The sequence below is a fragment of the Lactuca saligna genome, chromosome 9, assembly GCF_052625555.1.
Source record: "Lactuca saligna cultivar CGN05327 chromosome 9, ASM5262555v1, whole genome shotgun sequence".
In the NCBI taxonomy this organism is placed as follows: domain Eukaryota; kingdom Viridiplantae; phylum Streptophyta; class Magnoliopsida; order Asterales; family Asteraceae; genus Lactuca; species Lactuca saligna.
This window is the reverse complement of record NC_136425.1, coordinates 118,853,594-118,925,682: the sequence shown is the minus strand read 5'-3', so window position 1 is coordinate 118,925,682 and position 72,089 is coordinate 118,853,594. Positions and strand designations below refer to the sequence as shown.

General features: G+C 39.5%; 1 protein-coding gene and 1 pseudogene across 1 annotated transcript; both read right to left on the bottom strand.

Moving 5' to 3' along the window:
- Positions 1–26,150: 26,150 nt before the first annotated feature.
- LOC145016664 (NADH-ubiquinone oxidoreductase chain 6 pseudogene) lies at positions 26,151–27,104 on the bottom strand (annotated as a pseudogene).
- A 635-nt stretch (positions 27,105–27,739) lies between these two features.
- LOC145017668 (Cytochrome C oxidase subunit II-like, transmembrane domain-containing protein) lies at positions 27,740–60,984 on the bottom strand. The gene is given in 6 exon segments (XM_078975661.1): positions 27,740–27,822; positions 29,518–29,835; positions 56,525–56,530; positions 60,632–60,730; positions 60,733–60,900; positions 60,903–60,984. Coding segments are annotated over 6 exon segments (756 nt in total).
- Between the last annotated feature and the right edge of the window lie 11,105 nt (positions 60,985–72,089).

Genomic DNA, 72,089 nt, shown 5'->3' with positions numbered 1-72,089 from the left:
TGGATCTTAATTCTAGCTTGAGGAGAGAGGTTGTAAGAGTTTAGTGATAGATTGGCCAAAGGCTTCAAATGAAGTCTTAAACATGTTTATATAGTGTTTAAGTTTTGGACACGGTGGAATTCTACCCGATACCGGTGTTAGACGAGGCTTTTGGTCGTACCCGATTGAGTTACTGTAACCCGATACGGTAATTTCTAGAAATATTCCGATCACTAAAGTTGGGTGCTAAAATGATTTCTAAATGTATTAAGACACCCATTAAGTCATTTTAAATGTGTACTAAATAATGACTTAATTAAACGGAAGATCGGAAATCAAAATGCAAACGACGATTGGTTGCACGAATTGCACTATGAAAAAGTTACGGTAAAATGATACGGAAATTTCGGGTTGTTACAAGTGTTGGTGCCTTGCTAGTTGGTTGGTTGCCTCTTGGTTCACATAGCTCTGTTTCATGACGAAAAACGACTTCGTTAGTGGAAATGATTATCTTAAGTGCATCCTTACAATTTTTTTCGCATATAATTTTTTTGCACATTACTGTACTATTCCTAGTGTTTTCGCTAACGCTCCTGAGATGGAGTTATGGCAGTAGGTAGGAGTAGTTTTCATATGGGCGTTAAGCTCTACTCGTCTTAGAATCATGTTTGTTCGAACACACTTGGCTGAGGAATTTTGATGGGACCCGGTGTATTAGTGCCTGAACGTTCGCACTCCATAGGTTTACGAAGGAAGCACCTCTCAACCAAGGTGTTTAAAGGTGAGAAGGAATTGAGTTTTTAGAATGGCTATACGTCGCGAGTTTTCTAACTAAGTTTATCTCATATCGATTTGTAACGTAATTCGGTTGTTGAGGGTGTTCTGAAAACAATTTATAACGGGGTTCTTTATATGGTAAACTCATGTATTTTAGTAGTTATGTATCCAAGTGAAACCTTATACTTGACCCAAGCTAGGTCCTTATCATGACCTATTGATGTATGCTTAGTTATATAATTAAGGCTAGATAGACCTACGGGTCCGTTAGGTACATCCTAAGCCCATCTAGTTAATATGATTCTAGTCATCATGGTTTCAATGAAAATTTTGACCTCGATGCAGGTCTACCTCACATTTGTGCATGGACGGGTTTTGATAGTAACTAGATCTCTTGATTAGTATGACCACTTAATTTGTAGTGTCGTGCTTTTACCTATAATAGGGTAGTACCAACGCATACTCATGAACCTAATTTACCAGGTCTGGTGAGCAGTATGAACTCTACTTACGATGATCCATCCCTTGTGATGCCTGAGGCAAGGTCGATGCAATCTTGTAGCTTTGCCGATCAACCGCTTGGCTACAATCATCTTTTCTTTGAATGTTGTTTGTCTACCCTGTTACTCTCTTTCCTCTTCACGAGTGGCGATAAAGTCCTAAAAATAGAGTTGGTCTCGGGAATAGTAGTCTAATTCTGAGTCACGGGTACATGAGATGGTAGGGTCTGTAGTAGCGCGAAGTTTTCTGAACTCGGATTGTAGTCTTCCTGTTTTAATCCCCTATATTCGCGATCCGTCGGGTCTTCGCCGGGAGGGCTATGTCCTCCGGTCCCCCGTGGTTGAGGTCATAGCACCCTCATTGGTCTCCACATGGTGGTTGTTGTCATTGTTGTCGACATTCAACCCTCGATCACGATTGCCCAACGGGGCACAGGTTCAATATAGTCGAAATGGTTCACGGAACCCTTGCTATGCGTGGAGGATCGATTACCTCCGATTCCGCTTCGGATTCTTCTCATAACCATTGACCATTCCTCGAGTTCGGATTAGGAAAGTAAGGGTCGTCCGGTAAGTAGGATCTTGCTATGCTGTACTTGCGAGAATAGGAGTGGAAGAGATAATTACTAGGCGTCTAACTCTATAATCAATTACTTATCGGGGGGTGATCCTTATTAGTTACTTCTATAATGACATAGTGCATACTAATTACATATAACAAGATACGATAAACCATCGAATAAGTGATCCCACCCTAGGTCCACATCCAAACAAGGAAAAGGAAGTAAGGTAATGACCACAAATTCTAAGTCTATGATTTCTAAGTTATATATAACCTTAAAGTATACACTTAGGGACTATAGACCTATTATTAAGGATCTATTTAGTTTTCATATAAGTTATGATATTACAAAATACTCCTATAGTATTTTAAACTCATGTTTTGTTCTAATGTTCTCATTGTGGTAGTGTTGGTAAGTTTTTTTTAGACTTGTTGCCATATCACAACTATTCTTGGGCATGTGCTAATCACTCCTCGGACCAGCATAGTTGATCAGACTATGCCACTCCCAAGACTGACCATACATCCCCGAGTTTACCTGTGATATCCAACAATCATTACTTTTGTTTTGTTCTAGAATGATGCTGACCTTAGTATGTATGTATGCATGTATACTTTTAATAAGAAACTATTTATTTCTAAAAGTATAGTTGTTTTGAAAACTTTAAATCAGAGAACTTAGTCCCAATGCATTTATAGTTTTTATATCTTATGTGGTTCGATATACTGAGTTCACTATAAACTATGCTCTGATACCAATCTGTCACACCCCCAAACCTGGCGGAAACGTCCGGGGGTGGAGGACTTCATGTAGAGTATCACAACAACGAGTATAATAGTGCTCAAAGTAAATACACCCATCACTAATATAATTGAAAAAGTTACACCAAAGTATATATTTACATGATTCAAATCAATTGCATTATGATTCAAAATGAACTGTTTGACGAATTATCGTCCCATCCTCAAAATGTTGTTGATTTCCTGTTTCACTGAATTCCTGAGAATACAAGTAGTTTTGAAAAAGTGTCAACACAAAGGTTGGTGAGTTCATAAGCTTTTGACAGTAAGATTTTGAAAATAGATCTTTGTAGAGAGATGTATGTTACCAAGAAAAATCCAATATTTTCCTTATAAAAGTTATATGGTCCTAAATACCAGGACCGAAAATGAACAAGTATTTGTCAGACTTAAAGAGTTAAAGATATAAGAGTGGTTTCAAATGATGTGTAGTCATAAATACCTAAACCGAGAGTGTACAGTAATATCTGTATTTATTGATATAAAAGTGATTTTAAATCGACATAAAACCCCTTTTCTTTTATAAAACTCCCGTAAACTTTATGTATTGTTAGCTCCCTATGTGAGTCACTATAACCATACTATGACTAGAGGTAACGTGCACAACATCTTTTAGACGCCCTGATCCTATGACTCTTATCACCCGCAGACCTGCTGGTCCGGCTGTAGCTAGCAGCGAGGTGTGGGATGTCAACCCCAATATAGATCTATACACAATTATCACGCTCTCCCTACAAGAGATTTTGGTTATAACTTACATGAATTGGGATCCCGTACTCGGACGTACGGGGAGAGATAGTCTTACATTCTGAGTTAACGAGTTTACGTGTAGTGTGCGTGAGTGTAGAACCTTTTTGTATGAATGTACCCTTTCTGTACGAGTGTGTTATGTGATGAATCATAAACTATACCTATTATAGTTTATCCAAAATGTTTGTAGTGTATAAGAACTCTTTTATGAAACTGTAATAGTTTTATGAATCCATAAACTATGCTTATTATAGCTTAATATACGTGTTCTAAATGAATGAATAATCTTATAATGATTGACTAAGTTTCATTTTATGATGATAAACTAACAAGGAAACACATTCAATATTTAGAACTTATTGTTATACACTTTGCTCAACATAATACAAAGTGTTATGAAATTTATATGCTGTTAACTAACTTTAACCCTTCTGTGCTGTTTTAGAAAAGTCATAGAAAAATCATACGAAGTCAAAAACTAGATCCGTAAATTCAGAGAGTTCCCAAAATGTGTCTAGTTTACTCATAATTTTTATCATAATTTTTAATGACATCAAACTTGGGTGAAAAAGTCCATAATCACAGGCTGGTCCGGATTGGTTTTTGAAATGATAGGTAGTTTTGTAAAAATCACCATAAATTGTAGAAAAATCGTATGGAGATGTGCAAGTAGTCATTTTAAAGATAAGAACTTGAACTACTTGCACCTTGTACAATTTTTAAAACAAAAATGTTTATGTTTCCCAAAACAGTCCATGAATGGAGTTGAACTTTTCTAATGAAGGCTGTTAGAAAAGTTTAGTTATGTTCTTGGTGTTTTAAACTGTATTCCCACCCTAAAAACTTGAGAAAACATGAAAATGTAGGGGTATGAACTCACCTTGAGTGATTTCAGTAGATAAGTGTTGAAGAGGAGAAGTGTTCAACTCAAGAACACTTGAAGATTCAAAGATCTAACAAGAATGTGATGATGATTGTGTAAGCAATCTATGATTTTAAGTAGGAGGATGTGTAATAATCATAAGAAAGATGGTGATAATTACTAAATGAAGGAGAAAAGTCTTGGAGTATGCCTTGAATCTCAAAATTTTAGAGAGAGGAAGTGAGAGAGAAGATATGTTTGATCTTTGGAAAAAAAAAAGGGGGAAATGAGAGAAGTGTGAGGAGAGAGGAGAATTTTCTAGCCTTTGACTAATTGTGAGGTTAAAAAAGGTGGGAAAAGTACAATAAAGTGACTAGGTAAGGGCTGATGGTGAATAGTAACATGGAGTGGGTATGGGAGTGGTTGCTTGTGTCATAAGGTAAAGCAAAGTCAACACTCCACCTTAATTATTCATCACTAGATTTTATTATTTAAATAAGAATTTCCATGAAAATATGTTTAAATTATGAATATTTAGGGTTTATTATGTTAAAATACGAGTTTGAGTGAAAATCCCGCGTTAATATATCGAAAAACGAGCTCAAAATGTGAAAAATATTGAAAATGGGCCAAAAATGTCAAAATCCCGAAGTCTAGCCGGAGGTTCGGTCCTCTTATGCAAAGAACCGAGAGGGGAGAAAGAAGGACCGAGAGAGGGCAAGGAACCGAGAGGAGAAGAGAGATGAACGAGAGGTGAATGGATCCGAGAGAGGAGACAGAAGACCGAAAGGAGAAAAGAACCGAGAGTAGAGAAGGAAGGACCGAGAGGAGGGGAAAGGACCGAAAGGGCCAGAAGAAGGAACCGAGAGTCTCACCTTTTCCAGTTTCGGCCCGAGAGGCTGCCGGTCTCGCTTTCGGCTGTCAGCTGGGGTCTCAGCTGCCTAGGGTTTCAGTTGCTTAGGGCTTCGGCTCCTTAGGGTTTCGGTTCCTTGAGAGGGGTTTCGGCTCCTCAAGTCCGTTTTTCTCGTTTTTACCCCGTTTTAAGCTGTTTTTGACCCGATTAAGGGTCGGGATGGCCCGAAAGACTATAAAAAGTGTAAGGAACTTTTGAGAGAGATTTGGGAGAGATTTCGCATTCTTGGAGAGATTTCTCATACAAAGAGAGATTTAGGAAAGATTTCACATACTTAGAGAGATTTGGGAGAGATTTCACACTCTTGGAGAGATTTCTCATACAAAGAGAGATTTGGGAGAGATTTCACATTCTTGGAGAGATTTCTCATACAAAGAGATATTTGGGAGAGATTTCACATTCTTGGAGAGATTTCTCATACAAAGAGAGATTTGGGAGAGATTTCACATACTTAGAGAGATTTCACATACTTAGAGAGATTTCTCATACAAAGAGAGATTTGGGAGAGATTTCACATACTTAGAGAGATTTGGGAGAGATTTCACATACTTAGAGAGATTTCTCATACAAAGAGACATTTGAGAGAGATTTCACATACTTAGAGAGATTTGGGAGAGATTTCACATACTTAGAGAGATTTGGGAGAGATTTCACATTCTTGGAGAGATTTCTCATACAAAGAGAGTTTTGGGAGAGATTTCACATACTTAGAGAGATTTGGGAGGGATTCTAAATAGAGAGAGATAGAGTGAAAATGATTGAGAGAGGTTTCGTGTGTGGCATTTGTGATTGTCCGGCTTCGCAATGCAAGGTCTGTAACCCTGTTAAGCCTTGTTTAAGGATCTTACACACTCCCGATGAGTATGCAACATTGTTTTATCGGTTTGGCTCGCCACACACCACAGTTTTAGGTTAAGGAGATCTAGATGTTCGCACTTTTTGATTTATGATCTCTCATTAGAATAGCGAGTTATTTAGTATTAACTAACCTAAACTCTAGTACCTACGTGCAAAATGAGTCGAACGGTTGACTTGTTGACTTCGGTTGACTTTGACTTGAGAAGAAAGATGGATCCTTTTGGATGTGTATCGATTACCGTGAACTGAACAAGTTGACCGTTAAGAACCGATACCCTCTTCCACGAATAGACGACCACTTCGATCAACTCCAGGGAGCCAGCTACTTTTCAAAGCTAGACCTACGGTCAGGGTACCATCAGCTACGAATCCAGGAGAATGATGTTTCCAAAACAACTTTTAGGACTCGGTATGGACACTTCGAGTTCGTAGTGATGCCCTTCGGTCTAACCAATGCATCGGTTGTGTTCATGGACCTGATGAACCGGGTGTGCCGTCCCTTCTTAGACAAGTTCATCATCGTGTTCATTGACGACATCCTCGTCTACTCCCGAAGCGAAGAAGACCACAAGCAACACTTGAGGTTAGTGTTAGAGACCCTTAGATCCGAAAAGCTATACGCGAAATTTTCCAAGTGTGAATTCTGGATACGGAAGGTAACTTTCCTCGGTCACGTGGTAAGCGAGGAGGGTATTCACGTAGATCCTTCCAAGATTAAAGCCATAGAGAATTGGTCGGCACCGAAGACACCCAAATAAATTTGTCAATTCTTGGGTCTCGCCGGCTACTATCGACGATTCATTCAGAACTTTTCCAAAATCGCCAAACCTTTAACCACTCTAACACAGAAAGGTGTACCCTTTTTTTGGAGTGATAAACAAGAAACTGGATTCCAAACATTGAAGAGAGCCTTATGCAGCGCGCCTGTTCTGTCCTTGCCCAAAGGGACAGAGGACTTCGTTGTCTGCTGCGATGCGTCTAATCAAGGTTTAGGTTGTGTGCTTATGCAAAGAGGAAAGGTGATTGCCTACGCCTCAAGACAGCTGAAAGCACACGAGGTCAACTATACCACACATGACTTGGAACTAGGAGCCGTAGTCTTTGCATTGAAGATTTGGAGACATTATCTCTACGGAACCAAGTGCACGATCTTCACTGATCACAAGAGCCTGCAACACATCTTTGATCGGAAAGACTTAAACATGAGGCAACGACGATGGGTAGAATTACTCAGTGATTATAAGTGTGAAATCCATTACCACCCCGACAAGGCTAATGTGGTAGCAGATGCCCTTAGTCGAAAGGATAGTGCAGGCCACAAAGTGAAGAACCAGACAATGACCATCCATTCCAACCTACCCATGCAAATCCGAGAAGCCCAGTTAGAAGCCCTCAAACCCGAGAACATGTCAAATGAAGCCTCGAGAGGAATGGAAAAGAAACTTGAGATCAGAGGTGACGGAGTTCACTGTTTCATGGATCGAATCTGGATTCCCAAGTTCGGAGGATTCAGGGAAATAGTCATGGAGGAAGCGCACAGAACCAAATACTCTGTTCACCCAGGTTCTGACAAGATGTACCTAGATCTCAAGAAGCAATACTGGTGGCCAAACATGAAACCTGAGATAGCTACATTCGTGGGCAAGTGTCTGACTTGCGCCAAAGTCAAAGTTGAACACCAGAAACCCTCAGGTGTGCTCCAACAGCCCGAGATCCCCGAATGGAAATGGGAGATGATTACCATGGACTTCATCACCAAATTGCCCAAGTGTTCTAGTGGGTACGATGTCATTTGGGTAATTGTCGATCGTTTGACAAAATCCGCTCACTTCATTCCGATCAAAGAATCGTACAAGATGGAAAGACTCGCGCGAATCTACATCGAGGAGGTAGTACGTCTACACAGTGTACCTGTATCTATTATCTCTGATCGAGATAGCAGGTTTACCTCCAGATTCTGGCAGTCCCTTCAGAAAGCCCTCGGAACCAAACTAGATATGAGCACAGCGTATCATCCTCAGATCGATGGACAGAGTGCATCCAAACCCTGGAGGACATGCTTAGGGCATGTGTCATTGACTTTGGAAAGTCGTGGGACACACATCTATCCTTGATCGAATTCTCATACAACAACAGTTACCACACCAGCATTAGGGCTGCTCCGTTTGAAGCCCTATACGGTCGTAAGTGCAGATCCCCTCTGTGCTGGGCCGAGGTTGGGGATACACAGTTAGCCAGGAGTCGAGTCCCCGACAGTGCTCTTACTGGTCCTGAAATCATCCGCGAAACCACCGAAAAGATCATTCAAATCCGTAACCAATTGAAAGCTTCACGTGATCGCCAAAAGAGTTACTCTGATAATCGTCGAAAACCACTAGAATTCCAGGTTGGAGACTGTGTACTGTTGAAGGTCTCGCCCTGAAAAGGCATTGTACGCTTTGGTAAGCCTGGGAAACTTAATCCAAGGTACATTGGACCCTTCGAGATCCTCTCCAGGATCAGTCCACTTGCCTATAAACTTTGTTTACCTCAAGAACTCAGTAACATTCATCCTGTCTTCCATGTTTCAAATCTCAAAAAGTGCCTATCCGATGAAACCCTAACGATTCCCATAGACGAGATCGAGATCAATGAAAACCTCAACTTTGTGGAGGAACCGATCGAAATCATGGATCGAGAAGTCAAACGTACAAAGCAAAGTCGCATCCCGTTAGTGAAGGTTCGCTGGAATGCCAAGCGGGGACCGGAATTCACTTGGGAACGGGAATATTCAATGAAACAGAAGTATCCACAACTCTTTCCAGATCCATGATTTGTATCTTGTCTTGTGATTTAAACTTTGAATTTCGGGACGAAATTCCCTTTAACGGGGGGATAATGTAACAACCTGAAATTTCCGTATCATCTCTTGTAACTCTTTCGTAGTACAATTCACGCAACTAATCGTCGTTTCCAAATTCGATTTCCGATCTTCCATTTAATTAAGTCATTAACTGGTACGTATTTAAAATGACTTAGTGGGTGTCTTAATACATTTAGAAATCATTTTAACACCCAACTTTAGTGATCGGAATATTTCTAGAAATTACCGTATCGGGTTACGGCAACTCAATCGGGTATGACTAAAAGCCTCGTCTAACACCGGTATCGGGTAGAATTCCACCGTGTCCAAAACTTAGACACGATATAAAGTGTTTTAAGACTCCATTTGAAGCCTTTGGCCATTTTCTCATAAAACTCTTCCAACCTCTCTCCTCATCCATAATCAAAGGTCCAAAACAAAGATTTAAGGCTTCCAATCAAAGAAGTAACATCCCTAACTTGTTATCTAACCTCTTTAGCCTTCAAATTGATGTTTAAACTTTGTTTTGGGACCAAGAACATGAGTTTACGGCCAAGGATCAAGCTTGGGTCGTAAACTCCTCAAAATGGGGTTTTTAAGCCAAAATTACCCTTCCAAATCATAGTTAGGACTTAGATATGACCTTAAGGCTTGCTAATCGGGACTTGAAACATCTAAAACATGAATTATATGGGACAAAAGAGAGTTTACGGCCAAGGCTCCTTCTTGGGCCGTAAACTCCTCTAAAAGGGGGATTAAGTGCCTTTAAACATGTCCAAATGCCTTGAAACTCAACCAATGGCCTTGTGGTAAATCCTAGATCCTTCTAAAAATAGTTTGGGGGTTTGTAACACTTCAAAAGTACCACATATAGGAGTTTACAGCCTAGGAACATACCCTTGGCCGTAAACTCATAAAACCTTGTTAAATGTTGCCTTAAACCACCCCAAAGGCTTGGATAAATTCCTAGAATCACATGTGATTGTTCTTAGCATCAAAAACTAATCTTTTCTTAACCAAATTAGAGTTTACGGCCAGAGAGTATGTATTTGGGCCGTAAACTCATACAAAGGTGTTAATTGAAGCCACAAGTTGATACTAAGCCTTAGAAAATTAGCTAGAATCACATGTGATTGTCCTTTGTAGCTTAAAACAATTTTTCTTGGCCATGGGTGAGTTTACGGCCGTAAACTCCAAGGTTGTGGCCGTAAACTCCCTTCTAAGCGGTATAATTACATTTAATTCAAACCAAGGCATTCTAGAAGTCCATTCCAACAATCCCCATGTCCATTTAAGCCATTAAACACTCAAAATCACACCAACATGAGTTTACGGCCGTAAACTCATGTGTGGGTGTGTTATTTGGCTGTAAACTCCTTAAAATGTTTACTCTTGGGGAGTAAAATCAAGTCCCAAGTCCCTAGTGCCATTACATGTCCGAAGATGTCACCCGGGTCACTCCAAACGCTCGTTTTGAGGTATTTAACCTCGTTGGAGTGTAATGTTCCATATGATTAGTGAATGTATCCCTAATTAAATATATATGGACATTATTTCATTTTACATAGGGACATCGCGAGTAATCAAACCCCGAACCAACGTCTAGTATCCAAAACCGACGCATTTCCGAGTCCGGTGAGTTCATACCCCTACCATCTTTCACTGTTTTCACTGTTTTTAGGGGGGGAACACAAGCAAAGTACAAGGGAATTCTTGTACTCAAAACATGTTTTAAAATGTGTATTTCATATTCCATATGCTTTTAATAATGATTACTACAACTGATAACCATTTGAACATGCAGATCACGTAACATATATTTGTGAAATGGGTCTTTAAACTGTTATGTTTTACATATATTTCACAAATGGCTTTCCACATTTTATCAGTTAAAAGCATGACATTAGACATTTGAATATAATACCTGTACACTTTTTTGTCCTCGGTAACACTCCACATATATACGCGAGTGGAGGACTATCATATTATTACTAGTAAATTTGTTAATCCTGTATGATTGGAGACACGTCCTCGGCGAACACTCCACAGAGATACGCGAGTGGAGGACTATACCCGTAACCAGAATCTCTGGTATTTAGAGAGCGTGACTTGAGTGTATAGATCTATACGGGGCTGACTACCCTACACCTGGCTGCTAGCTACAGCCGAACCGAATTGGTTCGAGGGTGATGAAAGTCATAAGTATGTGGACTACTTATTGCCACATGTGGACTACTTATTGCCACAGGTTTTAGTCTATCGTATGGTTATGGAACTCGCAATTAGGATAACAGAGATTTACTTATAGTAATAATGAACCACTTTATATATCTTTTACATCTTTCACGTACGGTAACCAACATTCAGGAAAGTATGGGACTTTCCTGGGGAAAACATGGAACCTAACCACGTTTACATCTTTTACATCTTTTACATCGTTCACATTGGAAACCAACATGCAGGAAAGCATGGGGCTTTCCTGGGTAACACTTACATAACTAGAAAGGGGAACAAACCGGGTAACATTACATCTTTTACATTTGGTAATATACAATAAGGAAAGTATGGGACTTTCCTGGGAATACATGTTAAGTAAACAGAACAGTTTAACAAGCCGAATCACCAAACTATACATTTTCACATGAGAAGACGTGTTTTCAGTGTACAAACTTACTATATTTTACATTTGTGAAACAATAACCAACTCTTAAGAAAATATGGGATTTTCTTGGTGTGCGTAACATTTCAGAAAACAGAAAGGAAACTTGAACATTTTCACAAACAAAAACCGCTTATGAACTCACCAGCTTTATGCTGATTTTTAAACCGCTTGTGTTCTCAGGTCAGCGTTAGAACAGGTACCCGAAGATCCCTTTTTGGTCAGAAGACGGAGTACATGAAGACCCGTTTCATTTTGTTCATATATATGCTATGTATCACAACTGTACAAACTTTACTTTTTGAAACAACTGTAAAACTTTTCTTATGTAATGTAATGGTTGTTTTACTTTACTTACTATGTGCATTGGATTTGATACTCAACGTGGAGTCAACCCCGGAAATGTTTCCGCCTTCGGTTTTCGGGGTGTGACATTATAATCTATGTCTCAGTCCATATGATATCTAGAATGGAGGAATATATGATCCCTTATCTAATGGACAAGTTCGTTGACAAGATCAGAGTTCGACAACAGCTTTAAGAGCTACGATTGCCAGTTAGGTTTGAAGTCATACACAATAATAGTTTTAGACTTATCCAAGTGGGAGACTGTTGGATTAATGTCTAAGTCCATAACTATATTTGGTATGTACTTGACCCGACCCGATATGGTCCATTTGGGTTGCACTTCACCGACACAATTTATATGGATAATCTTTTGAGAATAGTATGCTTATGATTAATATTAATATATTATAAGTTCTAATATATTAATATGGAATCATATTATTTAATTAGTATTGATCAACAATTAATTTAGAATTAATTAAGTGATCAAAATGAACTAATTAAATATGGACTCTTATATATATGGAATGGGCCAAGTTCATTTAGGTTGGGCTAAGCTTTCATGGATAAGTCCATGGAGTGTTTAACCCATGGATCCTAGGAAATGAAAGGTCATGGGTATTAGGGTTTAACCCTAATCCTCCACACTATATAAAGATGTCCTTGGTTGGTGAAATTGGCACTAGTGTGGTACACTAAGAAGGGCTAGCCAATTTCACTAGAGAGAACCAAGTATCCATATTCTCTAAAGTCTTCCAAGGTGTTTTGGTGATTTGTGATTCCACTTGAGGCTTCCACACTATTGGGGCTAAGCTCTTAAAGCTTGAAAACATCAAGCTACATCAAAAGGTATGTCATCTAACTAGTACTTTGTAGTATAAGTGCTTCATAATATGCTAGTTAGGATTAAAGCCTTGGAAAGTTCTTATTTGCATGTATTATAGAGAAAACATAGATCCAAGGTTTATAGGGTTGCATGTACACCATAGGAGTGTTAGAATGCTCAAAACCCAACACTTTCAATCATGGTATTTAACTATTTCCTTGCTAAGATACACACAGAAAAACCCTAGTAGCATTCTAACTTGACCGTCAGAGCATTCTTCCGGGAGCACCCTCCTGGGAATGGCTGGCGGCTTTCTTCTCTTGATATTTTGCAGAGGCGACGAGGAATCTGATTCTACGGCCTTGGATAGGTCAAGTTCGCCATACGCATCATTTGGCGCCATCCGTTTGTGAGACGAAAAACACAAACCAAAAGCAACTCTGAAGAATCAATGGCATCCGATGGTGGCGAGGGATATATTAGACGTCAGACTAGCCCCATACGTTCCTTGCCAACGTTGGATGAAACACTGCCGTCTCCGACAACCAACATAGCAACCTCAGGTGAGGGAAGCTCCACAATAACCACCAATGTCGTCCCGTAACCCAGAACCCACCGGCCGACAGCAACCCAGGCTGGGCCATTCTTGACCACTTCTCTTCAATTGCCGCCATTCTTTGTACCACCAACAACCGCCATCGGTTCATTCAACGCCGCTACAATCATGCTAGGTCCTTAGTATCCAACCACCGTTCCCAATGTCACCGTTGCGACAAATGTCCGGCGAACCGGGTCCAATGTTTTCGCTACCACCACTGGCACAAACCATGGTGGCCAATACACCGCCCATATATTCCATGGTGGGCACATGGACATGGGGAAATAGCTTAAATGGACATGGACTCATGATTGGGTGGTTTGTATGGACATATACACCATTTATGATTGGTGTATATGTGATCATACACAGGGTCTATATCGACACATGGAGCTCGGCAGACAAAATTTACGAGTATTGTTTCTAACTCCTCCTGGATTGCTGGAAAGACAGTTTAAGACCTATGACGGGGAGGTTGGTCGGATTCACTGGTCGTTAGGAACAATTCATCTCCTCCTGATGATAACTAGACATGACAAGCTACGAAAGAAAATGATTATGATCGACTTCGTTGTCATCCGACACTATCACACCCCGAAAACCGAAGGCGGAAACATTTCCGGGGAGGACTCCACGGTGAGTATCAAATCCAATGCACATAGTAAGTAAAGTAAAACAACCATTACATTACATATATAAAAGTATTACAATTGTTTCAAAAGTAAAGTTGTACAGTTGTGATACATAGTATATATATGAAAAAAATGAAACGGGTCTTCTGAGTACTCCGTCTTCGAACAAAAAGGATCTTCGAGTACCTGTTCTAATGCTGACCTGAAAAGACAAGCGGTTTGAAAATCAGCATAATGTTGGTTAGTTCATAAGCGGTTTTTGTTTTGTGAAATGTTCAAGTTTTCTTTCTGATCCTGAAATGTTACACACACTAAGAAAATCCCATATTTTCTTAAAAAGGTTGTTTTTTGTTTCTCAACATGTAAATTAAAGTTGTACACTGAAAACACGTTTACTCTTGTGAAAATGTACAGTTAGGTTATCTGGTTTGTTATACTGTTCTGGTTATGTACCAATGTATTCCCAGAAAAGTCCCATACTTTCCTGATTGTGTGTTTACCAATTGTGAAAGATGTAAAGTTATCCGATTTATTACACTTTTCTAGTTATGTAAACGTTCCCCAAGAAAGTCCCATACTTTCCTGAATGTTGGTTATCAATGTAAAAGATGTATTCTGTAAAACGTGGTTATGTTCAATGTTTCCCCAGGAAAGTCCCATACTTTCCTGAATGTTGGTTATCAATGTAAAAGATGTATTCTGAAGCCTGGTTATCTTGTGAAATGCATTATGTTAGTCATTATTACTATTAAGTAAATCTCTGTTATCCTAATTACGAGTTCCATAACCATACGATAGACTAGATATGGCAATAAGTAGTCCACATCATCTTATGACTTTTGTCACCCTTGAACCATTTCGGTTCGGCTGTAGCTAGCAGGCAGGTGTGGGGTAGTCAGCCCCGTATAGATCTATACACTCAATTCAACCTCCCTATCCTAGAGATTCTGGTTACAGGTACAGTCCTCCACTCGCGTATCTCTGTGGAGTGTTCGTCGAGGACGTGTCTCCAATCATACAGGACTAACAAATTTACTAGTAATAATATGATAATCCTCCACTCGCGTATCTATGTGGAGTGTTACTGAGGACAATACAGTGTACAAGTTGTATGTTCAAAGGTTCTAATGTTATGCTTTTAACTGATAAAATGTTGAAAACCATTTGTGAAATATATAAAACATAACAATTTAAATTCCATTTCACAAATATATGTTTACGTGATCTGCATGTTCAAACGGTTATCAGTTGTCACAATCAGTGTTAAAAGCATATAAAATGTGAAACACACACATGAAAACAAGTTTTGAGTACAAGTAATCCCTTGTACTTTGCTTGTGTTCCCCCCTGAAAACAGATAAAAACAGTGAAAAAGGGTAGGGGTATGAACTCACCAAACGAGGAAATGTGACGATTTTGGATGCAAAACGTTGGTTCGGGGCTTGATTACTCTCGATGTTCCTATGTATAATAGAATAATGTCCAAATATATCTAATTAGATTTACAAATGCCGTGAACTCATGATTGGGTGGTTTTGAGTGCTAAATGGCTTAAATGGACATGGGGAATGCTAGTATGGATTTTTCAAATGCCTTGGAATGAATTGTATGGACATATACACCATTTATGGGACTTCACGGCTGTAAACATGGAGTTTACGGCTGTAAACTCCCCCAAGCTCAAATCAAATTTAATTTGTGATGCTTAGGACAATCACATGTGATTTTAACTAATTTTCCAAGCCTTGGTGTGAATTTAGGGCACCATGCTATGGCCGTAAACTCTCATATGTAAGGTTTCGTTATGTTTAAGGTCCCCAAACTATTTTTAGATGGTTCTTGGATTTATTTCAAGGATTTTTGTGAAGTTACAAGGCATTCTAACATGTCTAAGTGAGTTAACTCCCCATGTTTGAGGGGTTTACGGCCCTAGCATATTCCTTGGCCATAAACTCATGTTAATCCCTCAAAATCCAAGTTTAAGGTGTTCCAAGTCCGGGTTTGTAAGCCTCAAGGTCGAATCTAAGTCCCAATGATGATTTGGAAGGGTTAAAGTGCTCATAAACCCCAATATTATGTGTTTACGGCCCAAGCATGCTCCTTGGCCGTAAACACATGTTCCAGGTCCAAAATGATAATTTAAACATGAATTTGAAGGCCTAAGAGGTTGAACAACAAGATAGGGGTGTTACCTCAAAGATTTGGAGCCTTAATTCAATGTTTTGGACCTTGATTCATAGATGAGGAGAGAGGTTAGAGAGAGAGTAGTGAGATGATGCCAAAAGCTTCAAATGAAGGCTTAGAACACTTTAAATAGTGTTTGGGAATTGGACACGATGGAATTCTACCCGATACCAGCGTTAGACGGGACTTTTGGTCGCACCCGATTAAGTTACCGTAACCCGATATGGTTAATTCTAGAAATATTTCGATCACTAGAATGGCGTGTTAGAATGATTTCTAAATGCATTAAGACACCCATTAAGTCATCTTGGATACGTACAAATTAATGACTTAATTAAATAACGAAATCGGAATCGGATTTGAAAACGACGATCGGTTGATCAAATTGGATTACGAAAAGAGTTACAAGTAATGATACGAAATTTTGGGTTATTACATTATCCCCCCGTTAGAGGGAATTTCGTCCCGAAATTCAAAATTAAGATACAAGACAAGACACAAATCATGGATCTGGAAAGAGTTGTAGATACTTCTGTTTCATTGAGTCTTCCCGCTCCCAAGTGAACTCCGGTTCACGCTTGGCATTCCAGCGAACCTTCACTAACGGGATGCGACTTTGCTTCGTACGTTTAACTTCTCGATCCATGATTTCGATCGGTTCCTCCACAAAATTGAGGTTTTCATTTATCTCGATCTCGTCTAAAGGAATCACTAGGGTTTTATCGGATAAGCACTTCTTGAGATTAGAAACATGGAAGACAGGATGGATGTTACTGACTTCGTGAGGTAAATAAAGTTTATAGGTTACCAAACCGATCCTGGCGAGGATCTCGAAGGGTCCAATGTACCTAGGGTTAAGTTTCCCACGTTTACCAAAACATACAATGCCTTTCCAGGGCAAGACTTTCAACAGGACACAGTCTCCAACCTAGAATTCTAGAGGTTTCTGACGGTTATCAGCGTAACTCTTTTGGCGATCTCGTGAAGCTTTCAATCGGTCTCGGATTTGGATGATCTTCTCGGTGGTTTCGCGGATAATTTCAGGACCAGTGAGAGCACTATTGGGGACTTGACTCCTGGCTAACTGGGTATCCCCCACCTTGGCCCAGCACATAGGGGATCTGCACTTACGATCGTATAGGACTTCAAACGGGGCAGCCCTGATGCTGGTGTGGTAACTGTTGTTGTATGAAAACTCGATCAAAGGTAAGTGTGTGTCCTAAAACTTTCCAAAGTCAATGACACACGTCCTAAGCATGTCCTCCAGGGTTTGGGTTGTTCTCTCACTTTGTCCATCGGTCTGAGGATGATACGCTGTGCTTATATCTAGTTTGGTTCCAAGGGCTTTCTGGAGGGACTGACAGAATCTGGAGGTAAACCTGATGTCTCGATCAGAGATAATGGATGCAGGTACACCGTGCAGTCGGACTACCTCTTGGAATATAGATTCGCGCGAGTCTTTCCATCTTGTATGATTCTTTGATCAGAATGAAGTGGGCGGATTTTGTCAAACGATCAATAATTACCCAAATGGTGTCATATCCACTTGGACACTTAGGTAGTTTAGTGATGAAATCCATGGTAATCATCTCCTATTTCCATTCGGGTATCTCAGGCTGCTGGAGCAGACCCTAGGGTTTCTGGTGGTCAACTTTGACCTTGGCGCAAGTCAGACACTTGCCCACGAACGTAGCTATCTCAGCTTTCATGTTTGGCCACCAGTATTGTTTCTTGAGATCTAGGTACATCTTGCCCGAGCCTGGGTGAACAGAGTATCTGGTCTTGTGTGCTTCCTCCATGACAATCTCCCTGAATCATCCGGACTTTGGAATCCATATCCGATCCATGAAACAGTAGACTCCATCACCTCTGATCTCAAGTTTCTTTTCCATTCCTCTCAAGGCTTCGATCGATACGTTCTCGGGTTTGTGGGCTTCTAACTGGGCTTCTCGAATTTGCATAGATAAGATGGCCGGAGCTCCCCAGGGTGAGGAACTTGGTCTAATGAATCCTTTACTGAGCAACTCATTGAGTTGACTGGATAACTCCTACATTTCTGTTGGAGCTAAGGGATACGGAGACTTCGCTACGAGAGTAGCTCCAGGAATTAGGTCAATACGGAACTCGACCTGACGCTCGGGAGGGATTCCTGGAAGCTCTTCGGGAAACACATCAGGAAAGTTACAGACTTTGGGGATGCTCGAGAGGTCTTTAACTTCCTATTTCTCGTTGATTACATGGGCTAAGAATGCAATGCACTCCTTTCGTAGGAGTTTTTGAGCTTTGATGCAGGAAATGATACGAAGATTGGAACTGAGTTTATCGCCATAGATTACGAGAGTTTGATCCGAAGGAAGGTTGAGGCGGATGGCTTTTTCATAACAAAGGATATCAGCATGATCGGGACTCAACCAATCCATGCCAATGATAACATCAAAGCTCTTAATGGAAACTGGCATAAGATCGATGGGAAATGAATGATCGTTCAGTGTAAGGGTACAACCTATAAATACATCGCTAGTGCTTTCTTTTCTCATCGTTAGCCATCTCAACGGTAAACGTTTCGGTTAGTGGTTGGGGATTATGTTTTAGATTATGTTTGAACGAATGAATAACAAAACTCCTTTCAGCACCCGAATCGAAAAGAATACTAGCATAATAGTTGTCGAGAAGGAACGTACCCGAAACAATAGTGGGATCGGCGACTGCTTCTTCCCGTCCCATGGTTAGAACCATTCCGGTGTTATCAGCTGTTGACTTCTTAGGGCAGTTCCTTTTAAAATGCCCAACCTCTCCACAGTTGTAGCAGGCTTGACCAATGCCTGCTCCGGATGATTGATTGGCCGATTGGGCAGGAGCTTTGCAGAATCAAACTGTGTGCCCCTTCTTACACAATTGGTGCATGATAGTTCTCAACAGGGGTCGGGGTTATGATGGTATTTGCACTTGTCACACAAAGGGAGATTTCCAGCATATCTGCTGGTAGGAGTTGGAGCTGTGGATCCCACAACAGAAGCAGCAGCAACAACGGTAGTAGCAGCATGGACTGCTACAGTTTGTTGTCTCTTCGAGGATCCCTGAGAAGCTTGACCCTTCTTCTTCTTCCAGAACTTTCTTTTCTCACCACTCCTCTTGGTCGGCTCAGGAGTGGTAGTGTTTTCCTCGACATCATCACTATGATCAATTAGGGTTTGGGCTAAAGTCTTGCCACTATCATAGGTATCCGGACGAGCAACCAAGACATGACCCCCAAATGAACCGTTTGATATTTTTACTTTCAGGAGTGACTAATCCCGGGCAGAGAAATGCGAGATCATCGAATCGGGAAGTGTATGCAGCAATGTTGGAACCTTTCATTTTTAGGTTCCAAAGCTCGTGCTCTAGTTTCTGCATTTCACCACGGGGACAGTACTCAGCAATGAGGAGTTCTTTCATGGCTTCCCAGCCCATGGCGTTGGCTACGGGTAGGGTCAGAGATTTGACTCGGCCATTCCACCAAGTCAAGGCTTTATCAATGAAGGTACAGGCTGCGAACTTGACCTTATCAGATTCCGCACAGGCACAGATTTCGAAGATGGATTCGATTTTCTCGAACCATCGGGATAAGGAAATGACACCTCCAGTACCATTGAAGGATGTTGGTTTCGCATTCATGAAATCCTTATAGGAACCCTCCTTTCGGTGTCCCTGATTATTTTCTTCGTTTTGGGGCTGGGGACCACCTCCTGAGCTACCACGGTTCATTTGTGACATAGCTGCTACCATTGCGGCAGTCAGAACTGTCTGAAGCGATGCAAGATCAAATTAAGGAGGAGGTGGTGGCGGAGGAGGATTGTTGTTCTTTGAGCTGGGTCTCTTTCTGGGAGGCATCTTGATCTAATAAGATCAAGAAAGAGAGAGGATGGTAAGTCCTCCAAATTGATACGATAGATATGACAGTTAAATATCCCGAATAAGCGATAAAGCAGGAAAGAGTTATCAAAACAGATAATTTATCGCTAAGAAATGATTAGGGATCATTGCTTGAATAAGGATTTCTATAAAGGATTGGCTCAAGAAATACTCCCATAGTATTTCATGGTTTGCTACGACAATGGTTCGATGTTTGTGGTATTAGGGTAAGTTTTAGGCATGCCGCACACCACAGTCACTCCCAAGCACATGTTGGCCATGTCTCGAATGAATACAGTTGGCCAGGCTATATTGATCCTAGACACGACTACATAACTGCCCAAGTTTAACCACATCATACAACACCCATTTACTTATGTTTTTTTCTACTTGTAGTTACGGATCTCGACGGTTCGGTATATTTGTATACTTTTGAAAATACTTATAGTTTGAAGATACTTTTAATTCATAGCACTTAGGCCCTTTAGTGTTTATAGTTTTATACCATGTAAGGTTTAGTATACTTTATTCATTATAAACAAGGGCTCTAATACCAATTTGTCACACCCCAAAAACCGAAGGCGGAAACATTTCTGGGGACGACTCCACGTTGAGTATCAAATCCAATGCACATAGTAAGTAAAGTAAAACAACCATTACATTACATATATAAAAGTTTTACAATTGTTTCAAAAGTAAAGTTGTACAGTTGTGATACATAGTATATATGAACAAAATGAAACGGGTCTTCTGAGTACTCCGTCTTTGAACAAAAAGGATCTTCGGGTACCTGTTCTAACGTTGACCTGAGAACACAAGCGGTTTGAAAATCAGCATAACGCTGGTGAGTTCATAAGCGGTTTTTGTTTTGTGAAATGTTCAAGTTTTCTTTCTATTTCTAAAGTATTACACACACTAAGAAAATCCCATATTTTCTTAAAAAGATTGTTTATTGTTTCTCAACATGTAAAGTAAAGTTGTACACTGAAAACACGTTTACTCTTGTGAAAATGTACAGTTAGGTTATCTGGTTTGTCATACTATTCTGGTTATGTACCAATGTATTCCCAGAAAAGTCGCATACTTTCCTGATTGTGTGTTACCAATTGTGAAACATGTAAAGTTATCCGGTTTATTACACTTTTTTAGTTATGTAAACGTTCCCCAGGAAAGTCCCATACTTTCCTGAATGTTGGTTATCAATGTAAAAGATGTATTCTGTAAAACGTGGTTATGTTCAATGTTTCCCCAGGAAAGTCTCATACTTTCCTGAATGTTGGTTATCAATGTAAAAGATGTATTCTGAAGCCTGGTTATCTTGTGAAATGCATTATGTTAGTCATTATTACTATTAAGCAAATCTTTGTTATCCTAATTGCGAGTTCCATAACCATACGATAGACTAGATATGGCAATAAGTAGTCCACATCACCTTATGACTTTTGTCACCCTTGAACCATTTAGGTTCGGCTGTAGCTAGCAGCCAGGTGTGGGGTAGTCAGCCCCGTATAGATCTATACACTCAAGTCACGCTCGCTATCCTAGAGATTCTGGTTACAGGTACAGTCCTCCACTCGCGTATCTCTGTGGAGTGTTCGCCGAGGACGTGTCTCCAATCATACAAGACTAACGAATTTACTAGTAATAATATGATAATCCTCCACTAGTGTATCTATGTGGAGTGTTACCGAGGACAATACAGTGTACAAGTTTTATGTTCAAAGGTTCTAATGTTATGCTTTTAACTGATAAAGTGTGGAAAACCATTTGTGAAATATATAAAACATAACAATTTAAATTCCATTTCGCAAATATATGTTTACGTGATCTGCTTGTTCAAACGGTTATCAGTTGTAACAATCAGTGTTAAAAGCATATAAAATGTGAAACACACACATGAAAACAAGTTTTGAGTACAAGTAATCCCTTGTACTTTGCTTGTGTTCCTATGTATAATGGAATAATGTCCAAATATATCTAATTATATTTACAATTTCTAATTAGATGGAGCATTACACTCCATTGAACTAAAACGCCTCAAAATGAGTGTTTGGAGTGACCCGGGTGACATCTTCGGACGTGTAATGATGCGAGGGACTTGGGAAATGAGTTTACTCCTAACCAGTAAACTTCCTAATGAGTTTTCGGCCATATATCCCTTACGTACATGAGTTCACGGCCGTGAACTCATCATTGGGTGGTTTTGAGTGCTAAATGGCTTAAATGGACATGGGGAATGCTAGTATGGATTTTTCAAATGCCTTGGAATGAATTGTATGGACATATACACCATAATGGCACTTCACGGCTGTAAACATGGAGTTTATGGCCATAAACTCCCCCAAGCTCAAACCAAAATTAATTTGTGATGCTTAGGACAATCACATGTGATTTTAACTAATTTTCCAAGCCTTGGTGTGAATTTAGGGCACCATTTAACACATAATTAGGAGTGACTAATCCCGGGCACCATGCTATGGCCGTAAACTCTCATATGTAAGGTTTTGTTATGTTTAAGGTCCCCAAACTATTTTTAGATGCTTCTACGATTTATTCCAAGGCTTTTGGTGAAGTTACAAGGCATTCTAACATGTCTAAGTGAGGTTACTCCCCATGTTTGAGGGGTTAACAGCTCTAACATATGCCTTGGCCGTAAACTCATGTTAATCCCTCAAAATTAAGGTGTTCCAAGTCCGGGTTTGTAAGCCTCAAGGTCGAATCTAAGTCCCAATGATGATTTGGAAGGGTTAAAGTGCTCATAAACCCCAATATTATGTGTTTACGGACCAAGCATGCTCCTTGGCCGTAAACACATGTTCCAGGTCCAAAATGATAATTTAAACATGAATTTGAAGGCCTAAGACGTTAAACAACAAATAGGGGTGTTACCTCAATGATTTAGAGCCTTAATTCAATGTTTGTGACCTTGATTCATAGATGAGGAGAGAGGTTAAAGAGAGAGTAGTGAGATGATGCCAAAAGCTTCAAATGAAGGCTTAGAACACTTTAAATAGTGTTTGGGAATTGGACATGGTGGAATTCTACCCGATACCGGCGTTAGACGGGGCTTTTGGTCGCACCCGATTAAGTTACCGTAACCCGATATGTTTGATTCTAGAAATGTTCCGATCACTAGAATGGGGTGTTAGAATGATTTCTAAATGCATTAAAACACCCATTAAGTCATATTAGATACGTACAAATTAATGACTTAATTAAATGATGAAATCGAAATCGGATTTGAAAAGGACGATCGGTTGATCAAATTGGATTACGAAAAGAGTTACAAGTAATGATACAAAATTTCGGGTTGTTACAGACACCCTGCGGAGCACAACATCATCTTGGGAAGAACAACCCTCCTAAAGCAAGGAGCGGTCCTGTCGACCATACATGGAATCATGAAGTTTGACACCTCGGTTGGTCCGGGTACAATACTTCCCACCCCACCCAAAGAATTGCAATGCCTTACAGTCACGAAACCAACAGAGATAACCAAGGAGACAAAGAAGTTGCGACATGATCATGCAAAAGTAAAAGAAGTAATTAACAAAAGATATCTCGATCAGCTAGTCAGTATCAACCATAATCTCCCAGGCCACATCACAGAAGCAATGGTTAACCTCCTCAAGTGATACAAACATGTGTTTGCATGGACCCCTATGGACATGGTGGGGGTAGATAGGAAGGTCATCGAGCATAAACTCATTATCAAACTAAGGGTAAAAGAAGTCAAACAGAAAAAGAGGGTCCATAGAGGGGACCGTAACATGGCGATTAATGCAGAGGTAGCTAAATTGACGAAGGCTGGAATAGTAAGGGAAGCAATTTTCCCAACCTGGATTGCTAACCCAGTTATGGTATGCAAGCAAGATGGGTCTTGGCATATGTGTATTCACTTTTCCGGCCTGAACAAAGCATGCCCTAAGGATTGCTATCCTCTCCCGGAGATCGATCAGAAAGTGGAGTCGCTGCAAGGGTTCAAGCTAAAGTGTTTCTTGGACTCATATAGGGGGTATCATCCGATTTTGATGAGTAAGGAAGACGAAGAGAAGAGGACTTTCTATACAGATCATGGCACCTTTTGTTACACCAAGATGCCTTTTGGTTTAAAAAATGCGGGAGCCACGTACCAGCGTTTGGTCGACTCAGTTTTCGCCAAGCAAATCGGGAGGAATATTGAAGTGTATGTTGATGATATGGTAATCAAGAGCCCACATGAAGACAGAATGTTGCAAGACATCGAGGAAACTTTTCGCACGCTAGAAAAGACCAGAATGAAATTGAACCCGGCCAAGTGCACATTTGGGGTAGAGGAAGGACATTTTTTTGGGTACTACGTCACAAAGCAGGTAATTCAACCTAGTCCAGTTAAAGTAGATGAGCTTATGGAGACACCACCCCTAGGCACTTTGAGAGACACATAGGGCTTGAACGAGAAGCTCACAGCCCTGAGTAGGTTCATCTAGAGATCCGCTGACAAGGCTATGCCATTATTCCTTACTCTAAAAGGTTGTGTTGAAATGAACAATTTTCAATGGACGGCTGCGGCGGAGGAGGCGCTTCAGAAAATCAAGGAAGTGCTACACAAGCTACCTACGCTAGCCAATCCTATTCAAGGGGAAACACTGCAAATGTACCTTTCGACATTGAATGAAGCTGTATCCTTGGTGTTGACCGTGGAAAGAAAAGGAGAGTAGAAGCCAATATACTTTGTGAGCAGGGCGTTGCAGGGCCCCGAACTCAATTATCCCACCCTAGAGAAATTAGTCCTGACCCTCATTTACACGGCACGGAGTTTGAGACGCTACTTCCAAGCACAGCAAGTTGAAGTACTAATGAATTACCCCATCAAACAAATACTGCTCAAGCCGGAAATGTCGGGCCGACTAGCAAAGCGGGCGATCGAGTTGGGGGAACATGTCATAAGTTATCGACCAAGGACAAGCATTAAAGGGCAAGCACTGGCCGATTTCTTGCTCGAGATCCCGGATGAAGGTGGCCCGGCTAAGGAAAGAATCTGGGTAGTGGAGGAAGTCCTGGCTAGCAACTGCTCATGGACGCTATATACTGACGAGGCGTCCAGTAAAGAATGCTCAGAGGTGGGTCTAATCCTGACCAGCCCAGAGGCGGAAGAAGTGACTTATGGCCTTCGTTTCGACTTCTATACTTCAAATAACGAGGCCGAGTATGAGGCCTTGCTGGCAAGACTGCGCTTAGCGAAACAGATAGGTGTGTAGATTGTAACGGCCTTAACAGATTCAAGACTAGCTGCGAACCAAATCAATGGAAGTTTTGAGATAAGAGATCAAAGAATGGAGATGTATGTAAAAATAGTGAGATGATTAATCCAATCTTTCAGACAGTTAACGATCAAGCAACTACCCTGAAGCGAGAACAGAAGGGTAGCCGCCCTATGTAAGCTAGCATCTACATGTTTTCTATTGGATTAGTGTCTAAGCCTGTAACCATATTTGGTAAGTACTTGACCCGGTTGAGCATGGTCATTTTGGGTTGCCTTCGCCAAAGCAACTTGACTGGAGAAATAATAGAGAAAGAGGTTATCATGATTTATTAATATATTATAAGAATAATATATTAAAAGAGAAATTATATTTGTTTAATTAATATTGGTCAATAATTAATTAAGGATTAATTATGTGATCAAAAGTAATTAATTAAACTAGAGGGGCTGAATTGTAATTATGTGATAGTTGCAAATTAGGGCAATGGATGCCCTATGGATGAGGATGGACGAATTCAAGGTGATAAGGCCTTAGAATTCGTCCAAGATAAGAATTCTAGGCTTATCTTATGGGCTTCTTGGTGAGCAAGTAACCAGATAAGGAGTGAAACCCTATATAAAGACCCCTTAGACCTAGGAAAATCAGCCACTTAATCCCTAGAAGACCTAGAGCCGATTTTTTCCTCCTCTCTCTCTCTCTCTCTCTCTCTTTCTCTCTCTCTCTCTCTCTCTCTCTCTCTCTCTCTCTCTTGCTTCTCCATTTGCTTTTGGTGTTTGTGAGCCTTAGACCCTGCCCTTGTTCCTAAGCCTGTTTACGCTGGAGAAGCCCTTACTTCTTCAGCTTGAAAGACATCTCAGGAAAGAGCTACTTCAACTGAAGAAATTTATTTAGTAGCGAGAACACTTCCTACTCGAGAATAATGTCAGGAAGTGAAGCGTTTTTTCAGTTTTTCTTGAAAAATATAGTAAGTGTTATGCAGGGGTGGGGATTCAGACCGATGAGGGGCGTAGGAATTGCCCTTAACTGTCTGGAAGGTTGAAATAGCTTTCTCGGGAGCCCCGGGGAGGTCGGGGTATTCAATCCCAGGATAGTCAAGGAGCAAGGCGACGTATCGCAGGGGTTCTACTAATACATCATATAGTGGGTCCAGGCTTGAAGTTCTACCAAAAATGGAATAGGACAGTTATTCGAAAATGAGAAAAGAAAATCAGGGTAACAAAGATGACCATCTAACGAATTGGATTCGAATCAATATCAAGCTACTTTCCTTTAGTAGATCTATCATCCCCTTCATTATAGTCCTCCTAGAATTAATAGCATTTTGTCGGAATACATCCTGTCTTTTCACCTTAGTAGTCCTATGCATAGTCAGTACTATGGACCCAATCATGGCTACCAATAAAATAAGACTAGGAACCAAAAACCAGATGGAATAGTAGGTATAAAGTAATTTGCCCAATGTTTCCAAATTAGTCCAACTTTGTACCTTTCCGGCATAAACGATATATCTTAGAGAGGTTGTATTTCTCTGGGTTGGTAGTAATGGAATGTTTTGATTATCTAAAATAAAGAACATTTCCAACCAAAAGATCAGTCCAATAATACCACTCACTGGTAAATAGTGCAATACTTCTTCCTGAATCTCTGCTATTTGAATATGGAACATCATAACAACGAATAGGAATGAAACAACTATAGCTCCTATATGAACTACTGGGAAGATCATAGCGAAAAAGTTGAGACCTAACAAAAGAAGTAAACCTGAAGTGTTGCGAAAGACTGGGATGGGAAACAAAACGAAATGTACCGGACTTTTAGCACGTACAACCATCAAACCAGAGACCAAGGCAAGGCTCGACAAAACAAAAAGTATCATAATACGTCGTCCTTCCCTGAAATGGAACTTTCATGCTGGAGCAAGAACTAGCATGAAATTCGATCTATTACAACCAGTGCGGTTGTTCGTATTTCATTTTCTAATCCCTTCTTTCTTAGCACTTAGTTACTAACGAAATCTAAAATCTCTCTCGCTTCTTCAACTTGTTCCTGTTCGTCTATTTGGGATGGGACAGGCAGCCTACATACATGAAGAGAAGAATAGAGAGGGGTTATCCTGCTTAAACTTGGAAAGTTTACTACTGGAAATTGGGAAGGGCTATAAGTAGGCCATTTGCTATTGCTATAAGGGTTGCTCGCCTTTATACGGCTTGGCTTCGCTATCGCTTCTGTGTAGTGTAACGGTCGATCTAAAAAGTCGTATTCCTGCCATGTCTATTATTGAGTGTTAAAAGCTTCTCTAGAAGCAAGCAAGACGAGGTCGCTTTGCTTCATAGACAAGGCTCGTTCCGTGCTTGACTTATGAGCTCGTATAATACTCACCACTATCTCTTCTCTAAAGGGGCGCACATTCGTTGTCAACTAAATGAGCTCACGAAGCGATCTGGGAGCAAAGCCTTCAATTTTGTTGCTTCACGCCTTTTCTTTTCCCTCCCCCTACCCTTTCATTTCCGCTTACGCTTCCCCGGTTTGGGAGATTAATTTTTTGGATACACGAGAACCATAATCTTTCCTAGGAACAACTTCTATGATGATAGATATGGGTCAGGTTTGTTTGGAATCTATGCCCCCTACCCTCCAAACAGTATGGGAGCCTTTCAGCTCGTACTGCTCACACTCCTAGATCTTCACTACACCTCCTCCACCATAGTGTAAGCTGGGAGCAGCTCTGAAAAGAGAGGCCTACTTAAAAAAGTAATGAGATTTCAACAACGTTAACAACACTACGAAAAAAGTAAACTATGGTTGCCTACTGATCTGATCATAGGTGAAATCCAACCCCTTCTCTGCTCCTTTCCTGACCCTTTCTAAGCTCTTAGATCCTGCCATGCGCCTCTCTAGGCTTCGCTATCACTCATGACTGGTATATGGATCTCTATATATAGTGGTCGGCCTTCTAGAAGCTTTTCAAGAAGCGACTAGTCGCTTCCCGAATGCCCTTTTCCTTCACTAGTATGAGAGTCGCTAGCTTGCTTCATTATATTCTATAAGCAGAGCGACTTGTCGAGTCTACGAAGCTTCGTAGTTGCTCCCCCCCCCCCTTTTTTTCTTTTGCCACGCCATCCACTAGATCCATAATGACCGGAGACTCGGAACATGTATGAATAACCACACAGAGCATCGTATCAGCCTATCGAACGAAGCGAAGAAAGAGATCATTGAGACTATTTAGTCGAGCGGAACCCTTTTCAAATTATATATATATATATATATATATATATATATATATATATATATATATATATATATATTATATATATATATATATATATATATATATATATATAATAATAAGCCAAGGGGCTAGGAATCGCAAGAATTGAAAAGTCCTCCATTGAATGGGATGAGAAAGACAGGTTCGGAAATAACCGGATTAGCAGGAGGAAGGGCGACCCCACCCTAACACAAAGGTGTACGTACATAAATAAAGAGACTGGTTATGGCCTCGATAGGGCTCCTTCCCATCTATCTTGACCGGGAAGAGGGGGGAGGCTCTTGCAGAAGCCCTGCCCACCCTTCTCATTCTATTTTTAGGATCCCTCTGAGGAGGCTTTCCGGACTCGTAAAAGACGGGTAGGAAAAAAAATAGGGTCAGTAGTCTCTGCCGTTGCAGGTCTTCTCCTTCCGCTGAGATGACCCTCTTTTTGTTTTGTTTGTTCACCGCGACATGAAATCATGAAGAAGCTGGAATAACTCAGAAAGAGAGTGGCGCCTAGCCGTTGAGAGCATCTGTTGTCTTTGTAGAGGAACAATACGATCTGGGACTGGCCCCCTTTGCATGAACTAGAAATAAAAAGAAGTTCGTGCTACTATAAGGCCTCTAAACTCCTCCCTCAGGACACCATTGTGTTGCCCATGGGGACGGGCTAGCCCCAACTTCCATGGGTCCTTGGTTGGACCTCCTAATGAGAATTAAGGTCCTCATGCGGGCATTTCATCCCTAAGACTTGTTTGCTCTGTATGGAGTGCCCTATGGTTCCTCGAGTGCTAGCTGCAGAGAGGAATGCCATCAACTAGGGCGCTATTGGCCACTAACCACTCGCTCGCCAGACGCTTGGGCTCCACATTTCAAGTTCGGTATCCTAGCAGTATGGAGCCGAGTAGCCTTGCTCCTCGGCTCCATACTGCTCCAGCCGCTCGTTGTAATAGCTTGCTTCTCAAGTGGCTCGCACCCTGGGTGGTGCAGCTAAGCCAGAGTGGGCTCAACAGTCGGCCTATCTTTCCTGGCTCACGCATAAAGGCATGATTAGTTCCACAAACCTCACCGCACTGACCATAGTAAACACCTTCTCATTGTACCGAAATAGAGGTTTGATTTAAACGACTATGTACAACATCACATTTTACACCCGAGGAAGGTACAACCCAACTATGAAGTACATCAGCAGATGTTACAATAATACGTACATTACTTTTGGTTGGTACAACCACTCGATTGTCCACTTCTAATAAATGTAATTGACCCAATTCTAGATCAGCTTTTGGAACCGTATAACTGTTAAAAGTGAGTGACTGTTCATCAGAACTGTTATAGTCTGAATACTCATAAGGTTGGGTCGACGCCCGTCTCCCCCCAAACTGTACTTGCAAGTTTCCCCGTAAAAAGCTCTCCACGCCTACTCTTAGAAAGAAGACTCTTTTTCTTTATGAGTAACGGGAATCGAAGGCTAGGGAAAGTTTATGGGCGATAGGGAACCCTTTCTCACCCAGTCCTACCTACCCTATGTATTCGGGGGGAGGGGGGATGGAACCAAAAAAGACCTGGTTCCACACATATGAGATAGGCAGAAGGTATGGGACGACCAGTTCTGTCACACCCCGAAAACCGAAGGCGGAAACATTTCCGGGATTGACTCCACGTTGAGTACCAAATCCAATACACATAGTAAGTAAAGTAAAACAACCATTACATTACATAAAGAAAAGTTTTACAATTGTTTCAAAAGTAAAGTTTGTACAGTTGTGTTACATAGCATATATATATGAACAAAATGAAACGGGTCTTCTGAGATCTCCGTCTTCCGACAAAAAGGATCTTCGGGTACCTGTTCTAACGTTGACCAGAGAGCACAAGCGGTTTGAAAATCAGCATAATGCTGGTGAGTTCATAAGTGGTTTTTGTTTGTGAAATTGTTCAAGTTTCCTTTATGTTTCTGAAATGTTACGCACACCAAGAAAATCCCATGTTTTCTTAAAAAGATTGGTTATCGTTTGTCAACATGTAAAGTAAAGTTGTACACTGAAAAACATATTTTATCTTGTAAAGATGTATAGTTAAGTTATCTGGATTGACATTCTGTTCTGGTTATGTACCAATGTATTCCCAGGAAAGTCCCATACTTTCCTGATTTGAATGTTATCAATTGTGAAAGATGTACAGTTATCCGGTTTGTTATCCTTTCTGGTTATGTAAACGTTTCCCTAGGAAAGTCCCATACTTTCCTGAATGTTGATTACCGTATGTAAATGATGTATTCTTGTTAGACCTGGTTATGTACAAGGTTTCCCAGGAAAGTCCCATACTTTCCTTAATGTTAGTTACTATATGTAAAAGATGTTTTCCGAATATGTGGTTATGTTCAATGTTTCCCCCAGGAAAGTCCTATACTTTCCTGAATGTTGATTTCCAATGTGAAAGATGTATACTAGAGAATTGGTTATCTTGTGAATTGTATAAAGTTGTTCATTATTACCATAAGTAAATCTATGTTATCCTAATTGCGAGTTCCATAACCATACAATGGACTAAACCTGTGGCAATAGGTAGTCCACATACTTATGACTTTCTTCACCCTTGAACCAATTCGGTTCGGTTGTAGCTAGCAGCCAGGTGTGGGGTAGTCAGCCCCGTATAGATCTATACACTCAAGTCACGCTCTCTAAATCCCAAAGATTCTGGTTACGGGTGTAGTCCTTCACTCACGTATCTCTGTGGAGTGTTCGCCGAGGACGTGTCTCCAATCATACAGGATTAACAAATTTACTAGTAATAATATGATAGTCCTCCACTCGCGTATATATGTGGAGTGTTACCGAGGACAAAACAGTGTACAAGTATTATGTTCAAATGTCTAATGTAATGCTTTTAACTGATAAAATGTGGAAAGCCATTTGTGAAATATATGTAAAACATAACAGTTTAAAACCCATTTCACAAATATATGTTACGTGATCTACATGTTCAAACGGTCGCAAGTGTAGATCACCACTGTGTTGGGCCGAAGTTGGGGATATATATATATATATATATATATATATATAATTAGATTTACAATCACTAATTATATGGAACATTACACTCCAACGAGGTTAAACACCTCAAAACGAGCGTTTGGAGTGACCTTGGTGACATCTACGGACGTGTATTGGTACTAGGGACTTGGGACTTGAGTTTACTCCCCAAGAGTAAACATTTAAGTGAGTTTACAACCATACAACACATACATACATGAGTTCACGGCCGTGAACTCATGTGGGTTTGGTTTTGAGGGTTTAATGGCTTGTTTGGACTTGGGGATTGTTGGAATGACTTACTAAAATGCCTTGGAATGGTTTGAATGGATTAATACCATTGAAGAGGGAGTTCACGGCTGTATACTTGGAGTTTATGACCTTAAACTCTCCTAGGGTTAAGAAAAATTGAGTTGAGGCACAAGGAGCAATCACATGCGATTCTAATTAATTTTCCAAGGGTTGGTATCAATTTTGGGCACCATATAACATCATTTTAGGAGTTTACGGCCCAGATATATACACTCTGGCCGTAAACTCTCCTATGTTCATGAATAATTAATATTTGATACTTAAAACAATCACATGTGATTCTAGAAAATTTTCCAAGCCTTTGGGGTGAATTAGGGGAATCATATGGCATGGTTTCATGAGTTTACGGCCAAAGGGTATGTGCCTAGGCCGTAAACTCCTATATGTGGCATTTTGATATGTTACAAACCCCCAAACTATTTTTAGAGGGTTCTAGGATTTACCACAAGGCTATTGGTTGAGTTACAAGGCATTTAGATAGGATTTAAGGTGTTTAATCCCCATTTTTGAGGAGTTTACGGCCCAAGCACATGTCTTGGCCGTAAACTCTCTTTTGTCCCTCAAAATGCAAGTTTAGGGTGTTCCAAGTCCAGGTTTGTAAGCCTTAAGGTCGTATCTAAGTCCCAACTATGATTCGGAAGGGTTAAATTGTAACAACCCGAAATTGTTCGTCGCCAAAACCCGTTCTACCCGAAAAGTCGCCGTTATCAAGTTCGTTCCGTTTTCTCTTTGGAGTTAATTATTCAAACTTATATGATTATTTTAATTTAATGAGTGTCTAAATCACTCAGGAACTTATGTTATTAACCCAAAATCATTATTTTCATAAGTTTTAGAAATGTCCCCGCCGGGTGACGGAAACTTAACTGGGTGCGACCAAAAGTTGTGTTTAACGTCGGTATCGGGTAGAATTCCTCCACGCACAAGTTTTAAGACCTATATAAACTTGTTTTAGCATCCATTTGAAGCTTTTTCCTTCTCTCTCTACTCCCTCTCTAACCTCTCTCCTAAATCCAAGTTTAAGAGTCCAAAACTTAAATTTAAGGCCTCAAATCCCTAAGGTACCTTCCTGGCCTTAATCTATAGCATAATTGGCTTCCAAATTCGACATATAATCATGAAATGGGACAACATATATGAGTTTACGGCCCAGGAGGCTGCCTAGATCGTAAACACCAATTTGAAGGGTTTTAAGCCCTTAAACTCCTTCCTAAACTCATTTGGACTTTAGATATGGCTAAGGGACTTCAAGATATGGGCTTAGAAAATTTAAAACATGAATTTTGAAGACTTTGAAGGAGTTTACGGCCAAGGCACAAGCTTGGGCCGTAAACTCATATTTAAGGGGTTTTCTTGACCTTAAACCCTTCCAAATCACTAGTATGGCTTAGATATGAATTATAGAACATTGGTTTTAGCATTTGGACACTTGAAACATGATTTTTAAGGGACTTATGTGAGTTTATGGCCAAAGCATGTGCTTGGGCCGTAAACTCCTTAAAACATGGCATAAATTCAATTCTAAGGTGTTAGAAAGCCATCCAACACCACCAAAAGCCTTGGAATAAATCATAGGACCAACCAAAAATAGTTTAAGGGCCTTCAACACATTATTTGTGGGATTTCTAAGAGTTTACGGCCAAGGCTTGTGCTTGGGCCGTAAACTCCTTGATTCATGATGTTAGAATGCTAACTAAACACCCCTAAAGCTTTTAGATGAATTTTAGAAGCCCTTTCATGCAAGTTTTAAGCCTTAAAACACTTTGTATCACCCTATAGAAGAGTTTACGGCCATGAGGGGGTCTCATAGGCCGTAAACTCCATAAACCCCTCAAATGTCCCATGCAAACTCATGTTAGGCCTTGGAATAATTTTACCAATCACATGTGATTTGTTCTAGCACCATTTAACACTATTTTCATGAGAAAATAGGAGTTTATGGCCATGAAGCCATGCTAGGCCATAAACTCCCATAAGTGGGTCTATTTGATGTTTTAAAATTCTTTCAAGTCCTTAAACCAAGTCTAGAAATTATCCCCTAAGTGTTTGAAGTCATTTAGCACCATAAACCACCCCCACCATGAGTTTACGGCTGTAAACTCATGGGGAATGGGTGTTTTGGACCAAAAACTCTTGTATAAGTTTATTCATGGGGAGTAAACTCAAGTCCCAAGTCCCTCGCTTCAATTCCCGTCCTTAAACGCCACCTAGGTCCCTCCTAACACTTGTATCGGAGTGTTTTCACGACTTGAAGCATTTGTCCCTATCCAACAATCAATCTAAGTCCTAATTAGATACAAATGTGTATCTTTACATCATAATTAGGAACCTCGTGTGTTTACAAGTTCCGGATCAACTCTTAGCATCCAAACCGTCTCATATCTCGTCCGGTGAGTTCATACCCCTACGGCTTTTTCACTATTTTCAATGTTTTCAGGGGGGAATACAAGCAAACTATAACTGTTTTCAAATCATAACATTGATATGTTTCAAATTATATCTGACAAACTTATAAACTCTTTTACTCCTTATGTATTATGCTGAGCATAAGGAATGATTTATCAATTACAACTAAATGTATTTTAGTTAAGGAAATAACCAACTAATCAAATTATTATGGGTATAATTTGGGGATCTTTACTGTTCTTTCTATCATATGTTGATATCTATATCAAGTTATAAGATAAACTATGTCTGATTCAGTTTATCTCCGTATCATTTAAATGTATTGTCAGATAATTTCATTGTATGTATCTATATTTACTATATTATGGTTCATAATCTTCTGTATGTCGATATCTTATGAGAACCCTGTGAATAGTTTAGTACTGGTTTGTGAGATAGTCACTACCCTTTATGGATGATCAGTAAATCCTCCCCGGAAGTGTAACCAGAGTCTCCTGGAGGGAGAGCGCGGAATTTGTGAATAGATCTATTCGGGACTGATAATCCTACACCTTAACTGCTAGCTACAGTTAGGCGGGCACGCCTGGGGTGACAAATTTCTGGATATCATTTCGACGTCTGACAAACGTCAAGGAGGTCACGTTGTCGTATTAGTATGGTTACCCGACTCACAACATGTATTAATATTAGCTTATTCACAGTTTGGGTTTAGAAACTATATCTCGTTCGGGATAGTGATCCCATGGTTTTATATCTATATCTTCGGGATAGTGATCCCATGGTTTTGTATCTATGTCTTATACGGGATAGTGATCCCATGGTTTTGTTTCTATATCTCTTTCGGGATAGTGATCCCATGGTATCATCAAACTATTTTATATCTAGTCCGGGATAGTGATCCCACAGTTTTGTAACTATATCTTATACGGGATAGTGATCCCATGGTCTTTAATCTATATGAAATCAGTCTATAACTTGTACGGGATGTCTTTCCCCATGGTCTTAATCTATATCTTATACGGGATAGTGATCCCATGGTTTTCAATCTATATTTCCATATATATCAAATTATCTCATGTCTAGTCCGGGATGATAATCCCATGATCTTAAATCTATACTTTTCATATGTGTCAAACTATCTTATACCTCTTTCGGGATAGTGATGCCAAGATTTTCATCATATAGTTTTGTGTATTAAACTATACTTTGTGATATATAACCGATCTTAGAATTAGGAAAATATGGGATTTTCCTGTGGTAAAACACAACACGTAATTGAATTGGTAACAAATGATAACTAAACCAGTCACATAAGAAAATATGGGATTTTCTTGGATAACAACCTTTTCGGAAACTAAAGGAAACCGATACATTTTCATAAAACAAAACCGCTTATGAACTCACCAGCTTTATGCTGATTTTCAAACCGCTTGTATTCTCAGGTCCAAGTTAGACAGGTACCCGGTGATCTCTTTTGATGAAGACGGAGTGCGTGGAAGACTCGTCTCAACTTTTGTTAATATGATGCATATGTATATCTTGTATAACTTTACTTTTGAAACAAATGTAAACTTTCATATATATGTAATGTAATGTTTGTTACTGTGATTACTATGTACATTGGATTTGATACACAACGTGGTAGTCCACCTCGGAAATGTTTCCGCCTTTGATTTTCGGGGTGTGACAGATTGGTATCAGAGCCCTTGTTTATAGTGAACAGAGTATACCAAACCTTACATGGTATAAAACTATAAACACTAAAGGGCCTCAGTGCTCTGAATTAAAAGTATCTTCGAAACTATAAGTATTTTCGAAAGTATACAAGTATACCAAATCACCGAAATCCATAACTACGAGTAGAACAAAACATAAGTAAATGGGTGTTGTACACTGCGGTTAAACCTGGGCAGTTATGTAGTCGTGTCTAGGGTCAATATAGCCTGGCCAACTATATTCATTCGAGACACGGCCAACATGTGCTTGGGAGTGACTGTGGTACGCAACATGCCTAAAACTTACCTAATATCTCAAACAACGAATCGTCGCTGCAGCGAACCATGAAATACTATGGGAGTATTTCTCAAGCCAATCCGTCGTAGAAAATCCTCGTATACGCGAAGTTACTTGATCATTCCGCTGGCGATAAAATGTTCTGTCTTGATAACTCTTTCCTGCTTTATCGCTTAGTATGATACTATAACTGTCTTGATGAGATATCCTATGTTCCATATCTCTTGATTCAATTCAGAGGACTTATAATCCTCTCTTTCCTGATCTTTTTAGATCAAGATGCTTCCAAGAAAGAGACCCAGCTCGAAGAACAACGACAATCCTCCTCCGCCACCACCTTCTCCTCAATTCGATCTCGCATCACTTCAGACAGTTCTGACTGCTGCAATGGTGGCAGCCATGTCACAAATGAATCCCGGTGGCTCCAGAGGTGGTTCTCAACCCCAAAATCCAAAAGACAGTCAGGAACACCGAAGAGGGGGTTCCTACAAAGACTTCATGAACGCGAAACCCACAACCTTTGATGGCACTGGAGGTGTCATTTCCCTGACTCGATGGTTCAAGAAAATCGAGTCAATCTTCGAAATATGTGCCTATTCGGAGTCTGACAAAGTCAAGTTTGCCGCCTGCACTTTCCTTGATAAATCCCTGACTTGGTGGAACGGCCGAGTCAAATCCTTAACTCTAACTGTAGCAAATGCCATGGGTTGGGAAGCTATGAAGGAGCTTCTGCTTGCAGAGTACTGCCCTCGGGGCGAAATTCAGAAACTGGAACATGAACTTTGGAACCTTAAGATGAAGGGTTCCAACATAGCTGCTTATACTTCAAGATTCGATGACCTGGCTTTACTCTGTCCGGGAATGGTTACCCCGGAAAGTAAAAAGATCGAAAGATTCATCTGGGGATTGACCCAGCCAACCAAAGAGAATGTCTTGGCTGCGAAGCCAGACACCTACAACAGCGCTAAATGCCTCGCGAAAATCTTGATCGATCACGGAGACAACTCTGATGAGGAAGCTACCACTCCTGAGACAGACACAAGTGGAGGTGAAAGTAAAAAAGAAATCTCGGAACAAGCGAAAGGCCCCGAGTACGAGAGGGTCTTCGAAGAAACAGCAAACGGTAGCGGTCCATGCTGTTACTGCCCCTGTTGCTGTCTCAGCTGTTGGATCCACAGCCCAAACTTCCCACTAGTGGATACACTGGTACCCTTCCTTGGTGTGGTAAGTGCAACTATCATCACCGCATCCCTGGTCCATGTCGCGAAAGGATCTGCGACAACTGTGGCAAGAAGGGCCATCTGTCTCGAACCTGTAGAAAACCAGCTAAATCGACGAACCAATCATCGGGAGCAGGAATCAGTCCAGCCTGCTACAATTGTGGTGAAGCAGGGCACTTCAAAAGGAATTGCCCCAAAGCAACTACCACCACTGATCCCTCTATCGCCGCAGGTATATCTCTCTTTGATAACTCTTATACTTGCAACTCTTTTCGATTCCAGTATTTAGAGGGAAAACTGTTATCTATCTATTTGAACGTTTTCTAAGCTCAATCCTTCGTATGTGATCGAAATGTGTATCATCGAGGCGACTAACCAATGAGATTGAGAACACTAACTTCGTACCTATAGATTGAATCCTCGGTCCGGAGGACTAATCTGTTCCATTCGATTTAAAGGGGGGAACACTTTTCACGAAAAATACTTTGATGCTACGTTTAACATGGAATGACTGAGTCTCATTCGTGTTGTTATCTTGGTTTCGAGAGGGTCGCCTGTCTATATCTTTTCCTCGACCTAACTCTCATGATCTTCGGCATCAAACTTTCGTATTGTTTCATGCTTTAAAACTCAAGAGTTTTCCTGATACGAATTACCACACATCCCTCGTTTCCGTGATCATTGAGAAACGAGAAGTTAGTAGCTCCTTCTACTAAATGTCTGTCCCGAAGAGTTTCCGGGAATTTCATTCGAACGTCTAAAGTTTAGTTCCACGCCATACTTTTCGAAATCTTGTAGAGATTGATTCTACAATCTTCAGGGTTCAGATGCTCGTAGAGCTTGTCAACATCTATCCAGTACATCATGTCTCGAGTCCTTAGAAGCTTCTACCCAACGAAACCCTAGTGATTCCTTGAGGAAACCGAAGTCGCCCGGGGTTGGAACTTCCATTAGAAAAACCGATTGATAACATAGATTGAGAGAGAGTCAAGGTACAAAACAAGGACACGCTCCGATAGTGAGAGTTCACTAGAACGCCCAGTAGAGACCCGATTCCACTTGAGAAAGTGAAGATCCGAAGTAACAAATTCATTCGTGTCTCATTTCAAACTCATGATCTATATCTTATTCTTTGAATTTCGGGACGAAATTCCCTCTAACGGGGGGATAATGTAACAACCCGAAATTGTTCGTCGCCAAAACCCGTTCTACCCGAAAAGTCGCCGTTATCAAATTCGTTCCGTTTTCTCTTTGGAGTTAATTATTCAAACTTATATGATTATTTTAATTTAATGAGTGTCTAAATCACTCAGGAACTTATGTTATTAACCCAAAATCATTATTTTCATAAGTTTTAGAAATGTCCCCGCCGGGTGACGGAAACTTAATTGGGTGCGACCAAAAGTCGCGTTTAACGTCGGTATCGGGTAGAATTCCTCCACGCACAAGTTTTAAGACCTATATAAACTTGTTTTAGCATCCATTTGAAGCTTTTTCCTTCTCTCTCTACTCTCTCTCTAACCTCTCTCCTAAATCCAAGTTTAAGAGTCCAAAACTTAAATTTAAGGCCTCAAATCCCTAAGGTACCTTCCTGGCCTTAATCTATAGCATAATTGGCTTCCAAATTCGACATATAATCATGAAATGGGACAACATATATGAGTTTACGGCCCAGGAGGCTGCCTAGGTCGTAAACACCAATTTGAAGGGTTTTAAGCCCTTAAACTCCTTCCTAAACTCATTTGGACTTTAGATATGGCTAAGGGACTTCAAGATATGGGCTTAGAACATTTAAAACATGAATTTTGAAGACTTTGAAGGAGTTTACGGCCAAGGCACAAGCTTGGGCCGTAAACTCATATTGAAGGGGTTTTCTTGACCTTAAACCCTTCCAAATCACTAGTATGGCTTAGATATGAATTATAGAACATTGGTTTTAGCATTTGGACACTTGAAACATGATTTTTAAGGGACTTATGTGAGTTTACGGCCAAAGCATGTGCTTGGGCCGTAAACTCCTTAAAACATGGCATAAATTCAATTCTAAGGTGTTAGAAAGCCATCCAACACCACCAAAAGCCTTGGAATAAATCATAGGACCAACCAAAAATAGTTTAAGGGCCTTCAACACATTATTTGTGGGATTTCTAAGAGTTTACGGCCAAGGCTTGTGCTTGGGCCGTAAACTCCTTGATTCATGATGTTAGAATGCTAACTAAACACCCCTAAAGCTTTTAGATGAATTTTAGAAGCCCTTTCATGCAAGTTTTAAGCCTTAAAACACTTTGTATCACCCTATAGAAGAGTTTACGGCCATGAGGGGGTCTCATAGGCCGTAAACTCCATAAACCCCTCAAATGTCCCATGCAAACTCATGTTAGGCCTTGGAATAATTTTACCAATCACATGTGATTTGTTCTAGCACCATTTAACACTATTTTCATGAGAAAATAGGAGTTTACGGCCATGAAGCCATGCTAGGCCGTAAACTCCCATAAGTGGGTCTATTTGATGTTTTAAAATCATTTCAAGTCCTTAAACCAAGTGTAGAAATTATCCCCTAAGTGTTTGAAGTCATTTAGCACCATAAACCACCCCCACCATGAGTTTACGGCCGTAAACTCATGGGGAATGGGTGTTTTGGACCAAAAACTCTTGTATAAGTTTATTCATGGGGAGTAAACTCAAATCCCAAGTCCCTCGCTTCAATTCCCATCCTTAAACGCCACCCGGGTCCCTCCTAACACTTGTATCGAAGTGTTTTCACGACTTGAAGCATTTGTCCCTATCCAACAATCAATCTAAGTCCTAATTAGATACAAATGTGTATCTTTACATCATAATTAGGAACCTCATGTGTTTACAAGTTCCGGATCAACTCTTAGCATCCAAACCGTCTCATATCTCGTCCGGTGAGTTCATACCCCTACGGCTTTTTCACTGTTTTCAATGTTTTCAGGGGGGGAATACAAGCAAACTATAACTGTTTTCAAATCATAACATTGATATGTTTCAAATTATATCTGACAAACTTATAAACTCTTTTACTCCTTATGTATTATGCTGAGCATAAGGAATGATTTATCAATTACAACTAAATGTATTTTAGTTAAGGAAATAACCAAACTAATCAAATTATTATGGGTATAATTTGGGGATCTTTACTATTCTTTCTATCATATGTTGATATCTATATCAAGTTATAAGATAAACTATGTCTGATTCAGTTTATCTCCGTATCATTTGAATGTATTGTCAGATAATTTCATTGTATGTATCTATATTTACTATATTATGGTTCATAATCTTCTGTATGTCGATATCTTATGAGAACCCTGTGAATAGTTTAGTACTGGTTTGTGAGATAGTCACTACCCTTTATGGATGATCAGTAAATCCTCCCCGGAAGTGTAACCAGAGTCTCCTGGAGGGAGAGCGCGGAATTTGTGAATAGATCTATTTGGGACTGACAATCCCACACCTTAACTGCTAGCTACAGTTAGGCGGGCACGCCTGGGGTGACAAATTTCTGGATATCATTTCGACGTCTGACAAACGTCAAGGAGGTCACGTTGTCGTATTAGTATGGTTACCCGACTCACAACATGTATTAATATTAGCTTATTCACAGTTTGGGTTTAGAAACTATATCTCGTTCGGGATAGTGATCCCATGGTTTTATATCTATATCTTCGGGATAGTGATCCCATGGTTTTGTATCTATGTCTTATACGGGATAGTGATCCCATGGTTTTGTTTCTATATCTCTTTCGGGATAGTGATCCCATGGTATCATCAAACTATTTTATATCTAGTCCGGGATAGTGATCCCACGGTTTTGTAACTATATCTTATACGGGATAGTGATCCCATGGTCTTTAATCTATATCTATTACGGGATAATAATCCCATGAAATCAGTATATAACTTGTACGGGATGTCTTTCCCCCATGGTCTTAATCTATATCTTATACGGGATAGTGATCCCATGGTTTTCAATCTATATTTCCATATATATCAAATTATCTCGTGTCTAGTCCGAGATGATAATCCCATGATCTTAAATCTATACTTTCATATGTGTCAAACTATCTTATACCTCTTTCGGGATAGTGATCCCAAGATTCATCATATAGTTTTGTGTATTAAACTATACTTTGTGATATATAACCGATCTTACAATTAGGAAAATGTGGGATTTTCCTGTGGTAAAACACAACACGTAATTGAATTGGTAACAAATGATAACTAAACCAACTTCACATAAGAAAATATGAGATTTTTTTGGATAACAACCTTTTCGGAAACTAAAGGAAACCAATACATTTTCATAAAACAAAACCGCTTATGAACTCACCAGCTTTATGCTGATTTTCAAACCGCTTGTATTCTCAGGTCCAAGTTAGACAGGTACCCGGTGATCTCTTTTGATGAAGACGGAGTGCGTGGAAGACTCGTCTCAACTTTTGTTAATATGATGCATATGTATATCTTGTATAACTTTACTTTTGAAACAAAGGTAAACTTTCATATATATATATATATATATATATATATATATATATATATATATATATATATATATATATATATATATGTAATGTAATGTTTGTTACTGTGATTACTATGTACATTGGATTTGATACACAACGTGGTAGTCCACCTCGGAAATGTTTCCGCCTTTGATTTTCGGGGTGTGACATAAATGGCTCAAAAACCCCATTATTGTGTGTTTACGGCCCAAGCTTCATCTTTGGCCGTAAACACATGTTCCAGGTCCTAAATTTCAGTTTGAACTCAGATTTGAAGGCCTAAGAGGTTGAATAACAAGTTAGGAAGGTTACCTCTATGATTTGGAGCCTTAAATCTTTGATTTTGGACCTTAATTTAGAGTGATGATACATGTGTGGAAGTGACAAATTCTGAAAATGATAATGGTTACAAGGTGGATTTAGGAGGAGACCATGGAATGCATGCTACCTTTAATGTGGGAGATCTTTTACCTTATCTTGATGATGATGGACTTGATGAATTGAGGCCAATTCCTTTCAAAGGGGGAGGGGATGATCCATGCATGGATTATGAAATCCCAAAAGGTGATGGATTAGCGATTACTAATGGGCTAGAAGGTAGCTTGGGCTCAATGGTTGGGTTGTGCATGGTAACCCACAAATTGAATTAGGGTTGCATGAAGGCTAAGGCAACATTTTTAAGGATTCATAAGTGCTAAAAACGTTACTTTTTGCTTCATAAAGCCTCCTAGCCGTTTTTATCACTCTTTGGTGGATTAGGGTTACACTTTAATGCTTCTGATGGCTCATTAACGCATCTTATGACTCCTTAATGAAGCATAGACGTTTTTTTCTTCATCCTCAAGTGTCTTGGACGTTTTTTTTGTGTTATTTCAAGAGTTTCCTCAATTTTCATTTACTAGTTTTAATGAAAAATTGGTTGGTTGGTTTGTAACCACCAAATTTGTAATAAAGGCTTTATATAAAGCCACGTTTGTGCATGGAAAAAATAATAGACAAATTTTTAATCAACGAACCCTTTTGTTCACTTTGAATTATTGTTATAATTCACAAATTATCTTGTTGGGACGTGTTCTTCACTTGATACGAACTCAATCCAATAGGTCTTGGATTGTTTTCACTGGTATACAACTTAATAGGTCTTTAGTTGTTACTAATCTATCCATTTCTTTTCATTCCATATATTTGTGGTTGTTATTCTAGCTTAATTTACCTAAACACTACCCTACTCACTAAATCAAGCCCATGCACACATCATAAGTGGTATCAAAGCCCAGTTCCGATTGGGTGTTGTTGAGTTCTTGTTCAAAAAAAATCCTACCAAGTTTGATTTTAGTTCCTCTTCAGAAATTGTTTTCCAAAATGTTGCACAAGTTATATGATGAAGAAGAAATAGAGGAAGAGAAAATTGAAGAAGAAGATGAGGAAGACGATTATGGTCCCATCTACGGCACTGATGGGGAAGGGGAATTTTGCGAAAGAATAAATTTATTGTTTGAAGAGGAATTTATTGAAAAAATCACTTTCATGGTTGGAGATGAAATTATTGAAGAGGATCATGAAGAAATTGAAGAAGAAATAAATTTTTTGCTTGGAAACGAAATAGTTGAAACGTTTTTGAAAGAAAATGATTTTGTTGTTACAAACAAAATTGGTGAAGAAAAGGTTGAAGAATCCGAAGAGGTGGAGTAGGTTGTTGACCACGAAGATGTGGTTGTGGTTAAGAAGGATGATACCTATCTTATAACAAACTCTCTTTCTAAGAGCCTAGAAGAAGGAGTAACCCATCATGTTCCAAGTTATAAGGAGCTACGAGGGAGGGAGTTCATAATGCTTAGATTCCTATTCTTTTGGTGTGCCTTAAATTGGGAAGCCATGATACTGGGGCGTGCTGCTCATCAACTTACAAATACAAATGATGTTCAATTTGTTAAAATGACTGCAATTAACCATTTAAATCATTGCAAGGTTAATTTGCAGGGTCGAGTTCATGGGAAGGTACGAAAATGGTTTTTGATCCACAAATGGAAGATACGGTTAGGATTAAATTCTATGAGTTCTTTAAGTTGTTTGAAGAAGAACATGTGTATGTGGAGAAGAGACCAACCTGGAGTAAATAAAATGCCACATTCTGCAATAAAAATTTGTTTTCAAGACCTGCTGTCATGGAAGGTTTGCATAGGAGAACAACACAATTTGGTTATTACCGAATTAAGGACAATTACTTTTGAAGAAGGAGGGAATGATACATGTGTGGAATTGACAAATTCTGTAAATGAAAATGGTTACAAGGTGGATTTGGGAGGAGACCATGGAGTGCATGCTACCTTTAATGTGGGAGATCTTTCACCTTATCTTGATGATGATGGACTTGATGAATTGAGGTCAACTCCTTTCAAAGTTGGAGGGAATGATCCATGCATGGATTTTAAAAGCCCAAAAGGTGATGGATTAGTGATTAATAGTGGGCTAGAAGGTGGTTTGGGCTCAATGGTTGGGTTGTGCATGGTAACCCACAAATTGAATTAAGGTTGCATGAAGCCTATGGCAACATTTTTAAGGCTTCATAAGTGCTAAAAACGTTACTTTTTACTTCATAAAGCCTCCTAGCCGTTTTTAGCACTCTTTGGTGTATTAAGGTTGTACTTTAATGCTTCTTATGGCTCATTAATGCTTCTTATGGCTCCTTAATGAAGCATAGACGTTTTTTTTGTGTTATTTCAAGAGTTTCCTTAAATTTCATTTACTAGTTTTAATGAATAATTGGTTGGTTGGCTTGTAACCACCAAGTTTGTAATAAAGGCTTCATATAAAGCCAAGTTTATGCATGGGAAAGATAATAGACGAATTTTTAAGAAAAAAACCTTTGTTCAATTGGAATTATTGTTATAATTCACAAATTATCTTGTTAGGACGTGTTCTTGACTTGATACGAACTCAATCCAATAGGTCTTGGATTGTTTCCACCGGTATACAACTTAATAGGTCTTGAGTTGTTACTAATCTATCCATTTCTTTCCATTCACATATCATTTGTGGTTGTTATTCTCTCTTAATTTACCTAAACACTACCCTACTAATCAAATCAAGCCCATACACGTATCATAAGTGGTATGATACCACTTATGATGTGTGCATGGGCTTGATTTAGTGAGTAGGGTAGTGTTTAGGTAAATTAAGCTAGAATAACAACCACAAATATATGGAATGAAAAGAAATGGATAGATTAGTAACAACTAAAGACCTATTAAGTTGTATACCAGTGAAAACAATCCAAGACCTATTGGATTGAGTTCGTATCAAGTGAAGAACACGTCCCAACAAGATAATTTGTGAATTATAACAATAATTCAAAGTGAACAAAAGGGTTCGTTGATTAAAAATTTGTCTATTATTTTTTCCATGCACAAACGTGGCTTTATATAAAGCCTTTATTACAAATTTGGTGGTTACAAACCAACCAACCAATTATTCATTAAAACTAGTAAATGAAAATTGAGGAAACTCTTGAAATAACACAAAAAAAAACGTCCAAGACACTTGAGGATGAAGAAAAAAACGTCTATGCTTCATTAAGGAGTCATAAGATGCGTTAATGAGCCATCAGAAGCATTAAAGTGTAACCCTAATCCACCAAAGAGTGATAAAAACGGCTAGGAGGCTTTATGAAGCAAAAAGTAACGTTTTTAGCACTTATGAATCCTTAAAAATGTTGCCTTAGCCTTCATGCAACCCTAATTCAATTTGTGGGTTACCATGCACAACCCAACCATTGAGCCCAAGCTACCTTCTAGCCCATTAGTAATCGCTAATCCATCACCTTTTGGGATTTCATAATCCATGCATGGATCATCCCCTCCCCCTTTGAAAGGAATTGGCCTCAATTCATCAAGTCCATCATCATCAAGATAAGGTAAAAGATCTCCCACATTAAAGGTAGCATGCATTCCATGGTCTCCTCCTAAATCCACCTTGTAACCATTATCATTTTCGGAATTTGTCACTTCCACACATGTATCATTCCCTCCTTCTTCGAAAGGAATTGTCCTCAATTCAATAAGAACCGAATTGTGTTGTTCTCCCATGCAAACCTTCCATGACAACAGGTCTTGAAAATAATTTTTTATTGCAGAATGTGACATTTTATTTACTCCAAGCTGGTCTCTTCTCCAAATACACATGTTCTTCAAACAACTCATATAACTGAATCCTAACCGTATCTTCCATTTGTGGATCAAAAACCATTTTCGTACCTTCCCATGAACTCGACCCTGCAAATTAACCTTGCAATGATTTAAATGGTTAATTGCAGTCATTTTAACAAATGGAACATCATTTGTATTTGTAAGTTGATGAGCATCATGCCCCAATATCATGGCTTCCCAATTTAAGGCACACCAAAAGAATAGGAATCCAAGCATTATGAACTCCCTCCCTTGTAACTCCTTAGAACTTGGAACTTAATGGGTTACTCCTTCTTCTAGGCTCTTAGAAAGAGAGTTTGTTATAAGATAGGTATCATCCTTCTTAACCACAACCACATCTTCGTGGTCAACAACCTGCTCCACCTCTTCGGATTCTTTAACCTTTTCTTCACCAATTTTGTTTGTAACAACAAAATCGTTTTGTTTCAAAAACATTTCAACTATTTCGTTTCCAAGCACAAAATTTATTTGTTTTTCAATTTCTTCATGATCCTCTTCCCCATCAATATCATAGATAGGGCTAGAGTCTTCAATAATTTCATCTCCAACCATGAAAGTGATTTTTTCAATAAATTCCTCTTCAAACAAGAAATTTATTCTTTCGCAAAATTCCCCTTCCCCATCAGTGTCGTAGATGGGACCATAATTGTCTTCCTCATCTTCTTCTTCAATTTTCTCTTCCTCTATTTCTTCTTCATCATATAATGTCACAACTAGAAATTTTGTGTCTTGTAATCACTAAACTCAAGTAAAGCTTGAGTCAAAAACTTAAGAGCATGTGTGATACCTATTATTATGACATCAAAAACTTCAAAAAAATACATCGTACAAGTAATACAAATGGTCATCAAGAAATTGGAAACCCTAGAAGTTCTCGTTTAAGTCCATTTTGGACTGGGACTTCCATTTTGGACTGGGACTTCCTTATTGGACCCATGGGCTTAGAACCCTTATATGGGCTCTAATTGAACCCACACTAATTTATTTCAACATTATGGGCCATATTAGGCCTAGAATGAAATGAATTAAAAGCTTTGATCCATGAATAACCGAAACTAGCCCAACAAAATATGAAAATCATATTATATTTTTTTTTTAGGTTAAAAACTCATCTAACTTAACTTTTACATGGGCTTGAGAGCATTGAAGCCCAAATTTCCTTTTTCCTTTCACATTCTCGGCCCAAGGCCCAAGTCCAAGAAGAAATGGAGAAGTGTTGACTATTTGCATGCCACCTCACTTGTATCCAACATGTTTCCATGCACCTCTCATACTTCTAGGAGCATATCACTTCAAAGATCACTTCTTTTTCCCTCTCACTCACTCTCGGCCGAAACACACACACACATACACAAATATCTCACAAATTCTCTCTAGAATGCTCAAGAACACATCCTTCCTCTCCAATCAAAAATCTCGAAAATTAGGAGGCTTTCAAGAGGATATTTCCACAAACTCTTCATCTAAGGTAAGGTTATGCTTGGATCTATAACTTAGATTCTTTGTTTTATCAAAATCTCTTCCTAATCCATGCAAAAATCGTGATCTTGCATCCTAGAAAACTCCATAAACTCGAAAACTTCATCAAGGGGTGCTAGGGTCAAAAATCACCAAGCTTTCTTCCATCCGTTCTTCAAAAACCGAATCAACATCCAAAGGTGAGCTTCATACCCCCTTATTTTCAGTTTTTATAAGTTTTTGTAGGGGAGAATACAAGCAAAGGTGTAGATCTATCATTATGTGTATGCTTTGTATGATTTCTATGCTTATATGTGTGTTTGGTATGATTATGATGTTGGATCTAGTCATAAATCACAAAAAAACTGAGATATACTTTATGTTAAATGATACTAATATAAAACATACTACTACATACAAAGGATACCAAGAAAAATAGCTAAGTGGCTTAACAATACATACTTTGGGCTAAAAACTCATTTTTTTGACATAAATGTTAAAAATACAAAGTTGAAGGGCGCAAAATGAAATATTTCGAAATCTGATGGGTGAGATGAGTCAAAACAGTTTCCATAATGTATTTTCTGAAAATATACTCTTTTGGAGGATTAAGAACATAAATTTCAAGCTTAATGGGCTAAAAATGACAATTTCGGTCCAATAGGGCACATTATGCGAATTTTTCTGTTTTGGAGGGCCAAAACTGTGTTTTTCTGTAAAACAGTGGACTACTAGTGTTTCAAGTACTTTTCAAGGGTTTAAAATGCTTTTCAAATTTAAAAAGGACCAAAGTTGCAAAAATTTTCCAATTAGGGCCAAAATTGTAAAAACTACGAAAAAGAGGGGTTATAACCGAGAAAACTGCAATTTCAGGGACTTAAACTGTTTTCAATGAAAAATATGCTGAAAAATATTAATTTCAATAATTTTTGGTGTTAAAATGTCAAGAAAAATGATTTAAGGACCAAACCGAAAGGTTATTTAATTAGAGGGTTGAAAAAGTAAATTTTACAAACAATGAGGGGCTGAAAACAGAAAACGTTCAAGGCTAATTCAATACACGCAACTTGATCGAATATTGGCACCGCGACTACCGACATAATACACAACAATACCAAAAATCGTTGTTAAACGAATTGATTCGGTCTCGAATCAATAACAAATTCAAAACTACTAACACTACAACGCTCAATACACATATGGAACTCTCGGAACTCTATACTCTCGTGGAATTACTCAATACGTCGACGTACACTCCTTAGGCCCAAAAGGTGCAAATCATGCTTGTTGAGGCTAGCTAGCCCAATGACATGATCTTTAGGCCCAAAGGATACTTGCTTACATGTAGTTGGGTCTAATATGACTTAACCGCGTGTAAAAGGACTTTCAATGGCAAACATGCTGCTGGTCCCCAAGGGTCCTTCGGTGCTGCTAGTAAAGTCGGGAACTCACGATTGCGGGTTGGGCTTCGGGCCCTTCGCAATTGCAATGGTCTTGAACGACGTAGGGAAATACCGAGGGTTTCGCACCTTCTCTTTTTCTCTTCGGTCGTGGGACTACACAAGTCCGGGAGGATTGAGTTGTGTGAATAAGTGCGAGTGATGCCTAAGGGATCGCTAGTACGGTTGTCGACTGGACGTTTTCATTAACGGACGTCACAACAATTCACCACCCACTGTATACTCAATGCCTCCGGAGCTCAACGAATACCTCTAACGTAACGAAACAATAACACATAAACTAATTAAAGCAAAGTGATAGGAAAACATCGGGTTTTCCTAGGGTTTTCAACTAGTACACTTACGAACTACATGTCGAATTTCACAACTCGTACGCTTACATCTATAGAAAACAAACAAGCATACTCACGGATCTTCACGTATTTCTTTTTACGCTATACTATTTTCAGAAAATATCGGATTTTCTGGCGGTTTTCAAAACAATACAAACATTGGATTTTAAACATTACTTATGAACTCACCAACATTTCATATGTTGACGTTTTTCCAAAATACTTGTATTCTCAAGTAACAAATAAGTGAAGAAAGGATTGTACTCTATGATTGATTGCGGTTGATTAAGTAACAATGAACAATTTATTTTGGGGATGTAATATTTTGAGACAATGTAAGGGATGTAAACGTTACCAGTTGTATTATTCCAATGCTGGGTGATGTATGATGTTATGTTTCATGTATATTCATTGTAATGGTATTCAATTGAGTCACAATAGCCCCCGGACGTTTCCGCCGTCTGGTTCGGGGGTGTGACATATAACTTGTGCAACATTTTGGAAAACAAATTCTGGATAGGAACTAAAATCAAACTCGGTAGGATTTTTTTTTGAACAAGAACTCAACAACACCCAATCGGAACTGGGCTCTGATACCACTTATGATGTGTGCATGGGCTTGATTTAGTGAGTAGGGTAGTGTTTAGGTAAATTAAGCTAGAATAACAACCACAAATATATGGAATGAAAAGAAATGGATAGATTAGTAACAACTCAAGACCTATTAAGTTGTATACCGGTGAAAACAATCCAAGACCTATTGGATTGAGTTCGTATCAAGTGAAGAACACGTCCCAACAAGATAATTTGTGAATTATAACAATAATTCAAAGTGAACAAAAGGGTTCGTTGATTAAAAATTTGTCTATTATTTTTTCCATGCATAAACGTGGCTTTATATAAATCCTTTATTACAAATTTGGTGGTTACAAGCCAACCAACCAATTATTCATTAAAACTAGTAAATGAAAATTAAGGAAACTCTTGAAATAACACAAAAAAAAAACGTCCAAGACACTTGAGGATGAAGAAAAAACGTCTATGCTTCATTAAGGAGCCATAAGATGCGTTAATGAGCCATCAGAAGCATTAAAGTGTAACCCTAATCCACCAAAGAGTGATAAAAACGGCTAGGAGGCTTTATGAAGCAAAAAGTAACGTTTTTAGCACTTATGAATCCTTAAAAATGTTGCCCAAGCCTTCATGCAACCCTAATTCAATTTGTGGGTTACCATGCACAACCCAACCATTGAGCCCAAGCTACCTTCTAGCCCATTAGTAATCACTAATCCATCACCTTTTGGGATTTCATAATCCATGCATGGATCATCCCCTCCCCCTTTGAAAGGAATTCACCTAAATTCATCAAGTCCATCATCATCAAGATAAGGTAAAAGGTCTCCCACATTAAAGCTAGCATGCATTCCATGGTCTCCTCCAAAATCCACCTTGTAACCATTATCATTTTCAGAATTTGTCACTTCCACACATGTATCAAGTGAGGAGAGAGGTTAGAGAGAGAGAGTAGTGAGATGAAGCCAAAAGCTTCAAATGAAGGCTTAGAACACATTATATAGTGTCTAAGTATTGGACACGGTGGAATTCTACCCGATACCGGCATTAGGCGAGGCTTTTGGTCATACCCGATTAGGTTGCCGTAACCCGACATGGTAAATTCTAGAAATATTCCGATCACTAATATGGGGTGTTAAAATGATTTCTAAATGTATTAAGACACCCATTAAGTCCTTTTAGATACGTTCAAGTTAATGACTTAATTAAACAAGAATATCGGAATCGGATTTGGTAACGACGATTGGTTGCTTGAATTGAACTACGAAAGAGTTACAAGAAGTGGTACGGAATTTCAGGTTGTTACATTATCCCCCCGTTAGAGGGAATTTCGTCCCGAAATTCAAAGTTAAAACACGAGACAAGATACAAATCATGGATTTGGAAAGAGTTGTGGATACTTCTGTTTCATTGAGTCTTCCCACTCCAAAGTGAATTCTGTTCCCCGCTTGGCATTCCAGCAAACCTTCACTAACGGGATGCGACTTTGCTTTGTACATTTGACTTCTCGATCCATGATTTCGATCGGTTCCTCCACAAAGTTGAGGTTTTCATTGATCTCGATCTCGTCTATGGGAATCGCTAGGGTTTCATCGGATAGGCACTTTTTGAGATTTGAAACATGGAAGACAGGATGAATGTTACTGTGTTCGTGAGGTAAACAAAGTTTATAGGCAACCGGACCGATCCTAGAGAGGATCTCGAAGGCTCCAATGTACCTCGGATTAAGTTTCCCACGCTTACCAAAGCGTACAGTGCCTTTCCAGGGCGAGACCTTCAACAGGACACGGTCTCCAACCTGGAATTCCAGTGGTTTCCGACGGTTATCAGCGTAACTCTTCTGGCGATCACGTGACGCTTTCAGTCGTTCTCGGATTTGGATGATCTTCTCAGTGGTTTCACGGATGATTTCAGGACCAGTGAGAGCACTGTCGGGGACTCGACTCTTGGCTAACTGTGTATCCCCCACCTCGGCCCAGCACAGAGGGGATCTGCACTTACGACCGTATAGGGCTTCAAACGGAGCAGCCCTAATGCTGGTGTGGTAACTGTTGTTGTATGAGAATTCGATCAAGGATAGATGTGTGTACCACGACTTTCCAAAGTCAATGACACATGCCCTAAGCATGTCCTCCAGGGTTTGGATTGTTCTCTCACTCTGTCCATCGGTTTGAGGATGATACGTCGTGCTCATATCTAGTTTGGTTCCAAGGGCTTTCTGAAGGGACTGCCAGAATCTGGAGGTAAACCTGCTATCTCGATCAGAGATAATGGATACAGGTACACCGTGCAGTCGAACTACCTCCTGGATGTAGGTTCGCGCGAGTCTTTCCATTTTGTATGACTCTTTGATCGGAATGAAGTGAGCGGACTTTGTCAAACGATCGACAATTACCCAAATGGTATCGTACCCTCTAGAACACTTGGGCAGTTTGCTGATGAAGTCCATGGTAATCATCTCCCATTTCCATTCGGGGATCTCGGGCTTTTGGAACAGACCTGAGGGTTTCTGGTGTTCAACTTTGACTTTGGCACAAGTCAGACACTTGCCCACGAACGTAGCTATCTCAGCTTTCATGTTTGGCCACCAATATTGTTTCTTGAGATCCAGGTACATCTTGTCCGAACCTGGGTGAACGGAGTATTTGGTTTTGTGTGCTTCTCCCATGATAATTTCCCTGAATCCTCCGGACTTTGGAATCCAGATCCGATCCATGAAACAATAGACTCCGTCACTTCTAATCTCAAGTTTCTTTTCCATTCCTCTCAAGGTTTCGATCAACACGTTCTCAGGTTTGAGTGCTTCTAACTGGGCTTCTCGGATTTGCATGGGTAAGTTGGAATGGATAGTCATCGTCTGGTTCTTCACTTTGTGGCCTGCACTTTCCTTTCGGCTAAGGGCATCTGCTACCACATTGGCCTTGCCGAGATGGTAACGGATTTCACACTCATAATCACTGAGTAGTTCTACCCATCGCTGTTGCCTCATGTTCAAGTCTTTCTGATCAAAGATGTGTTGCAGACTCTTGTGATCAGTGAAGATTGTGCACTTGGTTCTGTAGAGATAATGTCTCCAAATCTTCAATGCAAAGACTACGACTCCTAATTCCAAGTCATGTATGGTATAGTTGACCTCGTGTGCTTCCAGCTGTCTTGAGGCATAAGCGATCACTTTTCCTCTTTGCATAAGCACACAGCCTAAGCCTTGATTAGATGCATCGCAGTAGACAATGAAGTCCTCTGTCCCTTCGGACAGGGATAGAACAGGCGCGCTGCATAAGGCTCTCTTCAACATTTGGAATGCAGTTTCTTGTTTATCACTCCAACAAAAGGGTACACCTTTCTATATTAGAGTGGTTAAGGGTTTGGCGATTTTGGAAAAATTCTGGATGAATCTCCGATAATAGCCGGCGAGACCCAAGAATTGACGGATTTCTGTGGGTGTCTTCGGTGCTGACCAATTCTCTATCACTTTAATCTTGGAAGGATCCACGTGAATACCCTCCTCGCTTACCACGTGACCGAGGAAAGTTACCTTCTATATCCAGAATTCACACTTGGAGAATTTCGCGTATAGCTTCTCGGATCTAAGGGTCTCCAACACTAACCTCAAGTGTTGTTTGTGGTCTTCTTTGCTTCGGGAGTAGACGAGGATGTCGTCAATGAACACAATGAAGAACTTGTCTAAGAAGGGACGACACACCTAGTTCATCAGATCCATAAACACAGCCGGTGCATTGGTTAGACCGAAGGGCATCACTACAAACTCGTAGTGTCCATACCGAGTCCTGAAAGCTGTTTTGGAAACATCACTCTCCTGAACTCGTAACTGATGGTACCCTGACCGAAGGTCTATCTTTGAGAAATAGCTGGCTCCCTGGAGTTGATCGAAGAGGTCATCTATTCGCGGAAGAGGATATCGGTTCTTAACGGTCAACTTGTTCAACTAATGGTAGTCGATACACATCCGAAAGGATCAATCTTTCTTCTTGACAAACAGTACCGGAGCTCCCCAGGGTGAGGAACTCGGTCTAATGAATCCTTTACTGAGCAACTCATTGAGTTGACTGGATAACTCTTGCATTTCTGCTGGAGCTAAGCGATACGGAGACTTTGCTACGGGAGTAGCTCCAGGAATTAGGTCAATACGGAACTCGACTTGACGCTCGGGAGGAATTCCTGGAAGCTCTTCGGGAAACACATCCGTAAAGTTACAGACTTTGGGGATGCTCGCGAGGTCTTTAACTTCTTGCTTCTCGTTGATCACATGGGCTAAGAATGCAATGCACTCCTTTTGTAGGAGATTTTGAGCTTTGATGCAGGAAATGATACGAAGATTGGAACTAGGTTTTTCGCCATAGATTACGAGAGTATGTCCCGAAGGAAGATTGAGACGGATGGCTTTTTCGTAACAAAGGATATCATCATGATTGGGACTCAACCAATCCATGCCAATGATAACATCAAAGCTCTTAATCGAAACTAGCATGAGATCTATAGGAAATGAATGGTCATTTAGGGTAAGCGTACAACCTATGAATACATCTTTAGCGCTTTCTTTCTCACCATTATCCATCTCGACGGTAAATGTTTCAGTTAGTGGTTGGGGATTACGTTTTAGGTTATGTTTGAATGCATGACTAACAAAACTCCTTTCAGAACCCGAATCAAAAAGAATACTAGCATATGAGTTGTCGAGAAGGAACGTACCCGAAACAACAGTGGGATCGGCGACTGCTTCCTCCCGTCCCATGGTTAGAACCCTTCCGGTGTTATCAGCAGTTGACTTATTGGGACAGTTCCTTTTAAAGTGCCCGACCTCTCCACAGTTGTAGCAAGCTTGACTAACGCCTGCTCCAGATGATTGGTTGGCTGATTGGGCCGGAGTTTTGCAAAATTGAACTGTGTGCCCTTTCTTACCACAGTTGGTACAGGCTAGTTCTCGGTAGGGGCTAGGATTGTGATCGTATTTGCACTTGTCACACAAAGGAAGATTACCAGCATACCTACTGGTAGGAGTTGAAGCTATGGATGCCACAACAGAAGCAGCAGCAACAGGGGTAGTAGCAGCATGGATTGCTACAGTCTGTTGTTTCTTGGAAGATCCTTGAGAAGATTGACCCTTCTTCTTCTTCCAGAATTTTCTCTTTTCACCACTCCTTTGAGTCGGCTCAGAAGTGGTAGTGATTTCCTTAACATCATCACTGTGATCAATCAGGTTTGAGCTAAAGTCTTGGCACTATCATAGGTATCTGGATGGGCAGCCAAGACATGACTCTTTATCGGTTGGGATAACCCCCAAATGAACCTTTCGATCTTTTTGTTTTCAGGAGTGACTAATCCCGGGCAGAGAAGTGCGAGATCATCGAATCGGGAAGTGTATGCAGCAATGTCGGAACCTTTCATATTTAGGTTCCAGAGCTCGTGCTCTAGTTTCTGCATTTCACCACGGGGGCAGTTCTCGGCAATGAGAAGTTCTTTCATGGCTTCCCAGCCCATGGCATTGGCTACGGGTAGGGTCAGAGATTTGACTCGGCCATTCCACCAAGTCAAGGCTTTATCAACGAAGGTTCAGGCTGCGAATTTAACTTTATCGGACTCTGCACAGGCACAGATTTCAAAGATGGATTCAATTTTCTCGAACCATCGGGACAAGGAAATGACACATCTAGCACCATTGAAGGATGTTGGTTTCGCGTTCATGAAATCCTTATGGGAACCCCCTTTTTGGTGTCCCTGGCTATCTTTGGGGTTCTGGGATTGGGGACCACCTCCTGAACCACCAGGGTTCATTTGTGACATGGCTGCCACCATTGCAGCAGTCAGGATGTCTGGAGCGATGCAAGGTCAAATTGGGGAGGAGGTGGTGGCGAAGAAGGATTGTTGTTCTTCGAGCTGGGTCTCTTTCTGGGAGGCATCTTGATCTAATAAGATCAACAAAGAGAGAGAGAGAGGATGGTAAGTCCTCTACATTGAATCGATAGATATGGTAGTTATATGTTTTGAATAAGCGATAAAGCAGGAAATAGTTATCAAAACAGATAATTTATCGCTAAGAATGATCACAGAACGCCACTCGAATAAGGATTTCTACAGAGGATTGAGTCGAAAAATACTCCCATAGTATTTCATGATTTGCTGACGACACTTGTTAAATGTTTGGGATATTAGGGTAAGTTTTAGGCATGCCGCACACCACAGTCACTCCCAAGCACATGTTGGCCGTGTCTCGAATGAATATAGTTGGCCAGGCTATATTGACCCTAAACACGACTACATAACTGCCCAGGTTTAACTGTAGTACACAACACCCAATTACTTATGTTCTGTTCTACTTGTGGTTACGGATCACGACGATTTGGTATACTTGTATACTTTTGAAAATACTTGTAGTTTGAAGATACTTTTAATTCAGAGCACCTAGGCCCTTTAGTGTTTATAGTTTTATACCATGTAAGGTTTGGTATACTTCATTCACTATAAACAAGGGCTCTGATACCAATCTGTCACACCCCGAAAACCGAAGGCGGAAACATTTCCGGGATTGACTCCACGTTGAGTATCAAATCCAATGCACATAGTAAGTAAAGTAAAACAACCATTACATTACATAAAGAAAAGTTTTACAATTGTTTCAAAAGTAAAGTTTGTACAGTTGTGTTACATAGCATATATATATATATATATATATATATATATATATATATATATATATATATATATATATATATATATATATATATATATATATATATATATGAACAAAATGAAACGGGTCTTCTGAGACCTCCGTCTTTTGACAAAAAGGATCTTCGGGTACCTGTTCTAACGCTGAGTTGAGAACACAAGCGGTTTGAAAATCAGCATAATGCTGGTGAGTTCATAAGTGGTTTTTGTTTGTGAAATGGTTCAAGTTTCCTTTCTGTTTCTGAAATGTTACGTACACCAAGAAAATCCCATGTTTTCTTAAAAAGATTGGTTATCGTTTGTCAACATGTAAAGTAAAGTTGTACACTGAAAAACATGTTTTATCTTGTAAAGATGTATAGTTAAGTTATCTGGATTGACATACTATTCTAGTTATGTACCAATGTATTCCCAGGAAAGTCCCATACTTTCCTGATTTGTATGTTATCAATTGTGAAAGATGTACAGTTATCTGGTTTGTTATCCTTTCTGGTTATGTAAACGATTCCCCACGAAAGTCCCATACTTTCCTGAATGTTGATTACCGTATGTAAATGATGTATTCTTGTTAGACCTGGTTATGTACAAGGTTTCCCAGGAAAGTCCCATACTTTCCTGAATGTTAGTTACTATATGTAGAAGATGTTTTCCGAATACGTGGTTATGTTCAATGTTTCCCCCAGGAAAGTCCCATACTTTCCTGAATGTTGATTTCCAATGTGAAAGATGTATACTAGAGAACTGGTTATCTTGTGAATTGTATAAAGTTGTTCATTATTACCATAAGTAAATCTCTGTTATCCTAATTGCGACTAAACCTGTGGCAATAAGTAGTCCACATACTTATGACTTTCTTCACCCTTGAACCAATTCGGTTCGGCTGTAGCTAGCAGCCAGGTGTGGGGTAGTCAGCCCCGTATAGATCTATACACTCAAGTCACGCTCTCTAAATCCCAGATATTCCGGTTACGGGTGTAGTCCTTCACTCACGTATCTCTGTGGAGTGTTCGCCGAGGACGTATCTCCAATCATACATGATTAACAAATTTACTAGTATTAATATGATAGTCCTCCACTCGCGTATATATGTGGAGTGTTACCGAGGACAAAACAGTGTACAGGTATTATGTTCAAATGTCTAATGTCATGCTTTTAACTGATAAAATGTGGAAAGCCATTTGTGAAATATATGTAAAACATAACAGTTTAAAACCCATTTCACAAATATATGTTACTTGATCTGCATGTTCAAACGGTTATCAGTTGTAATAATCTGTGTTAAAAGCATATAAAATGTGAAACACACATTTGAAAACATGTTTTGAGTACAAGTAATCCCTTGTACTTTGCTTGTGTTCCCCCTGAAAACAGTGAAAACAGAGAAAAAGGGTAGGGGTATGAACTCACCATACTCGAAATTGCAACGGTTTCGGACACTAGACGTTGGTTCGGGGCTTGATTACTCGCGATGTCCCTATGTAAAATGTAATAATGTCCATATATATATATATATATATATATATATATATATATATATATATATATATATATATATATATATATATATATATCTAATTAGATTTACAATCACTAATTATATGGAACATTACACTCCAACAAGGTTAAACACCTCAAAACGAGCGTTTGGAGTGACCCGGGTGACATCTACGGACGTGTATTGGTACTATGGACTTGGGACTTGAGTTTACTCCCCTAGAGTAAACATTTAAGTGAGTTTACAACCATACAACACATACATACATGAGTTCACAGCCGTGAACTCATGTTGGTTTGGTTTTAAGGGTTTAATGGCTTGTTTGGACTTGGGGATTGTTGGAATGACTTACTAAAATGCCTTGGAATGGTTTGAATGGATTAATACCATTTAAGAGGGAGTTCACGGCTGTAAACTTGGAGTTTACAACCGTAAACTCTCCTAGGGTTAAGAAAAATTGATTTGAGGCACAAGGAGCAATCACATGTGATTCTAATTAATTTTCCAAGGTTTGGTATTAATTTTGGGCACCATATAACATCAATTTAGGAGTTTACGGCCCAGATATATACACTCTGGCCGTAAACTCTCCTATGTTCATGAATAATTAATTTTTGACACTTAAAACAATCACATGTGATTCTAGAAAATTTTCCAAGCCTTTGGGGTGAATTAGGGGAATCATATGGCATGGTTTCATGAGTTTACGGCCAAAGGTTATGTGCCTAGGCTGTAAACTCCTATATGTGGCATTTTGATATGTTACAAACCCCCAAACTATTTTTAGAGGGTTCTAGGACTTACCACAAGGCTATTGGTTGAGTTACAAGGCATTTAGACATGATTTAAGGTGTTTAATCCCCATTTTTGAGGAGTTTACGGCCCAAGCACATGTTTTGGCCATAAACTCTCTTTTGTCCCTCAAAATGCAAGTTTAGGGTGTTCCAAGTCCAAGTTTGTAAGCCTCAAGGTCGTATCTAAGTCCCAACTATGATTTGGAAGGGTTAAATGGCTCAAAAACCCCATTATTGTGTGTTTACGGCCCAAGCTTCACCCTTGTCCGTAAACACATGTTCCAGGTCCTAAATTTCAGTTTGAACTCGGATTTGAAGGCCTAAGAGGTTGAATAACAAGTTAGGAAGGTTACCTCTATGTTTGGAGCATTAAATCTTTGATTTTGGACCTTAATTTAGAGTGAGGCGAGAGGTTAGAGAGAGAGAGTAGTGAGATGAAGCCAAAAGCTTCAAATGAAGGCTTAGAACACATTATATAATGTCTAAGTTTTGGACACGGCGGAATTCTACCCGATACTGGCGTTAGGCGAGGCTTTTGGTCGTACCCGATTAGGTTGCCGTAACCCGACATGATCAATTCTAGAAATATTCCGATCACTAATATGGGGTGTTGAAATGATTTCTAAATGTATTAAGACACCCATTAAGTCCTTTTAGATGCATACAAGTTAGTGACTTAATTAAACAAGAAAATCAGAATTGAATTTGGAAACGACGATTAGTTGTTTGAATTGAACTACGAAAGAGTTACAAGAAGTGGTACGGAATTTCTGGTTGTGTACAAGTTCACCATGGAATGCGAATTCAATCCTATAGTCATCTTTGTTCGAGAAATGCACAGTGGAATGGGATGCTAGTCAGCTCGGAGAAGTTGTAAGTCCTAATAAAAATATCAAGATTCCTCACCTATCCTGTCAAGGGCCTAGTTGAATGCTCGAGTATAGATTCCCTATGCTCATCGGTCGGGGCCGGCTGGCGCGTAGATCTGGATCCATCCATAGTCGTAACCTGATATTGTTTATCCAAAAAGAAAAAAAAAAGTTGGTTTATAGTAGTAGTTCATGAGACCTCGAATTCCCACGTTCCAGCTTGCATTATGCCAACAAGTCCCACCCCCAACTCTAGTTGAGAAGTTGAGTCACCTTTTTTTTTTTTTCAGAAAAAGAATCGAATAAAGAAAGAGATAGTCTATATCCTGTATCGGTCATAGGATCATTGTATACGTAAATTCTCTGTGACCTCCCACAGTTCACGACATCCCTGGCTTCTCACTGCGAACGACTCCTCGTTGGAAGACCAGAAGTGCTAGTCCCCTTCGGTCAAGTTTCTTGTACTTGTTGTTACCTACCGTAGGACCTCTGTCCTTGAAGCGAAGAAAGAGGAGTAGGAACAAGAGGTTGTCCTCTCCCGGCCCAGTAACAACAAGATGGAACCATAGGCTTCTATGTTGGGAGCATTTCAGGGTCTAGGTCTAACCATCTCAACTCCCTGTTACTGGCATGCTACATTTATTTAAGTCTCTTGATGGCGGGAATGGGAGATTACCGGTAAGCCAGATGCTTTGCAAACCATATTCATAAGGCATTTTGTTGCACTTAAATCACCCTCGTGAAGAGGCGCACTCTGACACCATTGATGTCCAATAGCTTTGATAGTAATGGCTGGATTTACTACTACCTCGTCCATTGAGTATAAAAGAGAAAATGATGGTATAGCAATGAACATCGGGTCCGAAGAATCTCTAAAGTAGTTCCATGAAAAATCCTTTGCGGGATTGGAATCATTTCATTTTGGAACTGTTATAAAGCGCGAACCAAGATCCGTGAGACGAAAACCAAAATAAGAATGAGGAAGAAAAAGATATCTTGATGTAAGTCTATTATTCCTTGCATCATGTTGTTGCATCTTGAGATCCTATTTGCCATGGTTTTGCTGCATCACAAGGAGCAATTGTGAGAAATAGCCATTCTAGAACAATCATTTGATCTGTTTCATTCTTTGACTACTCTACTCCCCCAAAAAATGGAGAGACCTGTTCTTGTTCTTCCAATTAAGGAAGATGGATTTCACCAGTTGGTCCAACCAAGAAAGACATCGAAAGCACTTTCTCTCTCTACTCTTTCTCTCTCTACTCATTCTCTCTGATTGACGTTGTGTTCTCGGTGTGTTTTCATCTTTGTTTCTTCTTCGGTGAGCTGAATTAGCTCAGTGTTGAAGGAATTTCTCTTCTATTTCCCGTTGTCCTAATGGGAGCTTCATCCAAAGTGGGTTGATTGAAGGAAGTGAAGGTAAAACCACTGGATAAAAGTGCTACTATTAGGTTTGTTAGGATTGAAGTGGATGTAAACGAATTCGTTCCTCCTGGGGTTATTGAGCAGACTTCAGCTACTATTTACAAAGGTCGTCGTAAGCCGAGTGCATCAGGGGCTGTGGCTAAAGGAATCGGAAAGGCTGAATGGAAAATGGAGGGTAAAGCGTATGAAGTAAAAAATCGGGCTAGGAAGATTATGGATAATTGTTCGCCTATGGATGCAGTAGAATACTATGAAGAAGATGCTTCTGAGGAGGTAACGAAAGAGGATTCGGAGTCAGTTTTGGCTTGGGAATCGGATGCTAGTTTACCAGTCGCTGGAGAACGTGTTATTGCTAAGGAATCTAAAGATGTTGAATCTATTAAGGCGAAGGGGGATGGGGTCGGTGAGATTTTGATTCCTTCAGGTAATACTGCTTCTCTATTGAAGAATTGGAATGGATCTAAGTCTGATGAGGGTGTCCTAAGTCCAAATTCGGAATTAAATCTAATTACAAATCAAATGATGTTGGCTAATCCTTCTATTGCTGTTATGGCTGATTCTAACTTCGTGAATTCTAATTCTGGTAGTGGAAATATTGTGGAAGCTAGGGGTGAGGAGGCTGGAAAGGGTAAATTTAGAATTTTGAATGATAATATGAAGTCGAGTGATGAATTTGTTCCTTGAATTTGATTTAGTTTCCTTAATAACTTGGAAAATAATAATTCTAATGCAAGTGGATTCGAATGTAGTTATTGAAGATGATCATTCTTATTTGAATAAACAATCTATTTGGAATGAAAGTGGGAGTGTGATTGTGGAATCTATGAATGAATCTAGTAATGAGGAGGATATGATTGATGATGGTAATGGAAATGGGAAGGAGAATTTTGATTCATTATATTTTTTGAAGGTTGGCACAGTATTAATTTAGTGCCTTCTATATTGGGAGATGGAAGGAAGAACAATAAAGGTGTTACTGCTGTGAAGGTTGATTCTTCTATGGAACAGATAGAGTTGGGGGTTGATACCCAAATGCAGTCATATGCAAGGGTGTTAAAAGGGAAGGTTCATAGAGGGAAAATTGATGTGAAATTTATGCCTCAAGTTGAGGAAAATTCTGATGGTCCGGTGAGTATTCCTATTACGAATCTGAAGAAGGCAAGTTAGCTTACTCCAATACTTTGTATGGTTATTTGTTAGACAAGCGTATTTCATTTCTTGTCGTCTAAAAAGAATTAAAGAGAATGTGAAGGAATTGTGGGCTGGAATATATGTTTATGAATAGTAAAGGATTCGTTTTCTTTAAGTTTAGTGATGAGATTACTTTGCAAAACATTTTAGATAGTAGTCCTTGGATTTTATGTGATAAAATTCCTTTATTTCTTCATAGATGGAGGTCGGGGCTCACTCTAGCCAAAAATAGTCATGATAAGATTCCTGTTTGGGTTAAGATTTATGACCTTCCATTGGAAGTTTGGAGTGAGGAAAATCTTTGCATTATTGCTAGTAAGTTGGGTTTTCCTCTAGCATTTAATTCATTTATTGAGGAGATGTGTTTGAATCATAAGGGATGAAATGCGTATGCTAGAATATTGATTGAAATGTCAGCTGAGATAGTTTGGAAGAATAATATTGATATTTGTACTTGGGATTTTGTTACAAATAAGGCTGCTACTCAATCTTTTACCGTGGAGTATGCTTGGAACCCTTCTAGGTGCTCTCATTGTAAAGTTTTTGGGCATGTGGATAAGGTTTGTGCTGCAACTATGAAAGTTGATATTGTGAATAAGGATAGTGAAAAGATTGATAACAATAGGGAGATAAAAGGTAAAACAGTTATGGATGAAGAGGAGTTTGTTTAAGTTACTAAGAAAAGAGGTAATGGGGGTAATGTTGTGGGCAGTAGTGGAGTAAAAGATAGGGAATACAATAATTATAATCAGTTTAATGGGACAAGAAATGGGAATAGTAGAAATGGTAATAACAACAGGGAGAGGTGGATTTAAAGGTGGTAATGGTCAAGGGCAGAATAGGAATTGGGTGAATAGGAGTGTAAGTCACTAGAATAAGGAGAAGAACAAAGCGTTTGGAGCTACTACTAGTTTGGTGAATGAGAGCTTAATTTTCAATGTTTCTGTGAAGGGCAAATCTGGAATGACTATATCAGATAAAAATACTATGGACAATAAGGAGAATTTAAAGGATGGAATTGCAGTGAAGAAGGGAGTTGTTAAAAAGAGTATATCTAATAATCAATTTGATGTCTTAGTAAAAAATGGAAGAGGATGCAGTGATCTCTGGGCAGGGGAATTTGGTTTCTAAGAACCTGAATTTGGAGTTGAATAGTAAGGCTATGAATAAAGGGGATGTGGTTGTATCTCAGGCATTAGAGGAGGTTAATGCCAATATTCCTACTATTATTTAATGATGAATATAGGTGCGTTTAAATAAAAAAATTTAACAAAATGAGGTGATTGAGGTGATTAAGGGTAATAGACTTGGGTTATGTGCTGTTTTGGAGTCGCATATAAAGGATTGGAATCTGCCTAATATCTATTCTAGTGTTTTTGGTAACTGGAACTGGGTGTCGAATTCTTCTGATTGTTGCACTAGAGCGAGAATTATTGTTGGATGGGACTCGAATCTTTTTGATGTGATGATGTTGAGTTAGTCAGATCAGGTTATACACTGTTTTGTGGGATTTCTAGAAAATAATTGTGAGCTTTTTATTTCTTTTGTCTATGTTGTTTCCCAATACATTAACAGAAGAGTGTTATGGAAGAATTTAGAAAAACATAGAGTGGTTGTTGATAATAAAGCTTGGGCTTTATTGGGTGATTTTAATGTTGCTATGAAACTTTGTGAGTGCTCTATGAGTTCTTCTAAAATTCCTGAAGGGGTTGCTGATTTCTTGGATTGCATCAATGTGATTGAAGTTGAGGATTTAAATTGTTCGGGGCTTCGTTTCACTTGGTCTAAATCTCGTAAGGGTGGAAATGGAATTCTAAAGAAATTGGATAGAGTGATGGCTAATGTTAAATTCTTTGAAGACTATCCTATGGCGCATGCTATGTTTAAACCTTAGAGAATTTCGAATCATAGCCTGATTATTCTGAATATTCCGTTGAAATTGCCTAAAAGATTTCATCAGTTTAAGTTTGTTAATTATGTTGTGGATAAAAAGGATTTTTTGCCTTCAGTTACGGATGTTTGGGATAGAGATCTTAAAGGGGGTTTAATGTTTAAAGTTACGCAAAAGCTTGGCCTGTTGAAGAAGCCATGTCGTAAATTGTATTATTTGTACAATTGTTCTGGGAAGAGAATGCATGATTTAAGGAGACTGCTGGATAAGAAGCAAGTTGAGTTGGATGGTGATCCTTACAATTCTATCATTAGGGAGGAACATGCTAGAAGACTTGTTGAGTATTTGGAGGTTTATGAAGATATGGAAAAGCTTCTGCTGTAAAAATCCAAGATAAATTGGCTTAAAGATGGAGATAGGAATACTAAGTTTTTTTTACAGAATTGTTAAATGTCAATTGAATAAAAAGCGTATTTCTGCGGTTTTAGATGAAGAGGGAAGATGGGTTAGGGGTTTGGGCCTAAAAGAAAGAATTTTGGGTCATTTCAAAGCATTTTTGGGGACTGAGCGTTTTGTAGATTTGGATTGTTTTGATGATAACTTGTTTATTAATCGTTTGGATCAAAGGGTTGCCATTGATATTATCAGGGTGGTCACGGATGAAGAAATCAAAGCCGCTATGTTCGAGATTAGTGAGAATCGTGCTCCTGGACCAGATGGATTTACTTCAAAAAAATTTAGGGTGGGATGTTCGATTGTTGGTCTGGATGTTTGTAAGGTGGTGAGAGAAGTGTTGTGGAGTGGGAAGTTAGCTGATGATCTGTCCGTTGTTTAAATATCATAACAAGTGCATGTTTCAGAAAATTACTCATATTTGTTTTGCTGTTGATCTTTTGGTTTTTTGTAGTGGGCAGACTAGATCTGCGAGGATTATTAAAAATTCTTTATATTTATTCAGGGTTATTTCAGGGATTAATGCTAGCATAGCTAAAAGTCAATTTTTTTTTCAGTTGTGTTAAACCGGATTTGAAGAATTCTTTGATGGGAATATTACCATTTGAGGTTGGTAAATTCCCTTTTAGATATTTGGAAGTTCCTTTATTTGTTAATAAGTTGTTTATTAGGGACTGTAAATGGTTGGTGGATAGAATCAAAATGAGAATTTTAAGTTGGAAGTTCAAAACTTTATCTTATATGGGTAGACTACAACTTATTGGTTTGGTGTTGAATTCTATGTGTATCTATTGGGCTTCAGTGTTTAAAATTCCTATAAGTACTATTAAAGAAAATAAAAGAATTTTTTGTGGATATTTATGGGGTGGGAATGAGTCAGCTAAAGGGAAAGCTAGTGTTAGCTGGAAGATGGTGTGCAATCCTAAAAGTTTCGGTGGTTTAGGGTTGAAAGACTTAAGGAAGTGGAATGATGCCTTATTAGTTAAACGTGTTTGGAATATTGTGAACAAAAGTAATTCTCTATGGGTTAGATGGGTTCATCAATTTCATGTTAAGAAAAGGAAATTTTGGGACATTTTAATTAAAGTTAACATGAAATGGACTTGGAAGAGATGGCTAAATATTTGAAAGGTGTTGAGACCATATGTTGCTGCGAGTATTGGAAATGGTAAGAAGACTTCTTTGTGTCATGATTGGTGGCATCCAATTGGAATTTTGAGTATGATTATTCCCAGAAGAGAATGGATAAGTAAAGGATTTGATGAAGGATCGGAAGTGGGTGATGTTCTTGTTAATGGATGTTATCGTTGGCCTAATGAATGGTCGGATTGGTTTCCGGGGTTGTTGGATGAGTCTATGTTTTTGAATGATAGGACTAATAGAGATGGAATTGTTTAGAGGGATAAGGAAGAAGTTAGACAGTTATTTTCTTGTAAACAAGTTTGGAATTATATGAATTTTTTTGGTCCTAAGGTTCCTTGGTGCAAAACAGTTTGGTTCACTAACAATATACCGAGATTCTTTGGATGGCGATTTTGGAAAAATTAAAGACTCAAGACAGGGTTATTAGCCGGGGAATAAATGGTAATATGCAATGGCCTTTTTCAATTTTGTGTGTGATTCTCATAATCATTTATTCTTTATTTGTGACTATCCTAGTCGAATCTGGAATTATTTTTGCAGCAAAATTGGAATCAAGATTGATTTTGATAACTGGAATGATTTAGGTCATTAGTTTTGCTTACTTACCAAAGGGAAATCTTTTGTTGATGTTTTAAGGAAACTGGTCGTTGTTAGTTTTGTGGCTCATATATGGAGGGAGAGAAATGCTAGGATTATTAGGAAGTTGAGTAGACCTTGGCAAGAGGTTAGGTGTTGTATATAGCAAGAGATTAAATCCAAAAGGTTGGGTTTGGAAGTGATTGATAATGTGGTCAATCAGGAGATGTATAAAAAGTGGGGTATTAATGGGATTTCTTGGAGTAATAAGGGGAATGATAATGATGATAATGGATAGCTGCATGGAGTTTGTGAAGTGGAGTTGGATTAAGGAAATTGTGAGATTAGGCTGTTGGTTGTTTGAAAGGGATATTTGTAACAACCTGAAATTTTTCCATCGCCGAAAACCCGTTCTACCCGTAAAACTCACCGTTTATCGATTCATTCCGATTTTATTTTTGGGCTAAATTATTTAAACTTATATGTTTATTTAATACTAATGAGTATCCAAACCCTTTAGGAACTCACAAAATTAGCCCAAAATGTTTATTTTAGAAATTTTAGAAACGTCCCCGCTGAGTAACGGCAACTTAATAGGGTGCGACCAAAAGCCCCGTTTAATGCTGGTATCGGGCCGAATTCCACTGTGTCCAAGTTTTGGGACCTATTTAAACATGTTTAAACATTCATTTGAAGCTTTTGCTTCCTCTCTCTACTCTCTGTCTAACCTCTCTCCTAAATCCATGTTTAAGGGTCCAAATCATCAATTTAAGGCTCCAAATCTATGAGGTACCTTCCCTAGCTTGTTATGCAACCCTTCTAGCCTTCAAATTCGAGTTCAAATCATGGAATAGGACCACATTCATGAGTTTACGGCCCTGGAACAGTCCTAGGCCGTGAACTCATATAAAATGGGTTTTGGAGCCCAAAAACCCTTCCAATCGACCTTTGGAGCTTAGATATGGCTTAATGGCTTAATGGACTGGACTTAGAATGCCTTTAACATGGATATTGAAGATTAAACATGAGTTTACTACCCAAGAACATACTTGGGCCGTAAACTCATATAAATGGGGTTTTTTATGCCCTTAAACCCTTCCAAAACACCAACAAGGCTTAGATACGACTTGTAGAATTATGGAATTGGCCTTGGAACACCTTGAACATTAATTTAGAGGAGTAAACTTGAGTTTACTACCCAAGAACATGCTTGGGCCGTAAACTCATTGTTCTTGGGGAGTAAACTCCTATAAATGTGTTAAAATGCCACTTTAACACACCTAAAGCCTTGGGATGAATTCTAGAAGTGTTTACAAACAAGTATTGGACCTTAAAACATATAAAATCACCCTTTCATAAGAGTTCACGGCCATGAGGGCGTTCACGGGCCGTAAACTCCTAAAAGTATGCCAAAAGTCCCTTAAAAATTCATACAAGGCTTGGGAAAAATCATTAGAATCACATGTGATTGTTTAAGGACCAAAACATTAAGGATTTGAAGTGAGGGGGAGTTTACAGCCGTAAACTCCATGTTTACAGCCATAAACTCCAATAAATGGTCCCTATGTGTGTTATAATCCATTCCAAAGCCAAAAACCCAAGTCTAGCAATTATTCCCGAGTGTTATGAAGCCATTTTGCACCCAAAATCAACCTCCATGAGTTCACAGCCGTGAACTCATATGGATGAGGTGTTTAGGGTAGTAAACTCCCTAAAAACTCTACTCTTGAAGAGTAAACTCAATTCCCAAGTCCCACGCATCAATACACGTCCGTAGATGTCACCCGGGTCACTCCAAACACTTGTTTTGAAGTGTTTTCGCTCATTGGAGTGTAATATCCTATCTAATTAGAGTTTATAAATCTAATTAGATATATTTGTATACCATTTCGTATTACATAGGAATCTTGTGCGTTTGCAAACCCAGAACCGACGTTTAGGATCCAAACCGACGCGCTCTTCAACCGGTGAGTTCATACCCCTACCCTTTTTCAATGGTTTTCAAATGTTTTCAGGGGGGGGGGGAATACAAGCAAAAGTACAAGGATATCTTGTACTTTAATTCATTACTTCATTTTAAACGGTTTCGTAATTCGCATGCTTTTAAGAATTGAAAACCCACTAACAAACTGTTTTAACTTGTAGTGTTGTTTGTTCAAACGATTTCAATTCTTGTTATATACTGTTATGTTTTATACATCACAATTGATTGTTCACACTTATACTGATAGAGATTATAAAACATTTGTAATGTTTGTAATAAAACACCTAGGCTCGAGTGTAAGGGACAAACACCATTAGAAAACATAAATTAATCGTAATGTCCTTAATAAAACACCTAGGCTCGAGTGTAAAGGATAGGATCTATTAGAACTTAGATAGTCATAGATACTACTTCCCTAGGCATGAGAAGTAAAGGGAAATCTTAAAGATTGGAGACATGTCCTCTGTAACACTTCCTTGGCACAAGAGAGTTGAGGACTACCCCTGTAACCAGAATCTCCGAACGTAGGAGAGCGTGGCTTGAGTGTACAGATCTATACGGGACTGACAATCCCGCACCTGGCTGCTAGCTACAGCCGAACCGAAAGGTTCAAGGGTGACGAAAGTCATATAAAGGATACTGGCCCTGGCCCGAGTCATATCTAGTCTGAGTATGGTTAAGGACTCGCAATCAAGATTATTAACGCTTTACATGTATTATTAGTTTTATGTACGTAATAAAACTAATGTACGTTTAAGGATAATCGGACTTGTAGGAGACACACACACAATCAGGAAAACATGGGGTTTTCCTGGGGATAACATTGAACATAATCTGAATCGGTAACAGTTAGCACACACAGAATTGGTAACAGTACACACACACATTCAAGAAAACATGGGGTTTTCCTGGGGATAACATTGAACATAATCGGAGCCGGTAATAGTTCGTACACACAAAATCAGTAACAGTTCACACATACACACGTAGGAAAATCTAGGATTTTCCTGAGTAACAGTAGTACGTAACCAGAAAAGTATAACATGTTAGCTAACTAAACTTTACAATTCACGAGAACAATTACGATTTCAATGTACATCTTTTACATTACAATTTGGATTTGGTAAACATTACTTTTAAGAAAATATGGGATTTTCTTAGATAACTGCTTTTTCAGGAAACCAAAGGAACTCGTAAACTTTCAGAAAACTAACCGCTTATGAACTCACCAACTTTATGCTGATTTTCAAACCGCTTGTATTCTCAAGTCGGCATTAGACAGGTACCCGACGATCACTTTTGGCGAAGACGGAGTGCGTAGAAGACTCGTCTCATTTTGTTCATATATGTTATGTATCACACTTGTACAATTTACTTTTGAAACAAATGTAAACTTTTATATATGTAATGTAATGGTTGTCTACTTTGCTTACTATGTGTATTGGTTTGATACTCAACGTGGAGTCCGCCCCGGAAATGTTTCCGCCTTTGGTTTTCGGGGTATGACAGATTGGTATCAGAGCCCTTGTTTATAGTGAATAAAGTATACCAAACCTTACATGGTATAAAACTATAAACAGTAAAGGGTCCTAAGTGCTCTGAACTAAAAGTATCCTTCAAAATATAAGTATTTTCCAAAGTATACAAGTATACCTAAACGTCGAGATCCGAAACTACAAGTAGAACTAAACATAAGTAAATGGGTGTTGTATGATGCGGTTAAACCTGGGCAGTTATGTAGTTGTGTCTAGGATCAATATAGCCTGGCCAACTATATTCATTCGAGACACGGCCAACATGTGCTTTGGAGTGACTATGGTGTGCGGCATGCCTAAAACTTACCCTAGTATCCAAAACATCGAACCATATTCGTAGCGAATCATGAAATACTATGGGAGTATTTCTCGAGTCAATCTTTTGTAGAAATATTCATTCAAGCGTTGTTCTTTGATCATCCTTTAGCGATAATTTATCTGTTTTGATAATTCTCTCCTGCTTTATCTCTTATTCGGAATATATATCAGCCATACCTCTTGATTCAATCCAGAGGACTTACCGTCCTCTCTTTCCTGATCTTATTAGATCAAGATGCCTCCAAGAAAGAGACCTAGCTCAAACACCAATAACCCTCCACCACCACCTTCTCTTCAAATCGATCTTACAACACTTCGGGCAGCTGTTACTGCAGCAGTGAAAGCCGCCATGTCACAAAAGAAACCCTGGTAGTTCAGGAGGTGGTCCCCAGCCCAAGAAACTAGAAGATAGATAGGGACACCAAAGAGGGGGTTCCTATAAAGACTTCATGAACGCAAAACCTACGTCCTTTAATGGCACTGGAGGTGTCATTTCCCTCACCCGATGGTTCGAGAAAATCGAATCAAGCTTTGAAATTTGTGCCTGCTCAGAATCTGACAAGGTGAAGTTTATCGCCTGCACCTTTATCGACAAAGCCCTGACTTGGTGGAACGGCCGAGTCAAATCCCTAACTTTACCCGTAGCTAATGCCATGGGTTGGGAGGCCATGAAGGAACTTCTACTGGCTGAGTACTGCCCTCGGGGCGAAATGCAGAAGTTAGAACACGAACTCTGGAACTTGAAGATGAAGGGTTCCGATATTGTCGCTTACACTTCCAGGTTCGATGACCTGGCGCTACTCTATCCGGGAATGGTTACCCCGGAGAGTAAGAAGATAGAGAAATTCATCTGGGGGCTGACCCAACCAACAAAAGGAAATGTCATAGCTGCGAGACCAGACACCTACGACAGTGCTAAATGTTTAGCACGAATCCTAATCGACCATAGTGATGACTTTGAAGAAGCAGTTACCACTCCTGAACCGACAGAGAGGAGTGGCGAGAAAAGAAAAATTGGGAAGAAGAAGGAAAGTCAGATATCGCAAGAGTCTTTGAAGAGATAACAAATTGTGGCAGTTCATGATGCCACTTCCCCTGCCGCCATTTCTGTTGTTGGATCCTCAACTCGAAAACCCGCCAGTAGGTATGCTGGAACCCTTCCTAGTTGTGACAAGTGCAACTATCATCACCTTCCTTCCGGTCCACGTATAGAGGTATTTTGCAACAGTTGTGGCGTAAAGGGTCACATGGCAAAAAACTATAAGACACCAACCCAATCAACCAGTCAAACTTCCGGAGCGGGCATTGGTCGGGCCTGCTATGGTTGTGGAGAAGTTGGACATTACCAAGGCAGTAACATCTGGCAACACCGGAAGAGTTCTAGCGATAGGACAAGAGGGGACAGCCACCGATCCCACTATTGCCACAGGTATATTTCCCTCGATAAATTTTATGCCTGTGATTCTTTTCGATTCTAGCACCGAAAAAAATTCGCTAACCATCCATTCAAACATCTTTCTAAACCCTATCCTTCATTAGTAATCGAAAACGTGTACCGTCGAGATGGTTATTAAGTGAGAATGAGAATGCTAACGTCATATCAGTAGAATGTATCCTCAACCTGGACAATTATTCTTTTCCATTCGATCAAATGGCAGCCTTTTGCCTTGATGTCATCTTTGGCATGAAATGACCGGTCCC